Source organism: Ascidia mentula, chromosome 6 (genome assembly GCF_947561715.1).
Source record: "Ascidia mentula chromosome 6, kaAscMent1.1, whole genome shotgun sequence".
NCBI lineage: Eukaryota > Metazoa > Chordata > Ascidiacea > Phlebobranchia > Ascidiidae > Ascidia > Ascidia mentula.
Window position 1 is genome coordinate 16,995,663 of NC_138571.1, and position 72,089 is coordinate 17,067,751.

The window sequence follows — 72,089 nt, forward strand, 5'->3', positions numbered from 1 at the left end:
GAAACCTTTGGGTTCATTAGCAAAGCCAAGAAGTTTCTCGCAGGAGCTATACAGAAGGTCAAACCTTGGTAATTAATATATTTGTGCAAGCGAAGCTAAAGAATCCTCAAAACCACTCGTACAGGAAACAATCAGGACTGCAGGGTATCGGCACTCAAACCTCGGAAATAATGTGAAAGACATCGGCAAAAGGCGCAATGTGATTCCATCGAACCAACGTTCTTCGTATCAATGCAATGGAAAAACGCGGAAAACTGCATAATAGTTACTGAATTTAATGCCTCACAAAAATAAAACAACATTTTGGTTCGGTACATATATGACGATGCATCAACACAAAAACACTTCCGTTGTCTCTGCGGGGGAAATTGCTTCTTACGTGCAAGTTTCATGTATTTTCCTTTACCAAAGAAAGGGCGAACAAAAACACAAGGGAATATACTGGAATTGTGACATTGCCATATTAATGTAAATTATCAAACAGATCAATTTATTTGAAGTTGGGCATTGCGTAAGAATGAAAGTTCCACAAAAGATTTCCCAAATATTGAGGTAAGTGGTTCTTAACCTGGGGTCGATCAAACCCCCCCGGGAGTTCGATTTCGACGTTTCAAGGGTTCGACGAAGATCCAATGATTTACAAATACCATCGGACATTTCAGTCACGTTTTTCTCTTTAACAAATTGCAGAAACAAAATTATTTAATTTGTGTAGCTGCAAACAGATGGCCACTGTTTCGACCTAAAAGGGTCTCATCAGTGCAGCTGGTGTTTTAAAAATATTTAATTTCGCAAGTTAAGTTGGCACGGGGAGGTTGGATTGTAACCATTGAATACTTTCACTCGGGTGAGTTAAGATAGTAATTGCTGTGCACTTGCGTGAATTTGAAAATCGTTCGTAGTCATGGCTGACGTAAACATTCATCACACACGTACAACATTAGTGACTGGCGGTGCGGTTTTCGATATCGCGGCAAACTGCCGGACGTTCATACGAGCCGGCGCCATGCCGTGAAGGCGTGATTTTCTCGCTTGCAGCGACTGATGGCGGAGTTAAATCTGCTTTTCATCAACATCAGTGATCAGAAGATTGTTTTCACATGGTATTTGGTTTGTTATGATGAATTTTAGGTGGTTTCAAATACTTTTATTTATACATTCAGTGTTTGGTTAAAAAATCCCAGAAATTAATTAATAGATGATTATTAATGTTGGCAATGACGCAATAATTACTTTTTTGTTATTTTGAAAACGTTTGTTTAAATAAATCTTGTAGATCAGATCAGTACCACAAATCTGGTCATTTTCTGATCCAAAAGTAATAGCGAACTAAATAATGCATATGTTTAGAGTCACGCTCTGTACATGAATATTTTATTGATTTTGAAGTTAAACGTTAACAACAATTTGTCCTATCAACGATTTTACGATACAGAGGTCAAGGTGTTTTGGTTATTTAAACCGTACTTCGGGTATGAATCCCGCTGTCGCTTCAGACGGTGCGAAAATAATCCGCGAACAACTGCGTCTGTTGTGCAGAAAAGGGCGTTCCAAAACATATTTTCTCGTGCTGTGATGCATTCAAAACACATTCCCGTGGCCAGGATAAACATGCTTTACAGAGCGACCATTGCTGAACACGTATGGTGATGACCTCTATGGAATGTTACGTGAATTCAAAATCACGGACATTATAGTCATCTCTCCCCGACCCATCTTCAACACCATAGCATTCTAGTTGCGGTAAACGAAAAACATAACATCCTGCATGCGAAAATGTCTTTGCTTTGTACACAGTTGTACACAGTAACACATTAAAACTGTGTTAGATTGATTTCAGTTCGTATTCCGTTTCGTTTTAAGTCTATGTATTCTAATTATTGCTATTTTTGCATGTTTTCGGTGTTCGAGTCCTTGCCGAGGATCCAAGGAGTTCGATGAGGTTGAAAGGTTAAGAACCACTAATTAAGGTTCTGATATTCAGACAAGAAAGCAACGAAGCGGAAAGTTTTCTGAGGGAAGGTTGGGAAAAAAGAACGTTGACTTCTTTCCACGTCTCTCTCGTATTTTAGCTGCATGTCTTGCTCTTTTTCAGTGCGAGCTTGGAAGTATGTGTAATGTGCAGTCACAGACTAAACTCACTGCACAACTATATGATTGACTCAAATGTTCGCAAATGAATGGGAAAAAACATAAACAAAATAAAGAATTTTAATGATTTAAATTTTAGTTTTTGGTTATTTCTTTAAATCAAATGTTTACTGGTATCGCAGCCAAGGCTTCGCACCCAAGATTGATCAGCCACTGTGACCCCTATAGGCACAATGACCCTTTTGGAGACGAAAGGCCTGTTGGCTAATAATTGCCCGAATGTCTCTCTGTAGAATTAACAATGGCAAACACTTTAATTCGAATAACAGTTTATTATCAGGCTTTTGGGAAATAAATTCCAATCCACGGCGAATAGCTTATAGAGACTCAGTGGTGATAGTCTTGTTACAATGATAATAGAGAATGCAATTGAACATGTAACAGACTGATCTTAATTCAACTTGTAATGCCATGCACTGCGATTTGAAACGTAAGATCACGTGACAATGCTAGAGCAGCAGCGACATATAGTGGAAGAGGAAAAAGGGAATGTCACGCAATGACTGTTAAAACTTGTCATTGTGCAATATCCACGCCGCTATATGACTTAAACCTTGCTTTCGTATATGTTTAAGATTTTCCCCGAAATGTTACGCTCAATATTTTGTAAAGTAAATATGTTCACAATTTACACAGCAACGGACAACACACAATTAGAAATATTTTTGGAAACCGTCATGCAGTATAAAGAGGGTTTCCATACCATGCTTATTTCTAGAATTTGTGCATATTTCCACAAGCAGTGTTTTTGAAAATAAATCTATGCCCTTTTCCAAGACACGTGTTTCCTTTGTGCTTACGTGTTTGTTTTTTGTTTAGGTTTTGCGTCCTAACGGGTCTATTTCCTCAACAATTACGGATTATCAATGACATGGCGCGGTGGTAAACGATTTCTGATGGACCGCCTTCAGAAAAGTCCAATCATTCTGACAAATTAATATATCTTCAAGATCGGACGAAGTGTGAAATGCATTAGAAATGTCGACGTAAAAAGCAACATGCTTACGTTGTCGATAATAACCCTGGGTGTAACACGTATAATAGTAATTGCTGCAGATTGCTACATAATAAACCTGTGCAAATAAAAGCGTTGGTTTAAGTTTGACATTTGCATGGTGTTTTTCTTTGAAGACGAAGCCGGGCGTTTTCTGAAGGAAGGTTGAGAAAAAAGAACGTTGACTTCTTTCCACGTCTCTCTCTTTTATTTTATCTGCATGTCTTGCTCTTTCTCGGTGCGAGCTTGGAAGTATGCGTAATGTGTAGTCACAGACTAAAACTTACTGCACAACTATTAGATGGACTCAAACGTTGCCAAATAATGGCCTGAATGTCTATTCCAACTGTCTCTCTGTAGAATTTACAATGACAAACACTTTAATTCGAATAACAGTTAATTATCGGGCATTTGGGAATAAATTCCAATGACCGGCGAATGGCTTATAGAGACTCAGTGTTGATGTTCTTGTTACAATGATAACAGAAAATGCAATTGAACACGTAGCAGACTGATCTTAACTCAACTTGTAATGCCATGCACTGCGATTTGAAACGTAAGGTCATGGGACTATGCTAGAGCAGCAGCGACATATAGTGGAAGAGGAAAAAGGGAATGTCATGCAATGACTGCTAAAACTTGATATTGTCCGCTGCAATATCCACATCGCTATATGACTTAAACCTTGGTTTCGTATATATGCAAGATTTTCCCCGAAAAGTTACGCTTAATACTTTGCAAAGTAAATATGTTCACAATTTGCTCAACAACACACTTGGAAATATTTTTGGGAACCGTAATGCATTTGTGGAAATATTGCTGGGAACCATTGGGTTCATTAGCAAAGCCATAAGAAGTTTCTCGCAGGAGCTATACAGAAGGTCAAGTCTTGGTGATAAATATGTGTGTGCAAGTGAAGCAACAGATTCGTCAAAACCACTCGTACAGGATGCAATCAGGACTGGTATCGGCACTCAAACCTCGGAAATAATGTCAAAGACATCGGCAAAAAGCGTAATGTGATTCCATCGAACCAACGTTCTTCGTATTAATGCAATGGATAAACGCGGGAAACTGCATAATGGTCACTGAATTTAATGCTACACAAAAAATAAATCAACATTTTGGTTGTATACATATGACGACCATTAGCACAAAAAACACTTCCGTTGTCTCTACGGGGTAAAATGCCTTTACGTGCAAGTTGCAGGTATTTTCCTTTACCAATGATAGGGCGCACAAAAACACAAGGGAATATACTGGAATAGTGACAGAGCCATATTTACGTGAATCATCAAAAAGATCAAGTTATTTGAAGTTGGCATTGCGTGAGAATGAAACAATTTCCCACATAAGATTTCCCAAATATTTAAGTTCTGATACTGCGAAATCAATCAAAATTTGGACTTTGTCTGGATGGCAAATTTCTTGTGGTATGAGACGAAACTGTGATTTGTTGTTGATTATAAAGAGGGTTTCCATACCATGCTTATTTCTGGAATTTGTGCATATTTCCACAAGCAGTGTTTTTGAAAATAAAACTCTGCCCTTTTCCAAGACGCGTGTTTCCTTCGGACTTGCGTGCTTGTTTTTTGTTTATGTTTTGCGTCCTAACGGGTCTATTTCTTCAACCATTACGGATTATTAGTGACATGGCGCGGTGGTAAACGATTTCTGATGGACTACCTTCAGAAAAGTCCAATCATTCTGACGAATTAATATATCTTCAAGATCGGACGAAGTGTGAAATGCATTAGAAATGTCGACGTAAAAAGCATCATACTTGCGTTGTCGATAATAACCCTGGGTGTAACACGTAATAGTAATTGCTGCAGATTGCTACATAATAAACCTGTGCAAATGAAAGCGTTGTTTTGAGTTCGATTTTTGCATGGGTTTTTATATTGGAAGACGAAGCTGGGCGTTTTCTGAAGGAAGGTTGGGATAAAAGAACGTTGACTTCTTTCCACGTCTCTCTCTTTTATTTTAGCTGCATGTCTTGCTCTTTGTAGTTGCGAGCTTGGAAGTATGCGTAATGTGTAGTCACAGACTAAACTCACTCCACAACTACATGATTGACTCAAATGTTCCCAAATCAAAGGGTAGCAAATATTTACAAAATAATGCAATTTATATATTTTAATTAATAGTTTTTTCTTCTATATTTTTGTCTAATGTTCACTGGCATCGCAACCAAAGCTTGGCACCCAAGCTTGATCAGCCACTGTGGCCCCTATAAGCGCAACAAATCCTGTGGAGGCGAAAGGCCTGTTGGCCAATAATTGACAGAAAATCTATTCCAACTGTCTCTCTGCAGAATTTACAATGACAAACACTTTAATTCGAATAACAATTAATTATCAGGCTTTTTGGAATAAATTCCAATCCCCGGCGAATAGCTTATAGAGACTCAGTGTTGATGTTCTTGTTACAATGATAATAGAGAATGCAATTGAACACGTAACAGACTGATGTTAACTCAACTTGCAATGCCATGCACTGCGATTTCAAACGTAAGATCACGTGACAATGCTAGAGCAGCAGCGCCACATAGTGGAAGATGAAAAGGGGAATGTCACGCAATGACTGTTAAAACTTGTCATTGTCCGCTGCAATATCCACATCGCCATATGACTTAAACCTTGGTTTCGTATGTGTGCAAGATTTTCCCCGAAAGTTTATGCTCAATATTTTGTAAGGTCAATACTTTCACTATTTGCTCAGCAACAGACAACACAGATGGAAATGTTTTTGGAAACCGTCAGGCATTTGTGGAAATATTGCTGGGAACCTTTGGGTTCATTAGCAAAGCCACAAGAAGTTTCTCTCAGGAGCTATAGAGAAGGTCAAACCTTGGTAAGTAGTATGTTTGTGCAAGCGAAGCAACAGATTCGTCAAAACCACTCGTACAGGATGCAATCAGGACTGGTATCGGCAATCAAACCTCGGAAATAATGTCAAAGACATCGGCAAAAGGCGCAATGTGATTCCATCGAACCAACGTTCTTTCGTATCAATGCAATGGATAAACACGGGAAACTGCATAATGGTCACTGAATTTAACGCCTCACAAAAAATAAAACAACATTTTGGTTTGGTACATATGACGATGCATCAACACAAAAACACTTCCGTTGTCTCCACGGGGGAAATTCCCTCTTACGTGCAAGTTTCATGTAATTTCCTTTACCTAAGAAAGAGCGCACAAAAACAGAAGAGAATATACCGGAATAGTGACATTGCCATATTGATGTGAATCATCAAACAGATCAATTTATTTGAACTTGGGCATTGCGTAAGAATGAAAGTTGCACAAAAATTATTTCCGTAAATATTGTTGCTGATTGCTACATAATAAACCGTGCACATGAAAGCATTGGTATGAGTTCGACTTCCGATTGTAGACAAAACTTGCCTGGAGTTTTTATATTGAAAGTGGAAGCTGGACGTTTTCTGCAAGAACGCTGAGAAAAAAGGACGTTGACTTCTTTCTACGTCTCTCTCTATTATTTTAGCTGCATTTCTTGCTCTTTTTCAGTGCGAGCTTGGAAATACTGCACAACTATATGATTGACTCAAATGTTCGCAAATAAATGAAAACAATGTAAACCAAATAAAGAATTTTACTTACTCAAATTTAAGTTTTTAGTTATTTCTTAAAATCGAATGTTCACTGGCATTGCAGCCAAGGCTTTGCACCACAGCTTGATCAGCCACTGTGGCCCCTATAGGCGCAACGAGTCTTTTGGAGGCGAAAGGCCTGTTGGCTAATAATTGCCCGAATGTCACTCTGTAGAATTCACAACGGCAAACACTTTAATTCGAATAATAGGTTATTATCAGGCTTTTGGGAATAAATTCCAATTCCCGGCGAATAGCTCATAGAGACTCATTGTTGATAGTCTTGTTACAATGACAATAGAGAATGCAATTGAACACGTAACAGACTGATCTTAACTCAACTTGTAATACCATGCACTGCGATTTGAAACGTAAGATCACGTGACATTGCTAGAGCAACAGCGACACATAGTGGAAGAGGAAAATTGAAATGTTACTCAATGACTGTTAAAACTTGTCATTGTCCGCTGCAATATCCACATCGCTATATGACTTAAACCTTGGTTATGTATCTGTGCAAGATTTCCCCGAAAGGTTGCGGTCAATATTTCAAACAACCCATATGGAAATATTTTTGGGAACCGTAATGCATTTGTGGAAATATTGCTGGGAACCTTTGGTTTCATTAGCAAAGCCATGAGAAGTTTCTAGCAGGGGCTATAGAGAAGGTCAAACCTTGGTAAGTAATATGTTTGTGCAAGCGAAGCAACAGATTCGTCAAAACCACTCGTACAGGATGGAATCAAGACTGGTATCGGCACTCAAACTTGGGAAATAATGTCAAAGACGTTGGAAAAGGCGCAATGTGATTCCATCGTACCAATGTTGTTTGTATCAATGCAATGGATAAACACGGAAAACTGCATAATGGTAACCGAATTTAATGCCTCACAAAAAATAAAACAACATTTTGGTTTGGTACATATGACGACCATCAGCACAAAAAACACTTCCGGTGTCTCTACGCGGGAAATTGCTTCTTACGTGCAAGTTTCAGGTATTTTCCTTTACCTATGAAAGGGCGCACAAAACAGAAGGGAATATACTGGAATAGTGACATTGCCATATTTATATGAATCATCAAACAGATCAAGTTATTTGAACTTGGGCATTGCGTAAGAATGAAATTTCCACAAAAGATTTCCCAAATATTTAAGTTCTGATACTGCGAAATGAAACAAAGTTTGGAGTTTGTCTGGATGGCAAATTACTTGTGGTATGAGACGTAGCTGTGATTTGGTGTCAGGTATAAAAGGGGCTTCCATACCATGCTTATTTCTAGAATTTGTGCATATTTCCACAAGCAGTGTTTTTGAAAATAAAAATGTGCCCTTTTCCACGACACGTGTTTCCTTTGTACTTGCGTGTTTGTTTTTTGTTTAGGTTTTGCGTCCTAACGAGTCTATTTCTCCAACAATTACGGATTATCAGGGACATGGCGCGGTGGTAAACGATTTCTGATGGACCACCTTCAGAAAAGTCCAATCATTCTGACGAATTAATATATCTTCAAGATCGGACGAAGTGTGAAATGCATTAGAAATGTCGACATCTAAAGGCAACATACTTGCGTTGACGATAATAACCCTGGGTGTAACACGTATAATAGTAATTGCTGCAGATTGCTACATAATAAACCTGTGCAAATAAAAGCGTTGGTTTAAGTTTGACATTTGCATGGTGTTTTTCTTTGAAGACGAAGCCGGGCGTTTTCTGAAGGAAGGTTGAGAAAAAAGAACGTTGACTTCTTTCCACGTCTCTCTCTTTTATTTTATCTGCATGTCTTGCTCTTTCTCGGTGCGAGCTTGGAAGTATGCGTAATGTGTAGTCACAGACTAAAACTTACTGCACAACTATTAGATGGACTCAAACGTTGCCAAATAATGGCCTGAATGTCTATTCCAACTGTCTCTCTGTAGAATTTACAATGACAAACACTTTAATTCGAATAACAGTTAATTATCGGGCATTTGGGAATAAATTCCAATGACCGGCGAATGGCTTATAGAGACTCAGTGTTGATGTTCTTGTTACAATGATAACAGAAAATGCAATTGAACACGTAGCAGACTGATCTTAACTCAACTTGTAATGCCATGCACTGCGATTTGAAACGTAAGGTCATGGGACTATGCTAGAGCAGCAGCGACATATAGTGGAAGAGGAAAAAGGGAATGTCATGCAATGACTGCTAAAACTTGATATTGTCCGCTGCAATATCCACATCGCTATATGACTTAAACCTTGGTTTCGTATATATGCAAGATTTTCCCCGAAAAGTTACGCTTAATACTTTGCAAAGTAAATATGTTCACAATTTGCTCAACAACACACTTGGAAATATTTTTGGGAACCGTAATGCATTTGTGGAAATATTGCTGGGAACCATTGGGTTCATTAGCAAAGCCATAAGAAGTTTCTCGCAGGAGCTATACAGAAGGTCAAGTCTTGGTGATAAATATGTGTGTGCAAGTGAAGCAACAGATTCGTCAAAACCACTCGTACAGGATGCAATCAGGACTGGTATCGGCACTCAAACCTCGGAAATAATGTCAAAGACATCGGCAAAAAGCGTAATGTGATTCCATCGAACCAACGTTCTTCGTATTAATGCAATGGATAAACGCGGGAAACTGCATAATGGTCACTGAATTTAATGCTACACAAAAAATAAATCAACATTTTGGTTGTATACATATGACGACCATTAGCACAAAAAACACTTCCGTTGTCTCTACGGGGTAAAATGCCTTTACGTGCAAGTTGCAGGTATTTTCCTTTACCAATGATAGGGCGCACAAAAACACAAGGGAATATACTGGAATAGTGACATAGCCATATTTACGTGAATCATCAAAAAGATCAAGTTATTTGAAGTTGGCATTGCGTGAGAATGAAACAATTTCCCACATAAGATTTCCCAAATATTTAAGTTCTGATACTGCGAAATCAATCAAAATTTGGACTTTGTCTGGATGGCAAATTTCTTGTGGTATGAGACGAAACTGTGATTTGGTGTTGATTATAAAGAGGGTTTCCATACCATGCTTATTTCTGGAATTTGTGCATATTTCCACAAGCAGTGTTTTTGAAAATAAAACTCTGCCCTTTTCCAAGACGCGTGTTTCCTTCGGACTTGCGTGCTTGTTTTTTGTTTATGTTTTGCGTCCTAACGGGTCTATTTCTTCAACCATTACGGATTATTAGTGACATGGCGCGGTGGTAAACGATTTCTGATGGACTACCTTCAGAAAAGTCCAATCATTCTGACGAATTAATATATCTTCAAGATCGGACGAAGTGTGAAATGCATTAGAAATGTCGACGTAAAAAGCATCATACTTGCGTTGTCGATAATAACCCTGGGTGTAACACGTAATAGTAATTGCTGCAGATTGCTACATAATAAACCTGTGCAAATGAAAGCGTTGTTTTGAGTTCGATTTTTGCATGGGTTTTTATATTGGAAGACGAAGCTGGGCGTTTTCTGAAGGAAGGTTGGGATAAAAGAACGTTGACTTCTTTCCACGTCTCTCTCTTTTATTTTAGCTGCATGTCTTGCTCTTTGTAGTTGCGAGCTTGGAAGTATGCGTAATGTGTAGTCACAGACTAAACTCACTCCACAACTACATGATTGACTCAAATGTTGCCAAATCAAAGGGTAGCAAATATTTACAAAATAATGCAATTTATATATTTTAATTAATAGTTTTTTCTTCTATATTTTTGTCTAATGTTCACTGGCATCGCAACCAAAGCTTGGCACCCAAGCTTGATCAGCCACTGTGGCCCCTATAAGCGCAACAAATCCTGTGGAGGCGAAAGGCCTGTTGGCCAATAATTGACAGAAAATCTATTCCAACTGTCTCTCTGCAGAATTTACAATGACAAACACTTTAATTCGAATAACAATTAATTATCAGGCTTTTTGGAATAAATTCCAATCCCCGGCGAATAGCTTATAGAGACTCAGTGTTGATGTTCTTGTTACAATGATAATAGAGAATGCAATTGAACACGTAACAGACTGATGTTAACTCAACTTGCAATGCCATGCACTGCGATTTCAAACGTAAGATCACGTGACAATGCTAGAGCAGCAGCGCCACATAGTGGAAGATGAAAAGGGGAATGTCACGCAATGACTGTTAAAACTTGTCATTGTCCGCTGCAATATCCACATCGCCATATGACTTAAACCTTGGTTTCGTATGTGTGCAAGATTTTCCCCGAAAGTTTATGCTCAATATTTTGTAAGGTCAATACTTTCACTATTTGCTCAGCAACAGACAACACAGATGGAAATGTTTTTGGAAACCGTCAGGCATTTGTGGAAATATTGCTGGGAACCTTTGGGTTCATTAGCAAAGCCACAAGAAGTTTCTCTCAGGAGCTATAGAGAAGGTCAAACCTTGGTAAGTAGTATGTTTGTGCAAGCGAAGCAACAGATTCGTCAAAACCACTCGTACAGGATGCAATCAGGACTGGTATCGGCACTCAAACCTCGGAAATAATGTCAAAGACATCGGCAAAAGGCGCAATGTGATTCCATCGAACCAACGTTCTTCGTATCAATGCAATGGATAAACACGGAAACTGCATAATGGTAACTGAATTTAATGCCTCTCAAAAAATAAACATTTTGGTTTGGTGCATATGACGATGCATTTTGGTTTGGTACATATGACGATGCATCAACACAAAAACACTTCCGGTGTCTCCACGGGGGTAATTGCTTCTTACGTGCAAGTTTCATGTAATTTCCTTTTTAATGAAAGAGCGCACAAAAACAGAAGAGAATATACTGGAATAGTGACATTGCCATATTGATGTGAATCATCAAACATATCAATTTATTTGAACTTGGGCATTGCGTATGAATGAAAGTTCCACAAAAGATTTCCCAAATATTTAGGTCTGTGGTTCTTAATCTTGGTTAGATCAAACCCCAGGGGTTCGATTGCGACGTTTCAGGTGTTCGACGAAGCTCCAATGATTTACAAAAATCAGCGAACGTTTCAGTCACATTTTTCTCTTAAACAGTTTCGCAAGTTAAGTTGGCACGAGGAGGTTGGATTGTAACCATTGAATACTTTCACTCGCATGAGTTAAGATGGTAATTGCTTTGCACTTGCGTGAATTTGAAAATCGTTCGTAGTCATGACTGACGTAAACATTCATCACACACATACAACATTAGTGGCTGGCGGTGCGGTTTTCGATATCGCGGCAAACTGCCGGGCGTTCATACGAGCCGGCGCCATGCCGTGAACACGTGATTTTCTCCTTTGCAGCGACTGACGGCGGAGTTAAATCTGCTTTTCCATCAACCTCAGTGATCGGAAGATTGTTTTCGCATGGTATTTGGTTTGTTATGATGAATTTTAGGTTGTTTAAAATACTTTTATTTATACATTAAGTGTTTGGTGAAAAATTACCAGAAATTAATTAATAGATTATTATTGTTGCCAATGACGCAATATTTATTTTTGTTATTTTGAAAACGTTTGTTTAAATAAATCTTGTAGATCAGAGCCACAAACCTGGTCATTTTCTGATCCAAAAGTAATAGCGAACTAAATAATGCATTTGTTTTGAGTCACGCTCTGTACATGATTATTTTATTGATTTTGAATTTAAACGTTAACAACAATTTGTCCTATCAACGATTTTACGACACAGAGGGTCAAGGTGTTTTAAATCGCACTTCGGGTATGAATCCCGCTGTCGCTTCAGACGGTGCGAAAAATCCGCAGACAACCGTGTCTGTTGTGCAGAAAAGGGCGTTCCAAAACATGTTTTTTCGTGCTGTGATGCAATCAGAACACATTCCCGTGGCTGGGCTAAATATGCTTTATAGAGCGACAATATCAGACCACGTATGGTGATCATATGGAATATTATGCGAATTCAAAGTCTCGGGCTTGAGTCATCTCTCCCCGACCCATCTTCAACACCATTGCATTCTGGTTGCGGTAAACAAAAAAACATAACATCCTGCATGCGAAAATGTCTTTGATTTGTACACACCTGTACACAGTAACACATTAAAATTGTGTCAGATTGATTTCAGTTCGTATTCCGTTTCGTTTTAAGTCTATATATTCTAATTATTGCTATTTTTGCATGTTTTCGGGGTTCGACGAATCCTTGCAGAGGTTCCAATCAGTTTGAAAGGTTTAGAACCACTAATTAAGGTTTGACACTCCGAAAAGAAAGCAACGAAGCGGGACGTTTTCTGAAGGAATGTTGGAAAAAAGAACGTTGATTTTTTTCTACGTCTCTCTCTCGTATTTTAGCTGCATGTCTTGCTCTTTCTCGGTGTGAGCTTGGAAATATGTGTAATGTGTAGTCACAGACTAAACTCACTGCACAACTATATGATGGACTCAAATGTTCGCAAATAAAAAGGTAACAAATAATAACAAAATAATGGAATTTAAATAATTTAATTATTAGTTTTTCTTCTATCCCTTTTAATTGAATGTTCAAGGCTTGGTACCCAAGCTTGAACAGCCACTGTGGCCCCTATAGGCGCAATAGGTCTTTTGGAGGACAAATGCCCGTTGGCCAATAATTGCCTGAATGTATCTCTGTAGAATTTACAATGGCAAACACTTGTATCCGAATAACAGTTTATTATCAGGCTTTAGGGAATAAATTCCAATCCCCGGCGAATAGCTTATAGAGTCCCAGTGATGATTTGCTTGTCACAATGATAATAGAGAATGCAATTGAACAGTAACAGACTGATCTTAACTCAACTTGTAATGCTAAGCAGTGCGATTTGAAACGTAAGATCACATGACTATGCTAGAGCAACAGCGACACATAGTGGAAGAGGAAAAAGGGAATGTCACGCAATGACTGTTAAAACTTGTCATTGTCCGCTGCAATATCCACATCGCTATATGACTTAAACCTTGCTTTCGTATATGTTTAAGATTTTCCCCGAAAAGTTACGCTCAATATTTTGTAAAGTAGATATGTTCACATTTTACACAGGAACAGACAACACACATGGAAATATTTTTTGAAAACCGTCACGCATTTGTGGAAATATTGCTGGGAACCTTTGGGTTCATTAGCAAAGCCATAAGAAGTTTCTCTCAGGAACTATACAGAAGGTCAAACCTTGGTAAGTAATATGTTTGTGCAAGCGAAGCAACAGATTCGTCAAAACCATTCCCTCTTACGTGCAAGTTTCATGTAATTTCCTTTACCAAAGAAGGGGTGCACAAAAACACAAGGGAATATACTGGAATAGTGACATTGCCATATTGCTGTGAATCATCAAACAGATCAATTTATTTGAAATTGGGCATTGCATAAGAATGAAAATTCCACAAAAATATTTCCGTAAATATTGTTGCTGATTGCTACATAATAAACCGTGATCATGAAAGCATTGGTTTGAGTTCGACTTCCGATCGTAGACAAAACTTGCCTGGAGTTTTTATATTGAATGGGGAAGCTGGACGTTTTCTGCAAGAACACTGGGAAAAAGTAACGAGCTTGGAAGTATGTGTAATGTGTAGTCACAGACTAAACTCACTGCACAACTACATGATTGGCTCAAATGTTCGCAAATGAATGAAAACCATGTAAACAAAATAAAGAATTTTTATTACTCAAATTTAAGTTTTTAGTTATTTTTTTAAATCAAATGTTTACTGGCATCGCAGCCAAGGCTTGGCACCCAAACTTGATCAGCCACTGTGGCCAATATAGGCACAATGACCCTTTGGAGGCGAAAGGCCTGTTGGCTAATAATTGCCGAAATGTCAATTACAACTGTCTCTTTGTAGAATGCACAATGACAAACACTTCAATTCGAATAACAGTTTTTCATCAGGCTTTTGGAAATAAATTCTAATCCCCGGCGAATAGCTTATAGAGACTCAGTGTTGATAGTCTTGTTACAGTGATAATAGAGAATGCAATTGAACACGTGCCCTGCACTGCGATTTGAAACGTAAGATCACGTGACATTGCTAGAGCAGCAGCGACACATAGTGGAAAAGGAAAAAGCGAATGTCACGCAATGACTGTTAAAACTTGTCATTGTCCGCTGCAATACCCAGATCGCTAAACGACTTAAACTGCTATATAGTTGCTATAAATGACGTAAGAAAACAAAGCGATTAAATCCATGCTTCTCATCGAACCTTTATGAAGAAATTAGTCGTGTTGTTTAAACACTGCAACATGATACCGTGTTAGAAACAGTTTTTTAGTTGGTTCGGTAAATTCACACACACCTGTGTCCAATATAAAACATAATAGATGGCCGTGACAGCAACGCACCGGAACTGACGTAATTTTCATTGAAATTGCAATTTAACGTACGTACCGCCGATTTGAAGCACCACAAAAATTGTACACGCACCAAACTTTAAACCATACCATACCAAACATACAAATACATTTCTTTCTATATCTTTCCACCAAATATTGAGCAACAATTTTGCACAGAAACAAGGTTTTTGAAAAAACAGTTGTTTGTGCAGCGATTCCATGAGCAGGAGACGATACATGTCTCTCGTCCATGCAAGATTTGAGGTCACTAAACTTAACTCTGTGAGTCGGGTTGTCGAGCACGTGTTTGCACACTTTCAACTTTCAACTTTGCTGATCGTTGATGTTCAGCGATGCGTGTCCACAAGTTTCTTGATATCCAATGTAGGATCGACCGCACGAATATGGGAGTTTGTTAACGACGGACGAAAGGTCTTCTTTTGAATGGAAAAGTCTCCGCAAGTTTGTGTGAATTATGTTCCACACACTATACAGTCTTCTTGTCTGTGCAGCGGTAATCGAATCGCGTCAATTCCTGTTGGACTCGGTGGTTGATACGGTGTGGGTATGACAACCTCATCACACAGAATTTTGCGTTTTTGTGTGTGGGTTTTGGAATGGCCACCTCATATTGTTTATTCATTACCAAACTTACGCACATAGCAACGAATTTGTTTTAACCTATCTTTTTTTCGAAATTATGGTTATTTTGTTAATATGTGTGCACTACGGTATGTAAGCATATATTACCGTGCAAAATAAGTTTAATTCTAGCGCTGCATAGAAGGACCATGAATTATGGATCGTGGCAAAAGATATTACGGAAGAAAAGGCCCGATTTTGTAGCTGCAGTATCTTTGTATCCGAAGGCATAACAAAAATATTAGGAAAGCTATTTTTATAGCAAGCAATAGGTTTTCGTACACGAGTCACAAACCGTTGTCATCATCAGTATAATGTGTCAAAATCAATCTGTGACTACCTGTGTGATTACTACCACCGTGCGGAAAACTGATAGCAATTAACTGTCATATAAATGCGTTCTTGTAATCCAGGGGTGCACAACCTTTTTACTATTGCCGACCGCATCACACACACCACTGTGTGCTAACGGCCGCCACTGAATATACTATTTTTTCAACGATATACCCCTGATAATTACGATAAGTTGACGTGAGCATTATTAGAAAGGAATGGAAATGATTCCATATCTGAAAAAATGTGCACTATTTATTATTTACATTTGCCAAATTACGTATATTAAAATGTACTAAAATGTCGAATTATTCAATGACTGCCTTGTTCTTGCACGCTCGGTTCACGTCTCCATCATAAAACAATCCACTTCCCATTTGGGATTAAATGCTTTTCTCTTGTTTTAACAGCCTTTTGCGTTTCAGCGACATGACTGAGCGATTCCACTGTTTAGCTTTTCGACAACTGCACATGCGTACTTGACAATTCACCGATATGCTATTAATGTTTTATGACGTCACCATCCCTATTGTTGCGCTTTGTCTCGGTTGCGGTGGCTGCTCCAGTTACTACTCGCTACAGCGAACGTATGTGTATAACGCGGAAATGGAAATGGACCTAATCAATAGCTTAACTCTTGAGACCGCTAGAAAAACAAGTTTCAGAAGCAACGACGGCCGCCAATGCATATATTTTGATATAAATGTGCACGGCCGCAAAAAATAGCGTCCGCGGCCGCAGGTTGTGCACCGCTGTGTAATCGAACATTTTAGTTGATTGTTTAGCCTACAGTCATTTCGACACGAACAATTCAAAGAAACTCAACATCAACGGGAAAACAAAAATGTTTATCTTGGGTTAGTTTTCGTTCACTTATATCAACTCACTTATAAATGCTTTGGCAAATGCCTTAGTCAGGGGTTCACAAATGGATTCATCAGGCTTGTCCACAAGCATATGAAAAATGCACAATGTTACAGGACCTACGATGCGATGCGTGTTTATGATGCTAAAATGTCATTGCGTAAACCACTAAGTGGCGACATCAACGTTGGAGCGATGTCTGACAGAAATAGGAAGTCATTATGTTCGTACAACTGACTTGGAGGTCCACTATACAACAGCACACACATAAATCTGTTTTGAGACCCAATCTTATGCAAGAACAGCTCGTCCACAATTTTGCAAGGGAAATATATTGCGGTGCCAGATCCGTCACCCATCACATAGAACACAACACGCAATTGTATTCAATGTTGAGCAGAATGGGAGACGCGACGGAAACACAAACACTACGAAAATTCCCATTTGTTTGAGCTTGATTTATTAATAGCGGCTCGAGACACACGCTTTTGGTAAAAAAGAGTGTTTTTCTTACAAATGTATATTTGTCTTCCGCAGAGTTATTAAAATATGACAGGAATTCCATTTCATGGCAAGTGATTACTTGAGCCACAAACAGATTTTGAAAGAAAACGCATGTAGACCATAGTCTAATCTTATGCGTGTAAATGCTTAAGGGGGTGGTTCTTGTTGGTGTTGGATAAAATATTAGTGGAAATAATATAACATTTTCAATTTGTCGTTAGATGTCGCAAGTATTAGCGTATATAACAATATATTTTTATTTGCTATGATCACAATACTAGGAAAATGTAAGCTGTTGGCTTAGTGCCCAACTTCGTGTTTGATGGCCACAGTGGTTGGTTTCGTACACGAGTCACAAACAGGTTTTCACATAACGCATAATGCAAAATTTGAATAAAGACTGTTTGCAACTGCTGTGGTCACGCCCCATGCATTCCATACGACAGTGATGACGTTTACATGCCACTGTCACGTGATTTGTTAAATCGGCCCCAATCCATCTGTGACCACCTGTGTGTGGTTATTATTTTTGTGGTGTGCTTATTGCAATTACACGTCCTATAAATAAATGTGGACTTGGTATCGAATCTTTTCATTCCATGGTTTAAAGTCATTTCAATACGAACAATCCAAAGAAACACAACATCAATTTTATCGCAAAACAGTCCCAGTATTTAGCAGGTTTCGTGACGTAGAAACTAACGAAATACTTGGTTATCTGACTTTTCTGACACATCTTGCTTGAAACTCGCAAGTTTAAAATGGTGTTAGGCCACGCTTTCGCGGTCTGTATTTATACTGAAAATCAAAACTAAGTTTGTCCTATTCTACGCAAGGTTTCCGTCCTCGCTGAGCTCTACTTACACCTGCGTTACTCTTTGTCAGATGTACCCCCCAGTCAAACTCCCTGCCTGACAAGGTCTGCAGGGCGGGCGCCGCACTTAACGCTAAACAGTGACCTGAAGATCTCTTCCGCTTATCTGAATAATGACACAAAAAACAATAGGTTCCATGTTTTAATGTTCCATGTATATTATTTTACATCTGATGATTTGTGAAGCAAAGTATTTACAAAATATTCACAGCATGAAACAAACACAATTTCAAATTCGATGCGATCGTGGTGGTAATAAGTATATGCGGGTAATATATTGTTACTTCTTCTGAATTTGCACAAGCATATAACTTAAGACAATTTCTTATTTTTATTAAATCACGTAAATAGTTTCCATTGATTTGTTTCGTTTTATCTTCAGTTTTATTACATCACAAGTCTTATTTTCATTTCCGAACGTTTAAGAGATACCGAATACCAAACGTTCGAATCGGATGCTCTTGTCTCCTCCTTGTAATACTTTCCGTTCAGGTTGGAGAAATGACAATTCTTATACCACCAAGCTCCATGGTATTTAACAGCACAGTTATCACCATATGAATCATGATCTCGGTCATGTGTGGAGAATGGCATCTGATTGTGAAAATCCAGCATATCACCTATTGGTGCAAATTTTTAAAAGTTTAGTTTGCGGTTCAGATGTTAACCAGCCAATCACCTGGCATATAATTGAGAGCAGTGAATGTTTAATATATAGAGATTTAACGCATTTTGTGAGTAACATAGACAAATGTGCCAATAACGCTATAATTGCGAAACACATTATTTTTTAATTCCGATTTTTTAGTATTGCGCATTCAGACTTCGTAAAAATTTTAGTTCTTGGAGACATTTCTTCGATTTATTTTTAACTTTCGATTTTGGCGGCTGGCGAATTTCACAAATGATAAAAAAATGTTTATTAACCGCCACACAAGTGATTGGCTCGTATATTTACTTCAAAAGTACGCAGACTTTTATGGAAAAAAGTCTTGCAAAAAAATGGGCAAAACGAGTGAAATTCAGCACGTCGTTAACTCACCTGCGGCCGTAAACATGCTTTATATTACATTTGTATTGTCGGCCGTGCATTGTGAAAAACTTGGTTTACAGGTTTTGCTTGGATGTTTGGCTTATGGAATTGGTCAGTCTTTGTTATAAAACATAATAAAATCAAGCATTTTTTACAAAATTTCATTACACTTTTAAAGGCATAATTAAATGCGTAATTGTCAGTTGGGACTCACTGGCGACTGTTGGTAAAATAAAGTCCGAGAGATGCGGCCGGTATTAATCTAAAGGTTGTGCGCCTCTGAGTTAGAGACTTTATTAAACTACCTTTGAGTCAATCTAATTAGATAAACATGTTTGCTCACTTACCTGCGTCACCAGTGTACCCACCAACAGTCAGACGGTAATTCTCCCCAGATGAACCGATGTTGAAGTTGCTGTGAAGATGGTACAAATAGGAACTCAAAAACTTGGCACTCAAACTCACGCATGTAGTTACCTGTACTTTGCATAATACTTTGTGTCATCGAAATTTTGCAGGTCAACGCGGAGCTCTTGACGTTTCCAACTTGTCAGTTCGTGCATCAGCTCCAAGCCTTAATTAATTAACAAACGTGTTATTTGTTTATGTTTTTTAAAAATGTTGGTGGTGTTTGGAGATGAAAAAGCATTGCTTGCACTAATGCGCAGCCCAATATATGACAATCGTGACGACGAGGAAATACTAACACATTTACACACAAGCCTATCTACCATTGTTAGTGTTTGATACTACCGCTGGAGGCGCTAAAGAACGAAACCTAGTTGGGAGTTGATAAAATCTAAATAAACAAAAGAAACTATTGATTTAGATGCGGGTAATGCCAATGTCGAATTACCTAACCAAAACTCTCCAGTCAAGGAACCAAATCCATTTTCATATTCCTTCCAGCGCCGATAGAAATTAGTTGAACCGTCAAATCTTTTCTGTACAACCTGAAAATTCAAAACAAACCCAATTGACGTTTTGTTTGGTCAGTAAGTGCGTTTTTGTTTAATATTTCAATCGGCTAACCGCCTTTATTATCATGACGCAATATTTTTGGTAAGGTTTAGTTGTAGAATATTTTTCGTGACGTAATGTTGAAATTTGAGCAGGAACAAATAGAAAACGCTCTTTTTGTATAATTTTATTTAAGGCATCCCGTTTTTTTTGAGCTTCGGTGCCTTTTAACGTGTTTGCATAGCATTATCCTGTTCATTCTAATAGAGTTTTCCATTCTTGGACAAACCTTTGTCAATGAACAATAAATGATTGAACTCTAATCAATCTTCATTATGTAAATTTACCAGCCAACCACCGCCGTCCGTTTGCATGTCGCAATATCCTTGATAGTAAACAGGGTTAGTGAAGAAATAGACTCCGCTCTTGTTAAAACCCTTGTCCAGTGCGTCTTTGCAACTTGTCAAGTTTAAGTGAGAAACAGATTCTCGAAACAAAAACAACACGATTTAATTGATAAAAAAATACGATATTACAAACTTCATGCCACAAATACCTGTATTAACTTGAAGTTTTGTTTCCATTGCTTCCATCTTTGCTTCCAATCTTCTAAATTCGTCTTCCCAGGTGTTATTGGCACCGGGCTCCCCTTTCGGTCCCTGGACACCACGAGGCCCAACAGCTCCCTTTGGACCCCGTTTTCCAGGAGGACCCGCTGGTCCTGGTATCGGATCTTCGTTGCTTCCTCCACAAGTCAGGATGACCTGATTTGCTCTTTGGCACAAACTTAGAATTGGACAAGTTAGAAAAAGCAGCAGAATGCAGCTGATATTTGCCATCTGCGTTTTGAAAGTAGGCCTACAGAAGTTAAACAAGAAACAACATGAAATGTTACATGCTGATTATGTCAAGTCGGACGCAGCAATATGCTTTATAAAAGGAAACTACCCTTTTTATTACACTTTATCTGTTTGTTGTTCATCTGTGTTTAATTGAATTCCGCATTTTACTTTTTGTTCATCGAAAATTTAGTGTTTTTTCTACACGACATATGAATGTACAAAAATTAGTAACGTGCAGATAGTTTCACATCACAACCATTACATTGGGTTTTAAGAGTTCTGTTTTAAGTTAGCTGAATTGCGAAACTGCGTTTTTTCGGCAATTGTTGATTTAATAACATGGTCGTTAGCAATTGAACTATCTTTTTAGTCGTGTGACCTTATTTAAAAACTTAATATTTAACATACAAAAACGACTGCAGTTCATCCAGATGATTTTAGCGTTTCATATCTTTCGTCACAAACTCCTCACACTGTGCAAACATACAACCACCTTTACACAGAGCAAGTATGTCCCTCTGTCTTGATCTGTAACGATATATTAAACACTCTATCTCTTTTTCTGGCGACGGCACTGCCAACATTAGCACGTAACCACTTGAGATTCGAGAGTTTCAACTGATAATGGTATAAGCACTTGACGAAACGTTTTAAATATATAAAACAGGGCAAAGTGTTTAACAGTACGGGCCAGTCTCTTCATTCTCAGAATCTTACCTAAATCTGCAACAATATTTCAAGTTTTCTGGCGCCTTTATACTTGAATGTTATTTCAGTTTGCTGGGAACCGTCAGGTATTTGCGTAAACATTGCTGGGAACCGTCAGGTATTTGCGTAAATATTGCTGGAAACCGTCATTTAATTGTGGACATTTTGCAGGGAACCGTCATGTAATTGTGGAAATATGGCTGGGAACCGTCGCGTAATTGTGGAAATATAGCTGGGAACCGTCAGGTATTTGTGGAAATAGTGCAGGCAACCGTCAAGTACTTGTCAAAACATTGCTGGGAACCGTCAGGTATTTGTGGAAATAGTGCAGGCAACCGTCAAGTACTTGTCAAAACATTGCTGGGAACCGTCATTTGGAATTGTGACATTGCCATATATATGTGAAGTATCAAACAGATCAATTTATTTGAACTTGGGCATTGCGTAAGAATGAAAGTTCCACAAACGATTTCCCAAATATTTAGGTCAGTGGTTCTTAATCTTGGTTACATCAAACCCCAGGGGTTCGATTCCGACGTTTCAGGGGTTCGACGAAGCTCCAATGATTTACAAAAATCAGCGAACGTTTCAGTCACATTTATCTCTTAAATAGTTTCGCAAGTTAAGTTGGCACGAGGAGGTTGGATTGTAGCCATTGAATACTTTCACTCGCATGAGTAAAGATAGTAATTGCTGGGCACTTGCGTGAATTTGAAAATCGTTCGTAGTCATGGCTGTCGTAAACATTTATCACACACATTCAACATTAGTTACTGGCGGTGCGGTTTTCGATATCGCGGCAAACTGCCGGACGTTCATAGGTGTCGGCGCCTGCCGTGAAGACGTGATTTTCTCCCTTGCAGCGACTGACGGCGGAGTTAAATCTGATTTAACTTTTCCGTCAACCGCAATGCTCGGAAGATTGTTTTCGCGCGGTATTTGGTTTGTTATGATGAATTTTAGGTGGTTTAAAGTACTTTTATTTATACATTGAGTGTTTGGTAAAAAAAATACAAGAAATTAATTAATAGATGATTATTATTGTTGGCAATGACGCAATAATTATTTTTTTGTTATTTTGAAAACGTTTGTTTAAATAAATCTGGTGCATCAGAGCCACAAACCTGGTCATTTTCTGATCCAAAAGTAATAGCGAACTAAATAATGCATTTTTTTTGAGTCACGCTCTGTACATGATTATTTTATTGATTTTGAAGTTAAACGTTAACAACAATTTGTCCTATCAACGATTTTTCGATACAGAGGTCAAGGTGTTTTGGTTATTTAAACCGTACTTCGGGTATGAATCCCGCTGTCGCTTCAGACGGTGCGAAAATAATCCGCGAACAACCGCGTCTGTTGTGCAGAAGAGGGCGTTCCAAAACATATTTTTTCGTGCTGTGGTGCATTTAAAACACATTCCCGTGGCTGGGATAAATATGCTTTATAGAGCGACCATATCTGGCCACGTATGCGAATTCAAAGTCTCGGGCTTTAGTCATATCTCCCCGACCCATCTTCAACACCATTGCATTCTAGTTGCGGTAAACGAAAAAACATAACATCCTGCATGCGAAAATGTCTTTGCTTGTACGCTGTAACCTAAATTCACTAAAATTGTGTCAGATTGATTTCAGTTCGTATTCCGTTTCGTTTTAAGTCTATATATTCTAATTATTGCTATTTTTGCATGTTTTCGGGGGTTCGACGAATCCTTGCAGAGAATCGAAGGAGTTCGATGAGTTTGAAAGGTTAAGAACCACTAATTAAGGTTCTGATACTCAGACAAGAAAGCAACGAAGCGGGAAGTTTTCAGAGGGAATTTTGGGAAAAAGGAACATCGACTTCTTTCTACGTCTGTCTCGTATTTGAGCTGCATGTCTTGGTCTTTTTCGGTGCGAGCTTGGGAGTATGTGTAATGTGTAGTCACAGACTAAACTCACTGCACAACTATATGATTGACTCAAATGTTGCCAAATAAAAAGGTAACAAATATTAACAAAATGATGGAATTTAAATTTTTTTGATTATTAGTTTTTTCTTCTATCTCTTTCAAACGAATGTTCACTGGCATCGCAGCCAAGGCTTGGCACCCAAGCTTGATCAGCCACTGTGGCCCCTATAGGCGCAATGGGTCTTTTGGGCCTGTTGGCTAATAATTGCCTGAATGTCTCTCTGTAGAATTCACAATGGCAAATACATTAATTCGAATAACAGTTTATTATCAGGCTTTTGGGAATAAATTCCAAGCCCCGGCGAATGGCTTATGGAGTGTCAGTATTGATGGCCTTGTCACAATGATAATAGAGAATGCAATTGAACATGTAACAGACTGATCTTAACTCAACTTGTAATGCCATGCACTGCGATTTGAAACGTAAGATCACGTGACTATGCTAGAGCAACAGCGACACATAGTGGAAGAGGAAAAAGGGAATGTCACGAAATGACTGTTAAAACTTGTCATTGTCCGCTGCAATATCCACATCGCTATATGACTTAGACCTTAGTTTCGTATATGTTTAATATTTTCCCCGAAAAGTTACGTTCAATCTTTTGTAAAGTAGATATGTTCACATTTTACACAGCAACAGACAATACACATGGAAATATTTTTCGAAACCGTCACGCATTTGTGGAAATATTGCTGGGAACCTTTGGGTTCATTAGCAAAGTCATAAGAAGTTTCTCTCAGGAGCTATAGAGAAGGTCAAACCTTGGTAATTAAAATGTGTGTGCAAGCGAAGCAACAGATACGTCAAAACCACTCGTACAGGATGCAATCAGGACTGGTATCGGCAATCAAACCTGGGAAATAATGTGAAAGACATCGGCAAAAGGCGCAATGTGATTCCATCGAACCAACGTTCTTCGTATCAATGCAATGGATAAACACGGAAACTGCATAATGGTAACTGAATTTAATGCCTCACAAAAAATAAAACAACATTTTGGTTTGGTAGATATGACGATGCATCAGCACAAAAAACACTTCCGGTGTCTCTACGGGGGAAATCGCTTCTTACGTGCAAGTTTCATGTAATTTCCTTTACCAATGAAAGGGCGCACAAAACAGAAGAGTGTCATTGTATAGTGACATTGCCATATTTATGTGAATCATCAAACAGATCAAGTTATTTGAACTTGGGCATTGCGTGAGAATGAAAGTTCCACAAAAGATTTCCCAAATATTTAAGTTCTGATAATGCGAAACGAAACAGAGTTTGGAGTTTGTCTGGATGGCAAATTTCTTGTGTTATGAGACGTAGCTGTGATTTGGTGTCAGGTATAAAGAGGGTTTCCATACCATGCTTATTTCTAGAATTTGTGCATATTTCCACAAGTAGTGTTTTTGAAAATAAATCTATGCCCTTTTCCAAGACACGTGTTTCCTTTGGACTTGCGTACTTGTTTTTTGTTTAGGTTTTGCGTCCTAACGGGTCTATTTCTTCAACAATTACGGATTATCAGTGACATGGCGCGGTGGTAAACGATTTCTGATGGACCACCTTCAGAAAAGTCCAATCATTCTGACGAATTAATATATCTTCAAGATCGGACGAAGTGTGAAATGCATTAGAAATGTCGACATCTAAAAGCAACATGCTTACGTTGACGATAATAACCCTGGGTGTAACACGTAATAGTAATTGCTGCAGATTGCTACATAATAAACCGTGCAAATGAAAGCGTTGGTTTGAGTTCGAATTTCCATGGCATTTTTATATTGGAAGACGAAGCTGGGCGTTTTCTGAAGGAAGATTGAGAAAAAAGAACGTTGACTTCTTTCTACGTCTCTCTCTCTTTTATTTTAGCTGCATGTCTTGCTCTTTTTCGGTGCGAGCTTGGAAGTATGCGTAATGTGTGGTCACAGACTAAACTCACTGCACAACTATATGATTGACTCAAATGTTGCCAAATCATAGGGTAACAAATATAAACAAAACAATGCAATTTAAATACTTTATATAATAGTTTTTTCTTATATATTTTTTTATTAAATGTTCACTGGCATCGCAGCCAAGGCTTGGCACCTAAGCTTGATCAGCCACTGTGGGAACTGTAGGCGCAACAAATCCTATGGTGGCGAAAGGCCTGTTGGCTAATAATTGCCCAAATGTCTATTCCAATTGTCTCTCTGTTGAATTTACAATGACAAACACTTCGAATAACAGTTAATTATCGGGCTTTTGGGAATAAATTTCAATCCTCGGCGAATAGCTTATAGAGACTCAGTGTTGATAGTCTTGATACAGTGATAATAGAGAATGCAATTGAACACGTAACAGACTGATCTTAACTCAACTTGTAATGCCATGCACTGCGATTTGAAACGTAAGATCACGTGACATTGCTAGAGCACCAGCGCCACATAGCGGAAAAGAAAAAATGGAAATGTCACTCAATGACTGCTAAAACTTGTCATTGTCCGCTGCAATATCCACATCGCTACATGACTTATACCTTGGTTTCGTATATGTGCAAGATTTTCCCCGAAAGGTTACGCTCTATATTTTTGAAGCAAATGTGTTCACATTTTTCTCTTAAACAGTTTCGCAAGTTAAGTTGGCACGAGGAGGTTGGATTGTAACCATTGAATACTTTCACTCGCATGAGCTAAGATGGTAATTGCTGGGCACTTGCGTGAATTTGAAAATCGTTCGTAGTCATGGCTGACGTAAACATTCATCACACACGTACAACATTAGTGGCTGGCGGTGCGGTTTTCGATATCGCGGCAAACGACCGGGCGTTCATACGAGCCGGCGCCATGCCGTGAAGGCGTGATTTTCTGGCTTCAAGCGACCGGTGTTAAATCTGATTTGACTTTTCCGTCAACCTCAGTGACCGGAAGATTGTTTTCGCATGGTATTTGGTTTGTTATGATGAATTTTAGGTGGTTAAAATACTTTTATTTATGCATTCAGTGTTTGGTAAAAAAATACCAGAAATTGATTAATAGATGATTATTACTGTTTACAATGACACAATAATTATTTTTTTGTTATTTTGAAAACGTTTGTTTAAATAAATCTGGTGCATCAGAGCCACAAACCTGGTCATTTTCTGGTCCAAAAGTAATAGCAAACTAAATAATGCATTTGTTTTGAGTAACGCTCTGTACATGATTATTTTATTGATTTTAAAGTTAAACGTAACAACAATTTGTCCTATCAACGATTTTACGACACAGAGGGTCAAGGTGTTTTAAATCGCACTTAGTGTATGAATCCCGCTGTCGCTTCAGACGGTGCGCGAAAAACTCCGCAGACAACCGCGTCTGTTGTGCAGAAGAGGTTGTTCCAAAACATATTTTTTCGTGCTGTGATGCAATCAAAACACATTCCCGTGGTTAGGATAAGTATGCTTTATAGAGCGACCATATCTGGCCACGTATGGTGATGACCCCTATGGAATATTATGCGAATTTAAAATCTTGGACTTTAGTCATCTCTCCCCGACCCATCTTCAACACCATTGTATTCTGGTTTCGGTAAACAAAAAAACATAACATCCTGCATGCGAAAATGTCTTTGCTTGTACGCAGTATCCAAATACTAAAATTGTGTCAGATTGATTTCAATTCGTATTCCGTTTCGTTTTAAGTCTATATATTCTAATTATTGCTATTTTTGCATGTTTTCGTGGGTTCGACGAATCCTTGCAGAGAATCCAAGGGCTTCGATGAGGTTGAAAGGTTAAGAACCACTAATCAATGTTCTGATACTCAGACAAGAAAGCAACGAAGCGGGAAGTTTTCTGGGGGAATTTTGGGAAAAAGGAACGTTGACTTCTTTCCACGTCTCTCTCGTATTTTAACTGCATGTCTTGCTCTTTTTCGGTGGGAGCTTGGAAGTATGTGTAATGTGTAGTCACAGACTAAACTCACTGCACAACTATATGATTGACTCAAAAAGGGTAACAAATATTAACAAAATAATGCAATTTAAATATTTTATATAATAGTTTTTTCTTATATATTTTTTTATCAAAATGTTCACTGGCATCGCAGCCAAGGCTTGGCACCTAAGCTTGATCAACCACTTTGGCTCCTATAGGCGCAACAAATCCTGTGGAGGCGAAAGGCCTGTTGGCCAATAATTGCCCGAATGTCTATTCCAACTGTCTCTCTGTAGAATTTACAATGACAAACACTTTAATTCGAATAACATTTTTTTATCAGGCTTTGGGAATAAATTCCAATCCACGGCGAATAGCGAATAGAGACTCAGTGTTGATAGTCTTGTTGCATTGATAATAGAGAATGCAATTGAACACGTAACAGACTAATCTTAACTCAACTTGTAATGCCATGCGCTGCGATTTGAAACGTAATATCACGTGACAATGCTAGTACAGCAGCGACACATAGTGGAAGAGGAAAAAGGGAATGTTAAGCAATGACTGTTAAAATTTGACATTGTCCGCTGCAATATCCACATCGCTATGTGACTTAAACCTTGGTTTCCTACATAAGTAAGATTTTCCCCGAAATGTTCGCAAATGCGTTTGAACGCTCAGTATAATGTAGGATTGTAGAACATGACCCACTCAAACAATGTAGGATTGACCACACGAACATAGGAGTTTGTTAACGACGGACGAAAGGTCTTCTTTTTGAATCGAAAATTCTGCGCAAGTTTGAGTGGGTCATGTTCCACGCCCTATACAGTCTTACTGTCTGTGCAGCGGTAATCGAATCGTGTTGATCTCCGACGGACTCGGTGGTTGATACGGTCTGGGTATGACAACCTCATCACACAGAGTTTTGCGTTTTTGTGTGTGGGTTTTGGAATGGCCACCTCATATTGTTTATTCATTACCGAACTTACGCACATAGCAACGAACTTGTTTTAACCTATTTTTTTTTCGAAATTATGGTTATTTTGTTAATATGTGTGCACTACGGTATATAAGCATATTTTACCGTGCAAAATAAGTTTAATTCTAGCGCTACATAGAAGGACCATGAATTATGGATCGTGGCAAAAGATATTACGGAAGAAAAGGCCCGATTTTGTTGCTGCAGTATCTTTGTATCCGAAGGCATAACAAAAATATTAGGAAAGCTATTTTTATAACAAGCGATAGGTTTTCGTACACGAGTCACAAACCGTTGTCATTTGTATTTAATCTAAAAGAAACGACCGTTTGCAACTGTTCTGGTTACGCCGTGTGATTAGTATAATGTGCCACAATCAATCTGTGACTACCTGTGTGATTACTACCACCGTGCGGAAAACTGATAGCAATTAACTGTCATATAAATGCGTTCTTGTAATCCAGGGGTGCACAACGTTTTTACTATTGCCGACCGCATCACACACACCACTGTGTGCTAACGGCCGCCATTGAATATACTATTTTTTCAACGATATACTCCTGATAATTACGACAAGTTGACGTGAGCATTATTAGAAAGGAATGGAAATGATTCCATACCTGAAAAAATGTGCACTATTTATTATTTACATTTGCCAAATTACGTATATTACAATGTAATGAAATGTCGAATTATTCAATGACGGCCTTGTTCTTGCACGCTAGGTTCACGTCTCCATCATAAAACAATCCACTTCCCATTTGGGATTAAATGCCCTTTTCTCTTGTTTTAACAGCCTTTTGCGTTTCAGCGACATGACTGAGCGATTCCACTGTTTAGCTTTTCGACAACTGCACATGCGTACTTGACAATTCACCGATATGCTATTAATGTTTTTTGACGTCACCATCCGTATTGTTGCGCTTTGTCTCGGTTGCGGTGGCTGCACCAGTTACTACTCGCTACAGCGAACGAATGTCTATAACGCGGAAATGGAAATGGACCTAATCAATAGCTTAACTCTTGAGACCGCTAGAAAAACAAGTTTCAGAAGCAACGACGGCCGCCAATGCATATATTTTGATATAAATGTGCACGGCCGCAAAAAATAGCGTCCGCGGCCGCAGGTTGTGCACCGCTGTGTAATCGAACGGCTTCAGTTGTTGTTTAGCCTACAGTCATTTCGACACGAACAATTTAAGGAAACTCAACATCAACAGGGAAACAAAAATGTTTATCGTGTGTTAGTTTTCGTTCACTAATATCAATTCACTTATAAATGTTTTGACAAATGCCTTAGCCAGGGGTTCACAAATGGATTCATCAGGCTTGTCCACAAGCATATGAACAATGCACAATGTTACAGGACCTACGATGGGATGCGTGTTTATGATGCTTGAATGTCATTGCGTCAACCACTAAGTGGCGACAGCAACTCTGGAGCGATGTCTGACTGAAATAGGAAGTCATTATGTTCGTACAACTGACTTGGAGGTCCACAATACAACAGCACACATAGAAATCTGTTTTGAGACTAGATCTTATGCAGAAACAGCTCGTCCACTATTTTGCAAGGGAAATATCTTGCGGTGCCAGATCCGTCACCCATCACATAGAACACAACACGCAATTGTATTCAATGTTGAGCAGAATGGGAGACGCGACGGAAACACAAACACTACGAAAATTCCCATTTGTTTGGAGCTTGATTTATCAATAGCGGCTCAAAGTTCACGCTTTTATTGAAAAGAGCCTGTTTTTCTTATCAATGTATATTTGCCTTCCGCAGAGTTATTAAAATATAATAGGAATTCCATTTGATGGAAAGTGATTACTTGACCCACAAACAGTTTTTCAAAAAAAACCGCATGTAATCCATAGTCTGATCTTTTTCAATGTAATTGCTTTAAGCGTAGTTCTTGTTGATGTTGGCAAAAATTGTTGTGGAAATAATTTAACATTTTCAATTTGCCGCTAGATGTCGCAAGTGGTAGCGTATTGACAATATATTTTTATGTGTCATGATCAGTATACTGGGAAAATGTAAGCTGTTGGCTTAGTGTCCAACATCATATTTTATGCCAAGTGGTTGGTCTCGAACACGATTCACAAACAGGTTTTGTGATGACGATTACATGCTACTGTCACGTGATTTATGAAATCGGCCCAATCCATCTGTGACCACCTGTGTGATTATTATGTTTTTGTGTTGTGGTAATTGCAATTATCTGTGTTTAATGTGTGCTTGGTATCGAACCTTTTCATTCATTGGTTTAAAATCATTTCAATACGAACAATCCAAAGAAAAACAGCATGAATTTTATCGCAATTCTAGTCCCAGCATTTGGCAGGTTTCGAGACATTGAAATTAGCGAAATACTTGGTTTACTAACTTTTATAGAACGTGATAGATGGTCGCGACAACAACGCACCGAAACTGAAGTAGTTTTTTTATTAAAATTGCAACTCAATGTACGTACTGCCGATTTGAAGCACCACAAAAATTGCACACGCACCAAACTTTAAGCTGTGTCTAACATAGAAAAACATTACTTTCCACGTCTTTAATACCAATATTGAGCTCCAATTTTACACATAAACAAAGTTTACAAACAGTTGTTTGTACAGAGAATCCATGAGCAGGAGACGATACATGTCTCTTTGCGGTCGCTGAACTCAACAAGTTTCTTGATATCTGTCCAATGTAGGATTGACCACATGAATATGGGAGTTTGTTAACGACGGACTAAAGGAGAAAGGTCGTCTTTTTTTTAATGGAAAATGCTGCGCAAATTTGTGTGGATCATGTTCCACGATCTATACAGTCTTCCTGTCTGTGCAGCGAATCGGGTTAATTCCTGTCGGAATCGGTGGTTGATACGGTATTCATCACCGAGCATACGCAGTTGGCAATGAACTTGTGTAGGTACCAATCCCTTTGCAGCAAGTATTTATGTCTTCGAATTCACTGTCGATGATTTTATACGTGCTGCTTATCTTGTAGGTACGTAGAAGGATGCATGGAGCGCATAAGGTTAACCTCTTAATGACGCGGGACAAAGCTCTACTATTTGCTATAGAGATTGGGGCTGGCTAAAGCCTCCTGAAGGTTGTGCTGAAGACCTTTCCGGGCGTGGCATTTTTGCCTGAAAATAATCGTTCATTCCTCAAGCCGTCTCAAATATGCTGAATTTACCATTGCCTCCACTTGAACTCATAATCATCCAACCAGTTCTGTTGATCATTTGTTTCCACACTCCACTTATTTGGATGACCCTTGTGGGTTAAACGACCATTTCACTCTTTGCTGCCAGAAAATGTAAGCTAATTTCCTTTATTTCTCAATGAATTTAAATGTAATAAAATGAGTCTGACACAAATTGCGAAGTTTTTAATTAATATTTTGCACATTTTTTGTAATTGTTTTGATGTTATGGACTCAGTTATTTGCACCTACAGAAGTAATTCATGCGTGTAAATGCTTTGCGAAAAGGTTATATGTTTCAATCGCAAGGGCTGGAGGAAATGATAAATACTGGATTGGTCAAAAGCGCTCGAGCCATATACCAAACAAAATGGTATTGGGGCAAACGTGTTCAATTTTCAGTAATGCTTTCTGCATCTCGATTTTAGTGTATATTTTACACTGAAAGCATTCGCTTATGACTATTTTGTCGTTAATATGTGTGCATGACTTTGTGACATACAATATTAATGCATTCCTGTACTCTTTAACATGTAACATCCAGCCACATATTTTTTCCTAATTTTGGGTTGATTTGTTCCCATTATATGTGTGCACTACGGTAAGCAGATAAGTTTGTTTCTAGCGCTGCAGTGATAGAGCATGAATTATGGATAGTAGCTCGAGGTGTCCAGGTTAAAAGCTGCAGGATCTTTGAGTTCGCAGAATCAAACAATATTTGGGAAGGTTTTATCACGATCATTATATTTATTATGAAAGAAACGACCGTTTGCAACTGTTCTGGTCTCGCCTTGTGATTAGTATAATGTGCCACAATCAATCTGTAACTGCCTGTGTGATTACTACCACCGAGCGGAATACTGATAGCGATTAACTGTCATATAAATGCGTTCTTGTTATCGAACGTTTTCAGTTGATGGTTTAGCCTACAGTCATTTCGACACGAACAATTTAAAGAAACTCAACATCAAGAGGGAAATAAAAATGTTCATCTCGTGTTAGTTTTCGTTCACTTATATCAATTCACTTATAAATGCTTTGACAAATGCCTTAGCCAGGGGTTCACAAATAGATTCATCAGGCTTGTCCACAAGCATATGAACAATGCGCAATGTTACAGGACCTACGAAGCGATGCGTGTTTATGATGCTTAAATGTCATTGCGTCAACCACTAAGTGGCGACAGCAACGCTGGAGCGATGTCTGACTGAAATAGGAATTCATTATGTTCGTACAACTGACAGCAGACATAGAAATCTGTTAAATATCTTGCGGTGCCAGATCCGTCACCCAGCACATAGAACACAACACGCAACTGTATTCAATGTTGAGCAGAATGGGAGACGCGACGGAAACACAAACACTACAAAAATTCCCATTCGTTTTGAGCTTGATTTATTAATAGCGGCTCGAGGCTCACGGTTTTGGTGAAAAGAGCCTATTTTTCTTGTAAATGTGTAATTCCCTTCCGCAGAGTTATTAAAATATGATAGGAATTCTGTTTTGTGGCAAGTCATTACATGAGACACAAACAGTGTTTGAAAAACAAACGCATGTAACAATAGTCTAATCTTTTCCGTAGTTATCAGCGTGATCTTAAATTATAAGTCAAAGGCTTCTCAGTGTGATCTTAAATAATAAAACAGGCTATGTAGCCTATATTACCATTTTAAGTGTTTTGTTTTATGTCGTATGAAATTGTAAAGTAAAACTGACCTTAAGGGATATCTTTCAAGCACGTTTCGTATACTTTGAATTCAAATCTAAAATACTGTAACTCACTGAAGCAAGTTTAAAATCAATCCAGGTGCAATTGTAGTTACCAACTTGATGGGTTCACATTAGAGCATTCCCTGTCTTTCATAAGAATTTTTTGATGAGTTTGACCATGTCCATTTTTAACTATAGTCTAAGTATTGTTACGTTTTAGGCCATTTCTAGAATCAAATCGTTATTCCAAAACAGTGCTGTAAGTTTTTTTTATCGTTCCTTTCTCCAAATTCTGTGTTTTCGTACAGTGCAAAATACCGCGAGACAAATTGTTCCATTCGTACGAGCGACGTTCAATTTTCTTGACCGCAACGGCAACGGGAAATTTGAGCGTTCAGAATCAGAGGCTGCAATCGCAGCACTGCATCTACCTGGAGGTAGGATACGCAGTCAGAGCAGGTTTAAGACAATTTTTAAGACAACAACCAGCATTTAATAACGCGTTGGTCTCTTATAAACTAAACTGGGTCGAGTTTTGCAACTTCTGTAACCCATTTATTGACTTTTTTGTGCAAAGAACATGAACAACGACAGAAGTTCGGTCTGTGCGATTCTGACAACAACGGCTACCTTGACAGGACCGAGTATGCAAGGTGTTCGGTAATATCTTACGGAGAAATTTTTGCGGTGAGTCTATTTTAACTTTTTGTACGCTACGGAATACCGGCAAAACAGCCAACAGTCACATACGATATATTCTAAAGTCGTTCGAGTTACTGCGATGAACTTAACGCTCATATTTTATGAAATACTTTCTCAAAGATATACATTAACCTGCTTTGTTCCAGCACAATTTAATCATACAGTAATGATTCAATCAGCGCGCAGATAGAGACCACGACGGACTGCTGTCAAAACAACAGATAATCAAACTTATCAAAGCCTTTGCCAAAGTCGTTTACACCGATGCGACTTCAGAGGATCAGCGTGCAGCCATCCACAAATTAAGAAAAGATCCTATGCAGTACGACCTGGTTGATGTCGTCAAAGTTGACACCAAGCTTTTCGAAAATTACCTCGAAAAACACAGAAATCAAATGTAGCGTCCATTCATTGCTCTTTCGATGGCCTACACATACAATTCAAAATAATTTTTTTTGTAATTATTTTGATAATTATAAAAGGTGTTGGTGGTAAAATAATCCAGCAATTAAACGGTTTCAGTTGAACGTTTCTGTGCTAGATTCGCTCCAAAATGGATCACACCCAATTTAGCTTTGCAGACGGAGTAATATCCCAAGGCATACAAGCTTGTTTCCTTAACTATTGTCAGAGCAGCCAAAATGACTGAATGTAGTTGGAGGTAAACTTTTATTCATAGCTCCGACATCATTTCTGACACCAGACTGGGCGACCCATACCCCGACAATTGATGATACACAGCTCTTTTCCGCTTTAGTGCTGTATTAAAAACTCACCTAACAGTTTGATTCCCATCTTACGCCAAACTTGTATTTCGACTCAAACAAGTTTGTTTGCCGGAGTAAAAGGTATGGTAAAGAACACGCAACAGCACAATAGAATTCAGGTTATCGCAGCCAACCGAAAATATACCAAAAAGAAAACCTAATCGGGATTTGCAAAAGCCGCAAAATTCCGCAAATAAATTGGATAGTTGGCATCCTATATTCCAAATATGTAGAAGGGAAGAAAGTAAAAAAGAATTTTGACATCTTTTTGCATCTCACTCTATCAGTTTAGCTGCATGTCCTGCTCTTTCTCGTTGCGTGCTTGGAAGTATGTGCAATGCGTCGTCGCAGACTGAAGGACGCATATTTTTATGAAAATAAGTTTCGGTGTCGGGAAATGCCCACCGTGTTGACCTTTGTCACAAAGGAAAGGGCCTCAATTTTTCGGTTGAATGGATGCACATGCGTGTGTTGTTGTCATGGCGAATTTGTGTGTTCGGGCAGTTTTAGCTATTTCAATCAGGTAGTTACTTGGTGGTGGGTGCTACTAAACTTATGGTGAAATTGGAGCACAAAATTCAGGCTGTATTTGTAAAAAATGAATCGTTTAAGTGGCCGATCATTCGTGATTTTATGAAAGATTCATCCCGTATCAACAAATTTTGATCAAAATTAGTCACTAGTAAAATGGTTTAGCCACACCCTGGGGACATTTGCCTCTCTGGTTAGTCAATATTTTGATATGAATCGTTCAACTGCCCACTTATTTGCATTTTTGTGTAAGTTCATACTCTTCTCTATGCAATGGCATCAAGGTCCTAAGAACAGTGCACAACTGCCTGACTCAACAGTGCAAAATAAAGAATTTAAATTATTTAAATTTTAGGTTTTTGTTATTTCTTTTAATCGAATCTTTGCCCGCATCGCAACCAAGACTTGGCACCCAAGCTTGATCAGCCACTGTGGCCCCTATAGGCGCAACAAATCCCGTGGAGGCGAAAGGCCTGTTGGCTAACAATTGCCCGAATATCCATTCCAACTGTCTCTCTGTAAAATTCACTATGCCAAACACATTAATTCGAATAGCAGTTTATTGTTAGGCTTTCGGGCATAAATCTCAAGCCGGCAAACGTCACAAAAACATGGTATAGCAGCAACGTTATTACTCTTCACTTCAATAGACGTGGATGGTGCGTTGCTTCGCTCAGTGACATTACATGACGTCATTTGGGGTTTGATGTCATAACTTTAACCTCACCTTTGTGGTGACGTAATCTGATGTTTGTAACATTTCTAGTTACAAACTGTATTGCGATAAGTGTTTTGTGGTTGATTGCGGCGAATTTAGTTGTGATAATAAACCTGAACAATCACCAGTGAAGTCCCTCATCGTTTAACTAAGTTGTGACCGAAACTGATTATTGAGCACCACGAATTTATTCGGATAAATTAATCGAATCATATAAGATGTTCCGCGATCCCGTAGGCAAAGATACTGCCAGACAAAAAGTAGTTCTACGAAAAGATATCTGTGTTCCATAAATTTTAGTTTTGTGGGTTTTTCTCAGCGGTCTTTGCCGGCCTTAAAAAATTAATTACAGGTACTTATCATTTGCCGGGAGTGGACAAATCGACAAGGCTTCAATAAATACTAATTGACGCGATAAATAAACCAATAACGGTTCGTCTCCCTAGCTCATCATTCACTTTTTGTGCGCCTGTTTATGGAAAATTACCAAACCAGCAGTTTTACAATGTTTTCCTTTTGCGCGCATAAGCTCCCGCACGAATGAATCGCCTTGTAAGACGTCACGCAACAATGATCTCGCTTTCGCACGATTACGTTCGCAACTGTTTAAACGTAAGTGTGATCGGCTGTATCTTAGAAACTTGAGATCGTATCAAGCTACTTTTTTCACCAAAAATTGTAGAAAGTTCTGACCATTTTATGTTTAAGTTATTTTCCATGTCATATGAACTTTAACGCTAAACTGTGCCCAAAGGTCTCTTCTGCTTTACTGAATAATGACACAAAAAGCAAAAGCTTTCATGTTTTAAAGTTCCATGTATATAATTTTGTATGTGATGATTTGTGAAGCAAAGTATTTACAAAATATTCACAGCATGAAACAAACACAATTTCAAATTCGATGCGATCGTGGTGGTAATAAGTATATGCGGGTAATTTATTGTTACTTCTGAATTTGCACAAGGATATAACTTGAGAAAATTTCTTATTTTTATTAAATCACGCAAATAATTCCATTTATTTGTTTTGTTTTGTCCTCCATTTTATTACATCACAAGTCTTATTTTCATTTCCGAACGTTTACGTGATACCGGATCCCAACGGTTTGAATCGTCTGCTATTGACTCCACCTTGTAATACTTTCCGTTCAGGTTGGAGTGATGACAACTCTTATACCACCAAGCTCCATGGTATGTAACAGCACAACCATATGAATCATGATCTCGGTCATGTGTGGAGAATGGCATCTGATTGTGATATTCCAGCTTATCACCTATTGGTGCAAATTTTTAACAGTTTAATTTGCGGTTCAGATGTTAACCAGCCAATCACCTTGCATACATTTGAAAGAAGTGAATGTTTAATATATATAGATTTAACGCATTTTGTGAGTAACATAGACAAATGTGCCAATAACGCTATAATTGCGAAACACATTATTTTTTAATTCCAATTTTTAGTATTGCGTATTCAGACTTCGTAAAAATTTTAGTTCTTGGAGAAATTTTTTTTGATTTATTTTAAACTTTCGATTTTGGCGGCTAGCGATTTTCACAAATGATAAAAAAATGTTTATTAACCTCCACACAAGTGATTGGTTCGTATATTTACTTCAAAAGTATAAACCGTCAACAGATGAGGATCTAAAAAGTCTTGTCAGGAGGCACGCGACCGGATAATACAAAATATTTTAGCACGCATCCTCATGTGAGTTTTGTAACTCACCCACGATTTAGAGCAGGGGTGCGCACACTGCGGCCGTAAACATGCTATATATTACATTTGTATTGTCGGCCGTGCATTGTAAAAAACCTAACAGGTTTTGCTTGGATGTTTGGCTTATTGAATTGTTCAGTTTTGGTTACAAAACAAAATAAAATCTTTCATTTTTATGCAAGAAATATTGGTAAATGTAAAATTTCATTACACTATAAGGGATAAGTAAATGCGAAATTATTAGTTTGGACTCACTGGCGACTGTTAGTAAAATAAAGTCTGTGTGATGCGGCCGGTATTAATAAAAAGACTGTGCGCCCCTGAGTTAAAGACTTTATTAAACCTCCTTTGTATGAAGGTAATTAGATAAACATGTTTGCTCACTTACCTGCGTCACCAGTGTACCCACCAACAGTCAGACGGTAATTCTCCCCTGATGAACCGATGTTGAAGTTGCTGTGAAGATGGTACAAATAGGAACTGAAAAACTTGGCACTCAAACTCACGCATGTAGTTACCTGTACTTTGCATAATACTTTGTGTTATCGAAATTTTGCAGGTCGACGCGGAGCTCTTGATGTTTCCAACTTGTAAGTTCGTGCATCAGCTCCAAGCCTTAATTAATTAACAAACGTGTTATTTGTTTATGCTTTTTACAAATGTTGTTGGTGTTTAGAGATGAAAAAGCTGTGCTTGCACTAATGCGCAGCCCAAGATATGACAATCGTGACGACGAGAAAATACTAACACATTTACACACAAGCCTATCTACCATTGTTTGTGTTTGAAACTACCGCTGGAGGCACAAAAGAACGAAAACTAATTGGGAGTTGGTAAAATCTAAATAAACAAAATAAACAATTGATTTGAATGCGGGTAATGCTAATGTCGAATTACCTAACCAAAACTCTCCAGTCAAGGAACCAAATCCATTTTCATATTCTCTCCAGCCCCGATAAAAATTAGTTGAACCATCATATCTTTTCTGTACAACCTGAAAATTTAAAAAGAAAAACAAAATTGACATTGTCTTGCCTGGACTTAATATTTCCATCAAGCAATTACATGCATCCGTTATGTTTCAGTGTTCTATGCATGTTGTAATTAAAATTGAAACAGATACTTTTACAGAAATCGTTTGTATTTCCTGCAGTAAATAATTTAAGGCATCCCGTTATATTACAGTTTCGGTTGCATAACATTACCTTGTTTTTTTAAATAAAATTAATCATTCTTTGTCAAACCTGTACAATTAATCGAATAGAAATATATTTCTTTTCTTAAAAGATGAACTCACTAGCCAACCACCGCCATCAGTTTGCATGTCGCAATATCCTTGGTAAGGCCGAGGAGAGAATAAATTGTAAACCCCGCTTTGCGTCATTCCGTTTTGCAACGCATCCTTGCAACTGGCGTAAACTACACGATTCGTATCTCCTGCAAAATGAAACGTAGGCATTTTTTCTTACATCTTTACTGATATCGACAACATTGCAATAATAAAAAAAAAACTTTCACCAAACCTGACATTACTGTAAGATTGTTCTCCAATTCATCCTGTTTTGATGCTAATTTCACGACAGAAACGTTTACGCCTGTTAAAAGAATAGAATATATTAAAAATAACCTTAAATCATTTGTGCTTATAAGGTTTAAACCAAGTGCCACTAACGCAGTTCCAAAACAAAAGTAAATGTTTTAACTTTAGCAAAACTAAATACGCCTGAGTTCAGTTTCCATTGCTTCCATCTTTGCTTCCAATCTCCTGAATTCATCTTCCCAGGTGTTATTGGCACCTGGTTCTCCTTTCGGACCCTGGACACCACGAGGCCCAACAGCTCCCTTTGGACCCCGTTTTCCAGGAGGACCCGCTGGTCCTGGTATCGGATCTTCGTTGCTTCCTCCACAAGTCAGGATGACCTGATTCGCTCTTTGGCACAAGCTTAGAATTGGACAAGTTAGAAAAAGCAGCAAAATGCAGCTGATATTTGCCATCTGAATTTTGAAAGTAGGCCTACAGAAGTTAAACAAGAAACAACATGAAATGTTACATGCTGATTATTTCAAGTCGGATACAGAAGAATGCATTACAAAAGGAAACTACCCTTTTTATTACAATTTATCCGCTTGTTGTCCATTTGTGTTTAATTGAGTTGCGCAATTCATTTTTGATTTACTTTTTATTCATCGAAAATGTGGTGTTTTTTACACACGACATATAAATATACAAAAATTAGTAACGTGCAGATAGTTTCACATCACAATCATTACATTGGGTTTTGAGAGCTCTGTTTTAGGTGAGCTGAATTGCGAAACTGCGTTTTTTCGGCGATTGTTGATTTGATAACTTGGTTGTTTGCAATTGAACTATCTTTTTAGTCGTGTGACCTCATTTAAAAACTTAATATTTAACATACAAAAACGACTGCAGTTCATCCAGATGATTTTAGCGTTTCATATCTTTCGTCACAAACTCTTCACACTGTGCAAATATACAAACACCTCTACACAGAGCAAGCAAATCCCTCTGTCTTCATTTGCAACGATAATTAAACACTCTGTTTCTTTTTTTGGCGAAGGCACTGTCAACATTAGCACGTAACCACTAAAGATTCGAGAGTTTTCAACTGATGATGACATAAGCACTTGCCGAAACGTTCAAAATATATAAAACAGAGCAATGTTTACGGACCAGACTCTCAGAATCTTACCTAGATCTGCAACAATATCTCAAGCTTTCAGACGCTTATATACTTGAGTGTTACATCAGTTTGTCGAAAAACAAAAAAGGCGGTTTGCTGGTAATATTTGAATCTGGGAACCGTCAGGTACTTGTGGAAATATTGCTGGGAACCGTCATGTATTTGTGGAAATATTGCAGGGAACCGTCATTTAATTGTGGAAATATGGCTGGGAACCGTCCGGGTACTTGTGGAAATATTGTTGGGAACCGACATGTAATTGTGGAAATATTGTCCGGAACTGTCAGGTACTTGTAGAAATATTTCTGGAAACCGTCAGGTACTTGTGGAAATATTGCTGGGAACCGTCAGGTACTTGTGGAAATATTGCTGGAAACCGTCATTTAATTGGGAAATATTGCAGGGAACCGTCATGTAATTGTGAAAATATGGTTGGGAACCGTCAGGTACTTGTGGAAATATTGCTGGGAACCGTCATGTATTTGTGAAAATATGATTGGGAACCGTAATGTAATTTTGGAAATATTGCTGGAAACTTTTGGGTTCGTTAGCAAAGCCATAAGAAGTTTCTCATTGGAGCTATACAAAAGGTCAAGCCTTGGTAATTAAAATGTGTGTGCAAGCAAAGCAACAGATACGTCAAAACCACTCGTACAGGATGCAATCAGGACTGCATGGTATCGGCACTCAAACCTCGGAAATAATGTGAAAGACATCGGCAAAAAAGGCGCAATGTGATTCCATCGACCCAACTTTCTTCGTATCAATACTATGGATAAACGCGGGAAACTGCATAACAATTACTGAATTTAATGCCTCTCAAAAATAAAACAACATTTTGGTTCGGTACATATATGACGATGCATCAACACAAAAAAGCCATCAACTAATTTTTTCGACGCCTCCACCAAGTAAATTCCCTCTTACGTGCAAGTTTCATGCATTTTCCTTTACCTATGAAAGGGCGCACAAAAATACAAGGGAATATACTGGAATAGTGGCATTGCCATATTGATGTAAATTATCAAACAGATCAATTTATTTGAAGTTGGGCATTGCGTAAGAATGAAAGTTCCACAAACGATTTCCCAGATATTGAGGTAAGTGGTTCTTAACCTGGGTTTCGACCTAAAAGGGTCTCATCAGTGCAGCTGGTGTTTCAAAAATATTTAATTTCGCAAGTTAAGTTGGCACGAGGAGGTTGGATTGTGACCATTGAATACTTTCACTCGCATGAGTTAAGATGGTAATTGCTGGGCACTTGCGTGATTTTGAAAATCGTTCGTAGTCATGGCTGACGTAAACATTCATCACACACGTACAACATTAGTGGCTGGCGGTGCGGTTTTCGATATCGCGGCAAACGACCGGGCGTTCATACGAGTCGGCGCCATGCCGTGAAGGCGTGATTTTCTCGCTTGCTGCGACTGACGGCGGAGTTAAATCTGATTTAACTTTTCCATCAACCTCAGTGATCGGAAGATTGTTTTCGCATGGTATTTGGTTTGTTACAATGAATTTTAGGTGGTTTGAAATACTTTTATTTATACATTGGGTGTTTGGTAAAAAAATACCAGAAATTAATTAATAGATGATTATTATTGTTGCCAATGACGCAATAATTTTTTATGTTGAAAACGTTTGTTTAAATAAATCTTGTGGATCAGTACCACAAACCTGGTCATTTTCTGATCCAAAAGTAATAGCAAACTAAATAATGCATTTGTTTTGAGTAACGCTCTGTACATGATTATTTTATTGATTTTGAAGTTAAAAGTTAACAACAATTTGTCCTATCAACGATTTTACGACACAGAGGTTCAAGGTCTTTTGGTTATTTAAACCGTACTTCGGGTATGAATCCCGCTGTCGCTTCAGACGGTGCGAAAATAATTCGCGAACAACTGCGTCTGTTGTGCAGAAAAGGGCATTCCAAAACATATTTTTTCGTGCTGTGATGCATTCAAAACACATTCCCGTTACTAGGTCAGATATGCTTTATAGAGCGACCATATCTGACCACGTTTGCGAATTCAAAGTCTCGGGCTTTAGTCATATCTCCCCGACCCATCTTCAAAACCATTGCATTCTGGTTGCGGTAAACAAAAAAACATAACATCCTGCATGCGAAAATGTCTTTGCTTGTAAGCAGTATCCAAATACCAAAATTGTGTCAGATTGATTTCAATTCGTATTCCGTTTCGTTTTTAGTCTATATATTCTAATTATTGCTATTTTTGCATGTTTTCGTGGGTTCGACGAATCCTTGCAGAGATCCCTCCAAGGGCTTCGATGAGGTTGAAAGGTTAAGAACCACTAATTAAGGTTCTGATACTCAGACAAGAAAGCAACGAAGCGGGAAGTTTTCTGGGGGAATTTTCGGAAAAAAGGAACATTGACTTCGTTCTGCGTCTCTCTCGTATTTTAACTGCATGTCTTGCTCTTTTTCGGTGGGAGCTTGGAAGTATGTGTAATGTGTAGCCACAGACTAAACTCACTGCACAACTATATGATTGACTCAAATGTTGCCAAATCAAAGGTAACAAATATTAACAAAATAATGGAATTTAAATATATTAATTATTAGTTTTTTCTTCTATCTCTTTTAATTGAATGTTCACTGGCATCGCAGCCAAGGATTGGCACCCAAGCTTGATCAGCCACTGTGGCCCCTATAGGCGCAATGGGTCTTTTGGGCCTGATGGCTAATAATTGCCTAAATGTCTCTCTGTAGAATTCACAATGGCAAATACATTAATTCGAATAACAGTTTATTATCAGGCTTTCGGGAATAAATTCCAAGCCCCAGCGAATAGCTTATGGAGTCTCAGTATTGATGGCCTTGTCACAATGATAATAGAGAATGCAATTGAACATGTAACAGACTGATCATAACTCAACTTGTAATGCCATGCACTGTGATTTGAAACGTAAGATCACGTGACAATACTAGAGCAGCAGCGACATATAGTGGAAGAATAAAAAGGGAATGTCACGAAATGACTGTTAAAACTTGTCATTGTCCGCTGCAATATCCACATCGCTATATGACTTAAACCTTGGATTCGTATGTGACTAAGATTTTCCCCGAAACATTAGTATCGCAAATGTATTTGAACGCCCAGTATAAAATAGCGACTTATCGAAACCCAAAATTCAAGCTTACTCTTCTGGCGTTAAAAATCTTTCACGAAACATCTACTTTCAATTGGGCGCAGTATAGTTGATATAAATAACGTAAGAATACAAAGCGATTAAATCCATGCTTCTCATCGAACCTTCATGAAGAAATTAGTCGTGTTGTTTGTTCACTGCAATAATATACCGTGTTAGAAACAGTTTTTAAGTTGTTTCGGTAACTTCACACACAACTGTGTCTAATATAGAGCATAATAGATGGCCGTGACAGCAACGCACCTGAACTGACGTAGTGTTTAATTGAAATTACAACTCAACGTACGTACCGCCAATTAGAAGCAACGCAAAAATTGCACTCGCACCAAACTTTAAGCTGTGCCTAACATGGAAAAACATTTTTTTCGACATTTTTCCACAAAATATTGAGCATAATTTTAGACAGAAACAAGTTTTGCAGTTGTTTGAGCAGCGATTCCAAAAGCAGGAGACGATACATGTCTCTCGCCGACGCAAGGATTTGCGATCGCTGAATTTAACTATGTGAGTTGGGTTGTCGAGCACGTGTTTGCACACTTCCGACGTTGCCGATCGTTGATGTTTAGCAATGCGTGTCCACAAGTTTCTTGATATCTGTTCAATGTAGGATTGACCACACGATTATGGGAGTTTGTTAACGACGGACGAAGGGTCTTCTTTTTGAATGGAAAATGCTGCGCAAGTTTGAGTGGGTCATGTTACACACCCTATACAGTCTTCCTGGCTGTGCAGCGGTAATCGGAACGTGTTGATTTCCGATGGACTCGGTGGTTGATATCCGTCACCCGTCACCCAGCACATTGAATACAAATCGCGTCTCCCTTGAGCAGAATGGGAGACGCGACGGAAACACATACACTACGAAAATTCCCATTTGTTTGAGCTTGATTTATTAATAGCGGCTCGAGGCTCACGCTTTTGGGGAAAAGAGCCTGTTTTTCTTGTGAATGTATATTTGCTTTCCGCAGAGTTATTAAAATATGATAGGAATTCCATTTTATGGCAAGGAATTTTATGAGCCACAAACAGTTTTTGAAAGAAAACGCATGTAGACCATAGTCTAATCTTTTTGCATGTAATTGCTTTAAGTGTAGTTCTTGTTGGTGTTGGCAAAAATTGTTGTGGAAATAATTTAACATTTTCAATTTGCCGCTAGATGTCGCAAGTAGTAGCGTATTGACAATATATTTTTATGTGTTATGATTACAATACTGGGGAAATGTAAGCTGTTGGCTTAGTACCCAACATCATATTTTATGGCCTGTGGTTGGTCTCGAACACGAGTCACAAACAGGTTTTGACATAACGCATAATGCAGAATTTGAATGAAGTCTGTTTGCAGCTGCTGTGGTCACGCCCCATGCATTCCACACGACAGTGATGACGTGATTTGTGAAATCGGCCCCAATCCATCTGTGACCACCTGTGTGTGATTATTATGTTTTTGTGTTGTGCTAATTGCAATTATCTGTCCTTTAAATAAATGTGTATAATCAAGTATCAAGTGAGCTTTTGCCCTTTTACTCTACGCAAGGTTTCCGTCCTCGCTGAGCTCACCTAAGGACACCTGTGTTATTCTTTGACAGATGTACAACCCCAGTCAAACTCCCCGCCTGACAAGGTCTGCAGGGCGGGCGCCACACATCAGACTAAACCGTGACCCGAAGGTCTCTTCTGCTTTACTGAATAATGACGCAACAATCTAAAAGTTTCATGTTCTTAAGTTCCATGTATATTATATTATACGTGATGATTTGTGAAGCAAAGTATTTACAAAATATTCACAGCATCAAGCAAACACACTTGTGAATTGGATGCAATCGTGGTGGTAACAACTATGCGGTTAATAAATTGTTCATTTCTTCAAAGAATAAAGAATAAAAAATTTTTCCAGTAATTTCGATGATTTCTCGTTAATAACGCAAATAGTCATTCATTTGTTTTTTTTTTTATCCTCAGTTTTATTACATCACAGGTCTTATTTTCATTTCCGAACGTTTACGTGATACAGGAATCCAAACGTTCGAATTGGATGCTCTTGACTCCTCATTGTAATACCTTCCGTTCAGGTTGGAGGCATGACAACTCTTATACCACCAAGCTCCATGAGCAATAACAGCACAGTTTCCACCACCAAGTGAATCATGATCTCGGTCATGTGTGGAGAATGGCATCTGATTGTGAAAATCCAGCTTATCACCTATTGGTGCAAATTTTTTAAAAGTTTAGTTTGCGGTTCAGATGTTAATCAGCTAATCACCTTGCATATAAATGAGAGCAGTGTATGTTTAATATATATAGATTTAACGCATTTTGTGAGTAACATAGACAAATGTGCCAATAACGCTATAATTGCGAAACACATTATTATTTAATTCCAATTTTTAGTATTGCGTATTCAGACTTCGTAAAAATTTTAGTTCTTGGAGACATTTTTCCATTTATTTTATTCTTTCGGTTTTGGCGGCTAGCGATTTTCACAAATGATAAAAAAATGTTCATTAACCTCCACACAAGTGATTGGTTCGTATATTTACTTCAAAAGTATAAACGGTCAACAGATGAGGATCTAAAAAGTCTTGTCAGGAGGCACGCGACCGGATAATACAAAATATTTTAGCACGCATCCTCATGTGAGTTTTGTAACTCACCCACGATTTAGAGCAGGGGTTCACAACCTGCGGCCGTAAACATGCTTTATATTACATTTGTATTGTCGGCCGTGCATTGTAAAAAACCTAACAGGTTTTGCTTGGATGTTTGGCTTATTGAATTGTTCAGTTTTGGTTACAAAACAAAATAAAATCTTTAATTTTTATGCAAGAAATATTGGTAAATGTAAAATTTCATTACACTATAAGGGATAAGTAAATGCGAAATTATTAGTTTGGACTCACTGGCGACTGTTAGTAAAATAAAGTCTGTGTGATGCGGCCGGTTTTAATAAAAAGGCTGTGCGCCCCTGAGTTAGAGACTTTATTAAACCTCCTTTGTATGAAGGTAATTAGATAAACATGTTTGCTCACTTACCTGCGTCACCAGTGTACCCACCAACAGTCAGACGGTAATTCTCCCCTGATGAACCGATGTTGAAGTTGCTGTGAAGATGGTACAAATAGGAACTCAAAAACTTGGCACTCAAACTCACGCATGTAGTTACCTGTACTTTGCATGATACTTTGTGTCATCGAAATTTTGCAGGTCAACGCGGAGCTCTTGACGTTTCCAACTTGTAAGTTCGTGCATCAGCTCCAAGCCTTAATTAATTAACAAACGTGTTATTTTTTTATGCTTTTTACAAATGTTGTTGGTGTTTAGAGATGAAAAAGCTGTGCTTGCACTAATGCGCAGCCCAATATATGACAATCGTGACGACGAGGAAATACTAACACATTTACACACAAGCCTATCTACCATTGTTAGTGTTTGAAACTACCGCTGGAGGCACTAAAGAACGAAATCTAATTGGGAGTTTGTAAAATGTAAATAAACAAAATAAACAATTGATTTGAATGCGGGTATTGCTAATGTCGAATTACCTAACCAAAACTCTCCAGTCAAGGAACCAAATCCATTTTCATATTCTCTCCAGCCCCGATAAAAATTAGTTGAACCATCATATCTTTTCTGTACAACCTGAAAATTTAAAAAGAAAAACAAAATTGACATTGTCTTGCCTGGATTTTCGCTTAATATTTCCATCGAGCAATTACATGCATCCGTTATGTTTCAGTGTTCTATGCTTGTTATATTTAAAATTGAAACAGATACTTTTATAGAAAACGTTTGTATTTCCTGCTGTAATTAATTTAAGACATTTCGTTTTATTTGTAGTTTCGGTTGCATTGTTTGCATAACATTACCCTGCTTTTTTTTAATAAAATTAATCATTCTTTGTCAAACCTCTACAATTAACAAAAAAATGAAAAAAAATATGAACTCACTAGCCAACCACCACCATCAGTTTGCATGTCGCAATATCCTTGGTAAGGCCGAGGAGAAGATAAATTGTAAACTCCGCTTTGCGTCATTCCGTGTTGCAACGCATCCTTGCAACTGGCGTAAACAACACGATTCGTATCTCCTACAAAATGAAACGTAGGCATTGGTTTGAATATGAATTATGTCCCTTTAACGCCGATACATCTTTACTGATATCGACAATTGCAATGATAAAAAAGAACAATCACCAAACCTGCTGTTACTGTAACATTGTTCTCCAAATCAACCTCTTTTGATGCTAATTTCGCGACAGAAACGTTAACGCCTGTTAAAAGAATACAAACTATTAAAAATTACCTTAAATCATTTTTGCTTGAGGTTTAAATCAAGTGCCACTAATGCAGTTCCAAAATAAAAGTAAATGTTTTAACTTAAGCAAAACTAAATACGCCTGAGTTCAGTTTCCATTGCTTCCATCTTTGCTTCCAATCTCCTAAATTCATCTTCCCAGGTGTTATTGGCACCGGGTTCTCCTTTCGGACCCTGGACACCACGAGGCCCAACAGCTCCCGGTGGACCCCGTTTTCCAGGAGGACCCGCTGGTCCTGGTATCGGATCTTCGTTGCTTCCTCCACAAGTCAGGATGACCTGGTTTGCTCTTTGGCACAAGCTTAGAATTGGACAAATCACAATGACTAAAGCGAGACATTTCATCAATATTTTGAACATCATTTTGCAGCTTGAAACAAGCAATGCGGTAACTTAAAATACTGTTCGTGCCCGGTATGCAGCGTCGGGTATGATTCGAGGCAGAAATTATTTGGTAGGTTCCTATTCAAACGTGACAGACAAATTTATTGTTAGTTACAGTTCTGACGGACGAACACCACGATTGAAGAGCTTTCGGGAACCTAACATTTCAGATTTAAAAAAATACGTGACAGACAGATAGAAAGTTAATGACATCCGTGACGATGATTTCAACACGACTTGCTTTATTCTTTGGTCAAATGTTACGAAGGGGTTACATCGCAAATTTGCATTTTATTTTGCAATACCTCTGCCCTAGGTGCAAATTTTTAAGATGGCTGTGATTTTCTGATGCATCATAAGCATTCATTAACAGTTATCTTGATAGTTATGGTCGTTATTATTCTGTTTTATCCATTTTCGCCCAATAACATTCAAACACCGCAATCTGCGTCGTAATATCCATATTTACAAGTGATCAATCCAATGCTTCAGACTCGTCAGTCATCAGTATTATCAATAGCTTAAATTTTAGTTTAGAATTGGACAAGTCATAAGGACTAGAGCGAGATATTTCATCAATAACTTGAACATCATCTTGCAGCTTGAAACAAGCAATGCGGTAACTTAAAATACAGTTCGTGCTCAGTATGCAGCGTCGGGTATGATTCATGGTTGAAACAATTTGGTAGGTTCTTATTCAAACGTGACAAACAAATTGATTGTTAATTACAGTTCTGCCGGACGAACACCACGATTGCAGAGCTTTCGGGGACCGAACATTTCATTTTCAGATTTCAAAGAAACGTGACAGATAGAATGAAAGTTAATGACATCCGTGACGCACGCGACGATGATTTCAACACGACTTGCTTTAATCTTTGATCAAATGTAACGAAGAGGTTACATTTGCATTTTATTTTGCAATACATCTGCCCTAGGTGCAATTTTTTAAGATGGCTGTGATTTTCTGATGCATCATAAGCATTCATTAACAGTTATCTTGATAGATATGGTCGTTATTATTCTGTTTTATTCATTTTGCGCCCAATAACATTCAAACACCGCAATCTGCGTCATAATATCCATATTTACAAGTGATCAATCCAATGCTTCAGACTTGTCAGTCATCAGTATTATCAATAGTTTAAATTTTAGTTTAATGCACAGAAGAAAAAGTATGGCAATTGCGACATAACCATATTTATGTAAATTATGAAACATATCAACTTATTTGAACTTGGGCATTGCGTAAGAATGAAAGTTCCACAGAAGATTTCCCAAACACACAGGTTCTGATACAGTGTCTTTTTGCTCGGTTTTTGTTTAGTGTTGGCATCCAAGTGTGACTATTTTTTCATCAGTTACGGATTATCAATGACATGGCGCGGTGGTAAACGATTTCTGATGGACCGCCTCCAGAAAAGTCCAATCATTCTGACGAATTAATATATCTTCAAGATCATACGAAGTGTGAATTGTATCAGAAATGTCGACATCATAGCAACGTGTTTTTTTCTGAGTCCATGTCGGTGGTAACCCTATATGTAACACTTAATTGTGATTGCTGATTATTGCTACATAATAAACTGTACATAGGAAAGCATTGGTACTGTTCCCAGTGGGTAAAAGAGCATGACTTCCGATCGCAGACAAAACTTGCGTAAGGTTTTTTTACTGGAACCTGCAATAACGTACATAAGTTGGCTAAGACGAAGAGGGACGTTTTGTGAAGGAAGATTGAGAAAAAGGAACGTTGACTTCTTTCTACGTCTCTCTCCTTTATTTTAGCTGCATGTTTTGCTCATTCTAGGTGCGAGCTTGGAAGTATGCGTAATGTGTAGTCACAGACTAAACACACTGCACAGCTACATGATTCACTCAAATGTTCGCAAATGAAAGGAAAAAATATGAACAAAATATAGAATTTTAATTATTTAAATTTTAGTTTTTAGATATGAAATCTAAATATTTTAATTTTGAATTTGTTCTCTTATTTCTTTGTATCAAATGTTCACTGACATCGCAGCCAAGGCTTGGTACCTAAGCTTGATCAGCCACTGTGGCCCCGCAACAAATCCTGCGGAGGCGAAAGGCCTGTTGGCCAATAATTGCCTGAATGTCTCTCTCTGTTGAACTTACAATGACAAACACTTTAATTCGAATAACAGTTAATTATCAGGCCTTTTGGGAATAAATCTCAATCCTCGGCAAATAGCTTATAGAGACCCAGTGATGAGTTGTTTGTCACAATAATAATCGATAATGCAATTGAACACGTAACAGACTGATCTTAACTCAACCGATAAAGCCATGCACTGCGATTTGAAACGTAAGATCACGAGAATTTCTACAGCAGCAGCGACATATAGTGGAAGAGGAAAAAGGGAATGTCGCGCAATGACTGTTAAAACTTGTCTTTGTCCGCTGTAATATCCACATCGCTATATGTCTTACACCTTTCTATATAAGTAAGATTTTCCCCAACAAGATCGCAAATGTATATGAACTCTCAGTATAAAATAGCGACTTATCGAAACCCACAATTTCAAGCTTACTCTTATGGCGTTAAAAATCTTTTATGAAATTTCCACTTTCAATTGGGCGCAATGTAGTTGCTATAAATAACGTAAGAAAACAAAGCGATTCAATTCATACATCGAACCTTCATGAAGAAATTAGTCGTGTTGTTTGAACAGTGCAACAATACACCGTGTTAGAAACAGTTTTTTAGTTGTTTCGGTAACTTCACACACACCTGTGTCCAATATAGAACATAATGGATGACCGTGACAGCAAGGAACTGAAGTAGTTTTTTATTAAATTGCAGCTCAATGTACGTACCGCCGATTTGAAGCACCACAAAAATGGCACACGCACCAAACTTTAAGCTGTGCCCAACATAGAAAAACACTTCTTTCCACGTCTTTAATCCAAATATATTTTATCGGCACCAACTTTACACAGAAACAAAAGTTTACAAACAGTTACAACAATCACTCGCTACAAACCATTGATGAACAGCAAATCACAAGAAACTTTGATAACGATTTCATTCATATATCTGAGAATGCAGAGGCTTCCCCATACAACAGAAAATATTGACATGTTCTATTTGATTAAAAGACCTTTCGGCAAAAACTCATGCCATAATATGTTTAAAACTCTCGTGACTGGTCCAGCTCCACAATTATTAGAGCTGACCAAACTGACGTCATAAATCGTAGATAGGACTTGCGTGGGTGGTGACGTCATATATCATTAATTTTAGTCACACACCCGCAGGAGCGGAAAAAACAATTAACGCACAGTAAAAGGCACAAAACGCAAACAATAAACACATTAAGCTTTAAACAGTAATATGGGAAAGGGGTATTGCCCACATTAAGTTGCAACTGTTAATGTTGTTTTTACAGCGATTCCATGAGCAGGAGAAGATACATGTTTTTCGCCGACTCAAGGATTTGCGGTCGCTGAACTTAACTCTGTGACTCGGGTTGTCGAGCACGTGTTTGCACACTTCCGACGTTGCCGATCGTTGATGTTCAGCGATGCGTGTCCACAAGTTTCTTGATATCTGTTCAATGTAGGATTGACTACACAAATATGGGAGTTTGTTAACGACGGATGAGAGGTGAAAGGTCGTCTTTTTGAATGGAAAATTCTGCGCAAGCTTGAGTGGGTCATGTTCCACGCCCTATACAGTCTTCCTGTCTGTGCAGCGGTAATCGAAACGTGTTGATTTCCGATGGATTCGGTGGTTGATACGATCTGGGCAGCCTCATCACACAGAATTTTGCGTTTTTGTGTGTGGATTTTGGAATGTCCACCTCATTTTTTATGCATTACCGAACTTGCGCACTAAGCTACGAATTTGTTCTAACCTATTTTTTTCGAAATTATGATTGTTTTGTTGATATGTGTGCACTACGATGCATAGGCATATTTTACCGTGCAAAATAAGTTTGTTTCTAGCGCTACATGGAAAGAGCATGAATTATGGATCGTGGCAAAAGATATTACGGGAAAAAGGGCCCGATTTTTTTAGCTGCAGTATCTTTGTAATCGAAGACATGACAAAAATATTAGGAAAGCTATATTTAACTTTTTTTTTCGGGGCACATCAAATCCCCACGAATATCACACCACGTGAACGAATAACGCCACGCATAAAATTGAACAAAGTAAGTGGGGAAACGCAACGAATAAGGGAACGGTCTTGACGATACACAGCGACTCCTTGCGGCAGCCAGTCCCTCGCGGGTAACGCACTAGTTGGCGCAAATACCTAGTAGGCACAGGAGAAAACACAAGGAAAAAAAAAACGCAAAACACACAAAAAATAATCGCATGGGGAGCTATCGACCCCTAGTGGTTGATTTAACATGGTGTAACTGACCACGTGTTGGCGCAGCTAAATGGCGGGCGAAGTGGGCGCTTTTATGGGGTGTCGGTATGCGTGATTTTTTGAAGATAAGGGTAAGATGTCCAAGGTTGTATTCTGAAGGGGCGTAGGAATTAAAATATGAAAAGTTAAGAGCTTGGGTGAGGTCGGGGGTTTTGCCGGAGGGAAAGAGTTTTTCTAATTTCATGTTGCGTGATGGGGATTGATAGGATTTCAATGTGTTGGTCCGAATTTAATGTAAGGGGAATTTTAGCGAATAAATTAGAGGGGTCAGGTATTGGAAGGTTTTGATTAGAATATAGAGTTTCGAAGAATTGCCGAGTGTGAGAAAGAAGTTCCTTGGGGGTAGAGAGAGGGAGGCCGTGGTCGTCTTGTAGTTCGAAAATGGGATTGTGAATTCGTGAGGGTAGTAATTCGGAATAGAGTAATTTATCGGTAATGTTTTTAAAATGGGAGTCGGAAAGTTTTCAGAAGAGGGATTGTCGTTGAGAATTTGGCGGGCGGTGTCGAGTTGTTGCTGTAGGGTGTAAGTTTCTTCTCGGGATTGTTTAGCCAAACGTTTCGAATGTGATTTTGTCAGGGATTGAAATTAAATTTAAGTGTTAGCCAAAAATCCATGGGGTTAGGGTGTAAGGGAGCGAGAGTTTGGCAAAGGGGGTAGAAGCGGTGAAAGTCGAGACGGAAAAGAGGGTCGTTAAGAGTTTTAGTATTATTTTTCCATGTGCCACGGCCTCTGGGTGGAGAAGAGATAAGGTTAAGAGAGACCAAAACTGAGTAATGGTCCGAAAAAGGGCAAGGAGTAAAAAGATGATTATTGGGAGATAATGAAAGGGAGAGGTAAATTCGATCTATTCTAGACTGAGAGTTTGGGGCGCGGCGGGAAAATTGACGGAGATTTGGGTGTAGAAGCCGAAAAGAATCTTGTAAATTAAAAGTTAGTAATTTTATGAGGTTATAGCTGGGTTGTCGATTGGGTAGTGATGGGTATCTGTCTAAGGTAGGGTCGGTTACGCAATTAAAATCTCCAGTAAAAACAATTGGGGGGGTAGAAGAGATGTAGGGGTAGAGAGAGTCGAAGAATTTGTTGTTGAATATGTAATTTTTTGTGCCGGAGGGTGCGTATATATTAACTAAGTGAAAAGTGTGGGTCAGGGTTGATATATCGGCCGCAATAATGCGACCGTCAGAGTCGGAAGTTGAATTAAGAATTCGGAGGCTGGAGGAGTTTAGAAGAACTGCGACACCCCCGTAGGCAGAGCCTTTTAGAGGTGCCCAGTTTAAGAGGATTGGGCCGGAAGTCCATTCGGACTTCCACAGGGATTCGGTATGGGGGGTAAAGTGAGTTTCTTGGAGGCAAAAAAGGTCAAAGTTCAAGGAGGAAAGGTACCGAAATAGGGCCCTTTTCTTGGTTGCCTGGCCTAAGCCGTTAACGTTCAGAGTGCAAATGCGTAGATAAGAAATTGGCGCCATTATAAAAACAAAATAAAAACAAAGTCACGTGGTCAGTGGGGTTATTTCAAAAACAGGAGAATTAAAGTCGTCAGGTATATTCGCTTTACAACTACGAACAACTTTTTCTCCGGGCAAAAGATTGTAAACCGCGCCGCAGGTACAGCTGATTAGAATCCGCTGGCAGTTCTTATTAGTGCAGCGGGATGGGCTTGTATAGGCCTCATCCGGCGCCCAATTGCCGCATCGGCATTTAAAATGCACAGTACCACAAGAACATTTAATATCCTTGCCTGTATATGCAGTGAGACAACATGTCGTTTTCTTCGGTATGGGTGGTGAGTCACTCTGTTTTCGTTTGCGGGAACGCACCTCGGTGAAGCCTTCTTCGTCACGCTTGGCTGCTTTGGGTGTTGACGTTGCCACGGGTGATGGTTGGTGTGTCGGAGCGGTAATAGTCAACTCGGGCTTCGGGATACGGTGTTGTACCGCCCCTGGTGTCTTGCATTTTGGACTCACGATGAGCGTTGCGGCGCTAGAGGGTGGTAGCGCCTCTGCAGTCTTGTTGATGTTGTGGTGCGTTGTAGCGGAAGTGGCCACCTCGGGCTGCAGGATACGACGTTGTACCGCCTCTGGTGACTTGATTTTATTCTTTTTCGCGGGCGTTGGGGCGCGCTTGAGTGACGCCTTTGGAGACTTCACGCCCCTTTGTGTGACGTCAGCCGTCACGGTCGGGGGCGCACGGTACGCAGCTGATGTTTTGCGCTTGCTCGCTGTGACGTCAGCCATCACAGTCAATGGTTCAGCACTTGCGACAACAGCTGTCGCGTTGCTGGTTTCACCTGGCCCGCTCTTATCAGTATCAGTGTAACTTCTGGCACATGCAGGTGCACAGATGGTGTGACCTCAGCGGTCGCTTGCATATTTTGGTCCGGCGCAATAACAGCTGTCAGACCTGTTGTAGCGTTAACTTCTGATGTCTTCTTATCTTCAGCTGGCACATTCGGCTCCTTATCGCCGGCACTATTCTTTTCGACTGCCTGCTTGCGCTCCACCGCTTGCCTCGCAAAGCTTGGGCAGTCGCTTTTCTGGTGGCCCATTTCCAAACAAAATTCGCATTTTTTTGGCTGGCCGTTGTATTTTATCTCGACCACATTCTTGCCAAGTCAAACCCGCTCTGGGATCGGGTTCTCTTTCAGCACAGACCCTTTCATAATAATAATTCGCTTGCCTCCGTAGAGTCCGCAATCGTTATTGGTTTTCCACCCTCTTAGTGTTGGGGCGTACTTGGCAAAATATGCGAGGTGCGCTTGCATTGGTATACGCGGGGGGACCTTGGTAAGTGTAACACATTCTTCATCTTCACATCTCGCGGTTGCGTAAACCGGCTTTCCGGTCGCTCGAAGTGCCATGGCGAATTCACGCGCCTTATCCTTGGTGCGGCAGTAAAACTTTACTCTGCCGTTAGAGAACTGCAACAGATCTTCTAGGAAGGTCCGCCAACGAATGTTATGTTGCCGCAGCAACGTTAAGATTTCGGGACGCTTCAGCCCGGGATTGAAACGGGCGTCCACTTCCAAATCCTCATCCGTGTCGAACGGATCTTTAGCTTGCACAGATCGGGCCGCCACACTGGGCCCGGCTACAGCTTTTGCAAAATTTATAACAGACATATTGCAAAACAGAAAAATGGTGTGTCAAGTGACAAAGGACACACCCTGGCCGCTTGTCGCTAACCTCAACTAAAACGTACGAAATAGTGGCCCTGAAAAGGGCCGGGCTGGCTAAACAAGCGACCTCAAGAATCTCCTCCAAACACATTCACAGCTGACAATTACGTTTCAAAAGAAGTTCCAAAAACAAACTGGTAAATCCTTCCGATAACTGCTTTGAACAACTTGCAAATGATTAAATAGAGAAAATAGCTTGTCGAAACAGTAGGTAACTCACGTATGATGCTTGCCTTAATCCCTTTCACTTTCTCGTGGGGGATAGTCGTAAGAAGATGGTCGATCATAAGCTTCACTTTCATCATTGTAGAATTTTCCGGCTGTCCATTTGAATTTACCGTAATCAGATTTGTGCTTTGATGCAATCCACCTCGATTCCCAATCGTCATCATTTAAGTCGTCTTTAAAGTATGTATCTGGGTCACATACCACCAAGGTGAAAAGACCGATCAGTATTAAAAGTTTCATTTTTTATGTATTTAAAAATGTTACAGTGTAACACTGTCATACAAATGCGTTCTTGTTATCGAACGTTTTCAGTTGATGGTTCAGCCTTTTCGACACGAACAATTTAAAGAAACGCACCATCAACAGGGCCAGGGGTTCACCATGGAATTCATCAGGCTGTCCACAAGCATATGAAAAATGACAATGTTACAGGAAGTACGATGCGATGCGCGTTTATGATGTTTGAATAACATTGCGTAAACCAGTAAGTGACGACAGCAACTCTGGAGCGATGTCTGACTGAAATAGGAAGTCATTATGTTCGCAAAACTGACTTGGAGGTCCACAATACAACAGTACACACAAAAATCTGTTTTGAGACCCGATATTATGCAAGAACAGCTCGTCCACAATTTTGCAATGGAAATATCTTGCGGTGTCAGATCCGTCACCCAGCACATAGAACACAACACGCAATTGTATTCAATGTTGAGCAGAATGGGAGACGCGACGGAAACCCATACACTATACAAGTATTCCCATTTGTTTGAGATTGATTTATTAATAGCGGCTCGAGGCTCACGCTTTTAGTGAAAAGAGCATGTTTTTCTTATAAATATCTATTTACCTTCCGCAGAGTTATTAAAATATGATAGGAATTCTATTTTATGAAAAGTCATTACATGAGCCACAAACAGTTTTTGAAAAAAAACGCATGTAATCATAGTCTAATCTTTTTTCATGTAAATGCTTTAAGATGTTACGCAAACCCGTAAGCAATTTCACTGCCAGACAAAAAGTAGTTCTCTGACAAGATATCTGTGCTCTATACATCTTAGTTTCGTGGGTTTTTCTCGGCGGTCTTTGCCGGCGTTAACATTTGATTACCGGTACTTATCATTTGCAGGGATTAGACAAATCGACAGGGCTTCAATAAATACTAATTGACGCGATAAATAAACCAATAACGGTTCGTCTCCCTAACCCATCATTCACTTGTTGTACTTCTGTTTAGTGTAAAATTACCAAACCAGCAGTTTTACAATGTTTTCCATTTGTGCGCATAAGTTTGTGCGCAAAAGCGTCGCTGACAGCTCCCGCACGAATGAATCGCCCTGCATGACGTCACGCAACAATAATCTCGCTTTCGCACGATTACGTTCGCAACGGTTTAAACGTAAGTGTGATCGGCTGTATCTTACAAACCTGTGACCGTATCAAGCTACATTTTTCACTAAAAATTGTGGGAAGTTCTGACTATTTCATATTTAGGTTATTTTTGATTTTAATTTTTTATATCATATGCACTTTAACGCTAAACCGTGACTCGAAGGTCTCTTACACTTTTCTAAAAACAATGACACAACAAGCAAAAGGATCCATGTTTTAAAGTTCCATGTATATTTTTTCACATGTGATGATTTGTGAAGCAAAGTATTTACAAAATATTCACAGCATCAAGCAAACACACTTGTGAATTCGGTGCGATCGGGGTGGTAATAAGTATATGCGGGTAATATATTGTTACTTCTTCTGAATTTGCACAAGGATATAACTTAAGACAATTTCTTTTGTTTTTATTAAATCACGTAAATAATTCCATTTATTTGTTTTGTTTTGTCCTCCATTTTATTACATCACAGGTCTTATTTTTATTTCCGAACGTTCACGTGATACCAGACTCCACTTGTTCGAATCGGATGCCATTGTCTCCTCCTTGTAATACTTTCCGTTCAGGTTGGAGTGATAACAATACTTATACCACCAAGCTCCATGGTAATAAACAGCACAGTTTACACCATCTGAATCATGATCTCGGTCATGTGTGGAGAATGGCATCTGATTGTGGTAATCCAGCCAATCACCTATTGGTGCAAATTTTCAAAAGTTTAGTTTGCGGTTCAGATGTTAACCAGCCAATCACCTGGCATACATTTGAAAGCAGTAAATGTTTAATATATATAGATTTAACGCATTTTGTGAGTAACATGGACAAAAGCGCAAATTACGTCATACTTGCGTAACTCTTTATTTGTTAGTCCAACTTTTTCGTATTGCGCATGCAGACTTAGTAAAATTGCAATTTCAGTTCTTGAAGATTTTGTTTCCATTTATTTTATTCTTTCTGTTTTGACGGATAGCGAATTTCACAACTGATAAAAAAATGTTTATTAACCTCCACACAAGTGATTGGCTCGTATATTTACTTCAAAAGTATAAACGGTCAACAGATGAGGATCTAAAAAGTCTTGTCAGAAGGCACGCGACCGTATAGTATAAAATATTTTAGCACGCATCCTCATGTGAGTTTTGTAACTCACCCACGATTTAGAGCAGGGGCGCACAACCTGCGGCCGTACACATGCTTTATATTACATTTGTATTGTCGGCCGTGCATTGTGAAAAACTTAACAGGTTTTGCTTGGATGTTTGGCTTATGGAATTGTTCAGTTTTGGTTACAAAACAGAATAAAATCTTTCATTTTTACGAAAGAAATATTGTTAAATATAACATTTCATTACATTTCAAGACAGAGGTAAATGCGAAATTGTCAGTTTGGAACTCACTGGCGACTGTTGGTAAAATAAAGTCTGTGTGATGCGGCCGGTATTAATAAAAAGGCTGTGCGCCCCTGAGTTAGAGGCTTTATTAAACCTCCTTTGTATCAAGCTAATTTATTTGAACATGTTTGCTCGCTTACCTGCATCACCAGTGTACCCACCAACAGTCAGACGGTAATTCTCCCCTGATGAACCGATGCTGAAGTTGCTGTCAAGATGGTACAAATAGGAACTCAAAAACTTGGCACTCAAACGCACGCATGTAGTTACCTGTACTTTGCATAATACTTTGTGTTATCGAAATTTTGCAGGTCAACTCGGAGCTCTTGACGTTTCCAACTTGTCAGTTCGTGCATCAGCTCCAAGCCTTAATTAATTAACAAACGTTAAGTTTTATTTGTTTATGCTTTTTACAAATGTTGTTGGTGTTTAGAGATGAAAAAGCATTGCTTGCACTAATGCGCAGCCCAAGATATGACAATCGTGACGACGAGAAAATACTAACACATTTACACACAAGCCTATCTACCATTGTTAGTGTTTGAAACTACCGCTGGAAGCACAAAAGAACGAAAACTAATTGGGAGTTGGTAAAATCTAAATAAACAAAATAAACAATTGATTTGAATGCGGGTAATGCCAATGTCGAATTACCTAACCAAAACTCTCCAGTCAAGGAACCAAATCCCTTTTCATATTCTCTCCAGCCCCGATAAAAATTAGTTGAACCGTCATATCTTTTCTGTACAACCTGAAAATTTAAAAAGAAAAACAAAATTGACATTGTCTTGCCTGGATTTTCGCTTAATATTTCCATCAAGCAATTACATGCATCCGTTATGTTTCAGTGTTCTATGCATGTTATAATTAAAATTGAAACAGATACTTTTACAGAAATCGTTTGTATTTCCTGCAGTAAATAATTTAAGGCATCCCGTTATATTACAGTTTCGGTTGCATAACATTACCTTGTTTTTTTAAATAAAATTAATCATTCTTTGTCAAACCTGTACAATTAATCGAATAAAAATATATATTTTTTTCTTAAAAGATGAACTCACTAGCCAACCACCGCCATCAGTTTGCATGTCGCAATATCCTTGGTAAGGCCGAGGAGAAGATAAATTGTAAACCCCGCTTTGTGTCATTCCGTTTTGCAACGCATCCTTGCAACTGGCGTAAACTACACGATTCGTATCTCCTACAAAATGAAACGTAATCATTGGTCTGAATATGAATTATGTCCCTTTAACGCAGATACATCTTTACTGATATCGACAACATTGCAATAATAAAAAAAAAAACTTTCACCAAACCTGACATTACTGTAAGATTGTTCTCCAATTCATTCTGTTTTGATGGTAATTTCAAGACAGAAACGTTTACGCCTGTTAAAAAAATAGAATATATTAAAAATAACCTTTAATCATTTGTGCTTAAGGTTTAAACCAAGTGCCACTAACGCAGTTCCAAAATAAAAGTAAATGTTTACACTTTAGCAAAACTAAATACGCCTGAGTTCAGTTTCCATTGCTTCCATCTTTGCTTCCAATTTCCTGAATTCGTCTTCCCAGGTGTTATTGGCACCGGGTTCTCCTTTCGGACCCTGGACACCACGAGGCCCAACAGCTCCCGGTGGACCCGCTGGTCCTACTATCGGATCTTCGTTGCTTCCTCCACAAGTCAGGATGACCTGATTCGCTCTTTGGCACAAGCTTAGAATTGGACAAGTTAGAAAAAGCAGCAGAATGCAGCTGATATTTGCCATCAGAATTTTGAAAGTAGGCCTACAGAAGTTAAACAAGAAACAACATGAAATGTTACATGCTGATTATTTCAAGTCGGATACAGAAGAATGCATTAAAAAAGGAAAAACCCTTTTTTGTTACATTTTATCCGCTTGTTGTTCATTTGTGTTTAACTGAATTCCGCATTTTATGTTTGAATCACTTTTTTTCATCGAAAATTTAGTGTTTTTTTTACACACGACATATGAATGTACAAAACTTAGTAACGTGCAGATAGTTTCACATCACAATCATTACATTGGGTTTTAAGAGTTCTGTTTTTGGCTAGCTGAATTTCGAAACCACAGCGTTCTTTTGGCGGTTGTTGATTTGATAACTTGGTTGCTTACAATTGAACTATCTTTCTAGCCGTGTGTCCTTAGTTAAAAACTTAATATTTAACATACAAAAACGACTGCAGTTCACCCAGATGATTTTAGCGTTTCATATCTTTCGTCACAAACTCCTCACAATGTGCAAACATACAACCACCTTTACACAGAGCAAGTATGTCCCTCTGTTTTGATCTGCAACGATATATTAAACACTCTATCTCTTTTTCTGGCAATGGCACTGCCAACATTAGCACGAAAACGAAAACAAGTGGTGTTCGTGAGAGCCTTCGGGTCCATTAGCAAAGTTTTGATTTGCTTCACTGCATGTGGAGGAAAATTGTTTTCGCTTTTGCGTGGGAAAAAAGCAACTTATGGAGTCAACTTCGTCCATTAGCAAAGCGATAACAAGGTTCACACGGGAATTGTGCGTGCCATGATAGGAAAGGCCATCATGGTATGTGAACTGGTGGGATCGCGAAAATAAAACACATTGTACAATTTTAAATGCTTACAAATGACACGCGAAATCAGTATGTTGCAAAAAACATGAATTTTGGGTTCAACATAAAATATAATGTTTCTTTACCTGAAAGCTTTCGTCTCAATTCTCAACAACAGCAAACCCGATATAATTATACCAGCACAAAAAGATATTCTATGGAAATCGTGTTGATTTGCTTTATTAAACAAGTCAATGAATGAAAGCATGTGCGAATGTCTTGCATTACCTAAGTGAAATACTGGTGGTCCAATTTGACTCCCATAGCGAAGGCCTTGCATTGGAACTGAGGCAGTTGTTTTCTATCTAACCGCCAAAGAAATGTTTTAAAACATTGAAGAGGGCCAGGCATGCTATCGTTAGTTTTGTGAAATATACAAACGATCCCACATTACTTGGTTAAACAGTTTTTGGCGTTTGTCTGGATCAAATATTTTTGAGCAAATTACCGCAATTTCTGATATGATAATGCTGGTTCGTGATGGTATGCAATTAGAGGTGTATTGATTGCTGGTGGTAAGCATTCTTTCATGCACAGGATGGCCTAGTTTAAATCTCTGTGGATTGAAAACTTCCTTATTGTCCAATGCTGCAGGCCACTGCCTTTGTGATCGCGTCGTTCTTATTTTTGAACAAGCTGAGCACGAGAAGCTGGGTGAAGAAGGCACGTCGTAGTTACATTTTCACTACTCTCCGGGTATTTCAGCTGTGGGCCGTGGATTGGGTTAAATTGCTCACGAATTTCAATCCGGCAATAACCTTTGCGTACATGAAGAAGTTAAATTTAGTTCTGTACAATGTGTACACACATTCTCTGGATCAGAGTGTTAAAAAAACTGCTCTATGATATGTTTTTTTTTTCTGGCAATGGCACTGCCAACATTAGCAAGAAAACGAAAACAAGTGGTGTTCGTGAGAGCCGTCGGGTCCATTAGCAAAGTTTTGATTTGCTTCACTGCATGTGGAGGAATATTGTTTTCGCTTTTGCGTGGGAAAAAAGCAACTTATGGAGTCAACTTCGTCCATTAGCAAAGCGATAACAAGGTTGTGCGTGCCATGATAGGAAAGGCCATCATGGTATGTGAACTGATGAGATCGCGAAAATAAAACACATTGTACAATTTTAAATGCTTACAAATGACACGCGAAATCAGTATGTTGCAAAAAACATGAATTTTGGGTTCAACATAAAATATAATGTTTCTTTACCTGAACGAATTTCAAGCTGGCAAAAACCTTTGCGTAGATGAAGAAATTAAATTTAGTAACACATTCTCTGGATCAGAGTGGCAAAAAAACTGCTCTATGATATGCATATTTTCAGTGCAGTTTGAAAACCTACAGCTACTCGAATGGCGACAGCAAAACATTTCTTGTCACAGTTTTCTACACGAACAACACCTGGCAAAAAGGTTGAAAAATGGAAACAATAGTCGATGGTTGTGGGTTCAAGATGTACTTTTATTTTTCAATACATTGGATTATGTCATTTTCAGCATACGAAATCCATTACGAAAAGACATTTCCTCACACAGTCATAAACCATTGAAATGCATTCGCACCGAACATTTGATTTTACTGCTTTTACGAGAGTAAGACATTTCAGAATAACTTTTCCACAAATTTTACAACCATTCCAACTGTTTCCCACATATTTTTCCAAAGAGAAACAATTTTAGTTGATAATTTTGGTGAATGTTAGCAAAAAAAGAAAAAATGTTTCCAATTTCAGGTAGCATTCTGTTCCGGATTGTTGTAACTGCCCGTTTCCCCTCCCAGTTTCTCGGGGACATGACGCATGTGTCGTTGACGTAATCGCAGCACGGTTCCGCATCACTGATTCGTGATGTCCACAGACATTTTACATGTGCGGTCGCATAAAAGCGGAGGTGTAGTTTTGACTAGGGTGTCGGGTGGTGTATGATGATTGGGGAGACCATCTATTACAGGGGTACTTCCTGTGGATTTCATTGCACTTGCATGTATTGAGGTTTTCATCGGTAGGAAAAATTTCACGGCAACATTTTGAGTATTGTTTTTGGGGTGGGTGGCTCTTTTTTCTTTCATTTTTCCGTGTTGTTACTGGTTTGACCGGTGTGGAACTTGATGGAATTGCGGAGTCGTTGGTGGTGTATCTGATTGTTGTTGGGAAGAAGTTGGGTCGCTGGGTTGCACTGCTTCAGGTACCGGTGTTTGGTGTCGGAGCGGTGTGGGAACGTGCACCGGGGATGTAGGCGGGTAAACAGGGGAAGATGGTGCAGTTCTTTTTGGCGTTGTGTAGGAGCCTTCTTCGGCGGAGGTAGTGGCGGTGGTGGACGAGGTTTCTTCTTCCGATGAAGATGTGTCCTCCTCGTCTTCTGTGGGGTTGGAGTCTTCCTCCGTCGGCTCTTTATTGGTATTCTTGTTGGTTTCTTTTTTCTTTCTCTTTTCCGCCAGGATGTGGCATTCGGCCTTACAATGATCACAATGGGGTGGCTGCGACGTATGGAATGCCGAGACCAGGTGTTCCACGAGCTTGAGCTCCCTTGGAATCGGGTTATTTTTGAGGACTGATCACTTTATGATGAAGGCCCTTTTGTCGTTACTTATTTTAAATTCGTCATAGAGTCGCCAACCCCTCGACACTGGCAGCATAGCTGTTGCTTGATTTTTGGTGGGACGTAGATGAGGACCACTCTTTACTCGTCATTGGTCCACGCATTAGCGTAGACCGCCGGCGAGGAGTCTGTGATCAGCGCGTCGTTTGTCGTATGAAAGATAACTTTGCCATTGGGGAGGAGAACGATACCGTTAAGATTACTGATAGCAAAGTTGATTGTTTTTAGTAGGCCATAGATCGCCTCTCGTTTCAGCCCTCTACCTCCCCTATGCGCTCGATACGAAAGGGGTCATCTTCTGGGATTGCAACGTTAGTGGCGGCAAGGGCCGCATACGACGTACCAGCAAGCTGGGTGGCACTCGCGATAGAGTTACTGTACCCACACTATAAGGCTGCTTGTATGACCTCTCACGTCGGATTTGTGGTGCTGAAATACGTTCCAGAGATTCCCGGATGATATAATCTAACAGTTCCGTAATCCAATAGCTGAGCGTGATATCTAAACTGCCTTCTTTACTTCTTTCTGTCTTCTTTGTGCCTTTGCTGGCTGCCATAATCTACTTCTTCAGTAAACGAATGATTTCAATTTGCCGCTAGATGTCGCAGGTATTAGCGTATTGACATCATATATACTTTCATGTGTTATGATCACAACACTAGGAAAATGTATGATGTTGGCTTAGTGCCCAACTTCGTATTTTGTGGCCAGTGGTTGGTTTCGTACACGAGTCACAAACAGGTTTTGACATAACGCATAATGCAGAATTTGAATGAAGTATGTTTGCAACTGCTGTGGTCACGCCCCATGCCTTCCACACGACAGTGATGACGTTTGCATGCCACTGTCACGTGATTTGCAAAATGTGCCCCAATCCATCTGTGACCACCTGTGTGTGATTATTATGGTTTTGCGTTGTGCTGATTGCAATTATCTGTCCTGCAAATTAAGGTACATGCACAACAATTATATTTCCAAATTATTTCGTCTCTGTGTCAACAAAAAAAGTAAAAACTGCACTAAAAGTAGCAGCGACCAATAAATTTCGCTGTAGCGAAACGTCATACAAGGCGTTCGCGTCCAAAAGTGCCTCTTTGTCATGGGAAACGAGCCTCAAATTGTAGGTATTGCAACGTCATTACTCTTTACTTCAATAAGACGTGGATGGTGCGTTTCTTCGCTCAGTGACATTACATGACGTCATTTTGGGTGTCATAACTTTAACCTCACCTTTATGGAGACGTAATCTGATGCTTTTAACATTTCTGGTTACAAACTGTATTGCGAAAAGTGTTTTAGTGGTTGATTGCGGCGAATTTTGTTGTGATAATGAACTTGAACAATAACCAGTGAAGTACCTCATCGTTAAACTAAGTTGTGACCGAAACCGATTATTGAACACCACGAATTTATTCTGATCAATTAATCGAATCATTTAGAATGTTACGCAAACCCGTAGACAACTTCCAGACAAAAAGTAGTTCTACGAAAAGATATCTGTGTTCCATAAATCTTAGTTTTGTGGGTTTTTCTCAGCGGTCTTTGCCGGCCTTAAAATTTAATTACCGGTACTTATCATTTGCAGGGAGATGACAAATCGACAAGGCTTCAGTAAATACTAATTGACGCGATAAATAAACCAATAACGGTTTGTCACCCTAACTCATCATTCACTTTTTGTGCTCCTGTTTAGTGTAAAATTACCAAATCAGCAGTTTTACAATGTTTTCCTTTTGCGCGCATAAGCCTCGATGGCAGCTCCCGCACGAATGAATCGCCTTGCAAGACGTCACGCAACAATGATCTCGCTTTCGCACGATTACGTTCGCAACGATTTAAACGTAAGTGTGATCGGCTGTATCTTAGAAACTTGAGACCGTATCCAGCTACTTTTTTCACTAAAAATTGTAGAAAGTTCTGACCATTTTGTGTTTAAGTTATTTTCCATGTGATATGAACTTTAACGCAAAACTGTGACCCGAAAGTCTCTTCCGCTTATCTGAATAATGACACAAAAAGCAAAAGCTTTCATGTTTTAAAGTTCCATGTATATTATTTTATATGTGATGATTTGTGAAGGAACGTATTTACAAAATATTCACAGCATCAAGAAAACACACTTGTGAATTCGATGCAATCGTGGTGGTAATAAGTATATGCGGTTAATAAATTGTTAATTACTTTTTAAAGAACAATAAAAAAAAAACTTTCCAGTAATTTCGACGATTTCTCGTTAATCACGCAAATAGTTTCATTTATTTGTTTTGTTTTGTCTCCGGTTTTATTACATCACAGGTCTTACTTTCATTTCCGAACGTTTACGTGATACCGGATACCAATTGTTCGAATCGTATGCACTTGTCTCCTCCTTGTAATACTTTCCGTTCAGGTTGGAGTAATGACAACCCTTATACCACCAAGCTCCATGCCGCAAAACAGCACAGTTTCCACCATTCGAATCATGATCTCGGTCATGTGTGGAGAATGACATCTGATTGTGATAATCCAGCATATCACCTATTGGTGCAAATTTTTAACAGTTTAATTTGCGGTTCAGATGTTAACCAGCTAATCACCTGGCATACATTTGAAAGAAGTGAATGTTTAATATATATAGATTTAACGCATTTTGTGAATAACATACACAAACGTGCCAATAACGCTATAATTGCGAAACACATTATGATTTAATTCCGATTTTTTAGTATTGCGTATTCAGACTTCGTAAAAATTTTAGTTCTTGGAGACATTTTTTCGATTTATTTTAAACTTTCGATTTTGGCGGCTAGCGAATTTTACAAATGATAAAAAAATGTTTATTAACCGCCACACAAGTGATTGGCTCGTATATTTACTTTAAAAGTACGCAGACTGTTATGGAAAAAAGTCTTGCATAAAAAAATGGGCAAAACGATTCAAATTCAGCATGTCATTGACTCACCTGCGGCCGTAAACATGCTTTATATTACATTTGTATTATCGGCTGTGCATTGTGAAAAACTTAAAAGGTTTTGCTTGGATGTTTGGCTTATGGAATTGGTCGGATTTTGTCATAAAAAAGAACAAAATCAAGTATTTTTTGCAAAATATCATTACACTTTTAAGGCATAATTAAATGCGAAATTGTCAGTTGGGACTCACTGGCGACTGTTGGTAAAATAAAGTCTGTGTGATGCGGCCGGTATTAATCTAAAGGTTGTGCGCCCCTGAGTTAGAGACTTTATCAAACCACCTTTGTATCAAGCTAATTAGTTAAACATGTTTGCTCACTTACTTGCGTCACCAGTGTACCCACCAACAGTCAGACGGTAATTCTCCCCTGATGAACCGATGCTGAAGTTGCTGTGAAGATGGTACAAATAGGAACTCAAAAACTTGGCACTCAAACGCACGCATGTATTTACCTGTACTTTGCATAATACTTTGTGTCATCGAAATTTTCCAGGTCAACGCGGAGCTCTTGACGTTTCCAACTTGTAAGTTCGTGCATCAGCTCCAAGCCTTAATTAATCAACAAACGTTAAGTGTTATTTGTTAATGTTTGAAACTACCACTGGAGGCGCTAAATAACGAAAACTAATTGGGAGTTGTTAAAATCTAAACAAACAAAAGAAACAATTGATTTAAATGCGGTTGCTGCTAATGTAGCAGTACCTAACCAAAACTCTCCAGTCAACGAACCAAATCCGTTTTCGTATTCTCTCCAGTCCCGATAAAAATTAGTTGAACCGTCAAATCTTTTCTGCACAACCTGAAAATTTAATAAGAAAACAAAATTGACATTGGCTTGCATGGATTTTCGCTTAATATTTCCATCGAGCAATTACATGCATCCGTTATGTTGCAATGTTCTTTGCATGTTATGATTAAATTTGAAACAGATACTTTTATAGAAAACGTTTGTATTTCCTGTAGTAATTAATTTAAGGCATCCCGTTTTATTTGCAGTTTCGGTTCCATTGTTTGCATAAAATTACCCTTTTCTTTTAAATAAACTTATTCATTCTTTGTCAAACCACTACAATTATCCAAAAAAAAATTTTTTCTAATCTCAAAATATGAACTCACTAGCCATCCTCCACCATCAGTTTGCATGTCGCAATATCCTTGGTAAGGCCGAGGATAAGATAAATTGTAAACTCCGCTCTCGGTAAAGCCGTGTTGTAATGCGTCCTTACAGGTTGAAAAAATTGCACGGGAAATTAATTCTGCGAAATTATTTAACTAAATTATCAGTGAAAATATTAAAATTCTACTTATCACCAAATAAACAACGCGGACCTGTATTAGCTTGAACTTGGTTTTCCAATGTATTCACGATTGCTTCCAATCTTCTAAATTCGTCTTTCCAGGTGTTATTGGCACCGGGTTCTCCTTTCGGTCCCTGGACTCCACGAGGCCCAACAGCTCCCTTTGGACCACGTTTTCCAGGAGGACCCGCTGGTCCTGGTATCGGATCTTCGTTGCTTCCTCCACAAGTCAGGATGACCTGATTTGCTCTTTGGCACAAGCTTAGAATTGGACAAGTTAGAAAAAGCAGCAGAATGCAGCTGATATTTGCCATCTGTATTTTGAAAGTAGGCCTACAGAAGTTAAACAAGAAACAACATGAAATATTACATGCTAATAATGTCAAGTCGGATACAGAAGAATGCCTTAAAAAAGGAAAAACACTTTTTTGTTACATTTTATCCGTTTGTTGTTCATTTGTGTTCAATTGAATTCTGCATTTTGTTTTTGTATCACTTTTTATTCATCGAAAATTTGGTGTATTTTTTACCCACGACATATGAATGTACAAAAATTAGTAACGTGCAGATAGTTTCACATCACAACCATTACATTGGGTTTTCTTTTTTTTAAGAGTTCTGTTTTAGGTTACCTGAATTGCGAAACTGCGTTATTTTGGCGATTGTTGATTTGATAACTTGGTTGTTTACAATTGAACTATGTTTTTAGCCGTGTGACCTCATTTAAAAACTTAATATTTAACATACAAATACGACTGCACTTAACCCAGATGATTTTAGCGTTTCATATCTTTCGTCACAAACTCCTCACACTGTGCAAACATACAAACACCTCTACACAGAGCAAATCCCTCTGTCTTCATTTGCAACGATAATTAAACACTCTGTCTCTTTTTTGGCGAAGGCACTGCCAACATTAGCACGTAACCACTAAAGATTCGAGAGTTTTCAACTGATGATGACATAAGCACTTGCCCAAACGTTCAAAATATATAAAACAGGGCAAAGTTTACGGACCAGACTCTATATTCTCAGAATCTTATCTAGATCTGCAACAATATTTCAAGCTTTCAGACGCTTATATACTTGAATGTTACATCATTTTGTCGAAAAACAAAAAAGGCGGTTTGCTGGTAATATTTGAATCTGGGAACCGTCAGGTACTTGTGGAAATATTGCAGGGAACCGTCAGGTATTTGTGGAAATATTGCAGGGAACCGTCATTTAATTGTGGAAATATTGCAGGAAACCGTCATGTATTTGTGGAAATATGGCTGGGAACCGTTAGGTACTTGTGGAAATATTGTTGGGAACCGTCACGTATTTGTGGAGATATGGTTGGGAACCGTCAGGTACTTGTGGAAATATTGCAGGGAACCGTCATTTAATTGTGGAAATATTGCAGGGAACCGTCATGTAATTGTGGAAATATTGCAGGAAACCGTCAGGTATTTTTGGAAATATTACTGGGAACCGTCAGGTACTTGTGGAAATATTGTTGGGAACCGTCACGTATTTGTGGAAATATGGTTGGGAACCGTCAGGTACTTGTGGAAATATTGCTGGGAACCGTCAGGTATTTGTGGAAATATTGCAGGGAACCGTCATGTAATTGTGAAAATATGGTTGGGAACCGTCAGGTACTTGTGGAAATATGGCTGGGAACCGTCAGGTACTTGTGGAAATATTGCTGGAAACCGTCACGCATTTGTGGAAATATTGCTGGGAACCTTTGGGTCCATTAGCAAATCCATAAGAAGTTTCTCATTGGAGCTATACAAAAGGTCAAGCCGTGGTAATTAAAATGTGTGTGCAAGCAAAGCAACAGATATGTCAAAACCACTCGTACAGGATGCAATCAGGACTGGTATCGGCACTCAAACCTCGGAAATAATGTGAAAGACATCGACAAAAGGCGCAATGTGATTCCATCGAACCAACGTTCTTCGTATTAATGCAATGGATAAACGCGGAAAACTGCATAATGGTCACTGAATTTAACGCCTCACAAAAAATAAAACAACAGTTTGGTTTGGTACATATGACGATGCATAAACACAAAAAACACTTCCGGTGTCTCCACGGGGGAAATTACCTCTTACGTGCAAATTTCATGTATTTTGTAACCATTGAATACTTTCACTCGCATGAGTTAAGATGGTAATTGCTGTGCACTTGCGTGAATTTGAAAATCGTTCGTAGTCATGGCTGACGTAAACATTCATCACACACGTACAACATTAGTGACTGGCGGTGCGGTTTTCGATATCGCGGCAAACGGTCGGACGTTCATACGAGTCGGCGTCATGACGTGAGGCGTGATTTTCTCGCTTGCAGCGACTGACGGCGGAGTTAAATCTGATTTAACTTTTCCATCAACCTCAGTGATCGGAAGATTGTTTTCGCATGGTATTTGGTTTGTTATGATAAATTTTAAGTGGTTTAAAATACTTTTATTTGTACATTCAGTGTTTGGTGAAAAAATACCAGAAATTAATTAATAGATGATTATTATTGTTGCCAATGACGCAATAATTTTTTATTTTGAAAACGTTTGTTTAAATAAATCTTGTGGATCAGTACCACAAACCTGGTCATTTTCTGATCCAAAAGTAATAGCAAACTAAATAATGCATTTGTTTTGAGTAACGCTCTGTACATGATTATTTTATTGATTTTGAAGTTAAAAGTTAACAACAATTTGTCCTATCAACGATTTTACGACACAGAGGTTCAAGGTCTTTTGGTTATTTAAACCGTACTTCGTGTATGAATCCCGCTGTCGCTTCAGACGGTGCGAAAATGATTCGCGAACAACTGCGTCTGTTGTGCAGAAAAGGGCATTCCAAAACATATTTTTTCGTGCTGTGATGCATTCAAAACACATTCCCGTGGCTAGGTCAGATATGCTTTATAGAGCGACCATATCTGACCACGTTTGCGAATTCAAAGTCTCGGGCTTTAGTCATCTCTCCCCGACCCATCTTCAACACCATTGCATTCTGGTTTCGGTAAACAAAAAAACATAACATCCTGCATGCGAAAATGTCTTTGCTTGTACGCAGTATCCAAATACTAAAATTGTGTCAGATTGATTTCAGTTCGTATTCCGTTTCGTTTTAAGTCTATATATTCTAATTATTGCTATTTTTGCATGTTTTCGGGGGTTCGACGAATCCTTGCAGAGAATCCAAGGGCTTCGATGAGGTTGTAAGGTTAAGAACCACTAATTAAGGTTCTGATACTCAGACAAGAAGCAACGAAGCGGGAAGTTTTCTGGGGGAATTTTGGGAAAAAGGAACATTGACTTCTTTCGGCGTCTCTCTCGTATTTTAACTGCATGTCTTGCTCTTTTTCGGTGGGAGCTTGGAAGTATGTGTAATGTGTAGTCACAGACTAAATTCACTGCACAACTATATGATTGGCTCAAATGTTCGCAAATAAAAAGGTAACAAATATTAACA

The 72,089-nt window shown here is 38.7% G+C and overlaps 3 protein-coding genes and 1 pseudogene across 4 annotated transcripts; all 4 read right to left on the minus strand.

Annotated features, from left to right (window-relative positions):
• Positions 1–18,668: 18,668 nt before the first annotated feature.
• LOC145907331 (ficolin-2-like) lies at positions 18,669–21,113 on the minus strand. Its single transcript, XM_082994753.1, has 6 exons — positions 20,831–21,113; positions 20,622–20,761; positions 20,171–20,267; positions 19,792–19,888; positions 19,662–19,729; positions 18,669–18,901 (listed from the first exon to the last, which is right to left on the minus strand). Exons 1-6 carry the CDS (start codon positions 21,111–21,113, stop codon positions 18,669–18,671), a joined length of 918 nt encoding a protein of 305 aa, XP_082850879.1.
• Positions 21,114–37,326: 16,213 nt separating this feature from the next.
• LOC145907332 (ficolin-1-like) lies at positions 37,327–39,991 on the minus strand. Its single transcript, XM_082994754.1, has 6 exons — positions 39,718–39,991; positions 39,294–39,460; positions 38,894–38,990; positions 38,515–38,611; positions 38,385–38,452; positions 37,327–37,553 (listed from the first exon to the last, which is right to left on the minus strand). Exons 1-6 carry the CDS (start codon positions 39,989–39,991, stop codon positions 37,327–37,329), a joined length of 930 nt encoding a protein of 309 aa, XP_082850880.1.
• Positions 39,992–45,642: 5,651 nt separating this feature from the next.
• On the minus strand, positions 45,643–48,546 carry LOC145907333 (tenascin-R-like). The gene is given in 6 exon segments (XM_082994755.1): positions 45,643–45,733; positions 45,931–46,072; positions 46,903–46,947; positions 47,412–47,508; positions 47,817–47,956; positions 48,246–48,546. Coding segments are annotated over 6 exon segments (816 nt in total).
• A 9,448-nt stretch (positions 48,547–57,994) lies between these two features.
• On the minus strand, positions 57,995–60,017 carry LOC145907334 (techylectin-5B pseudogene; annotated as a pseudogene). Its single transcript, XR_014402877.1, has 3 exons — positions 59,986–60,017; positions 59,298–59,365; positions 57,995–58,460 (listed from the first exon to the last, which is right to left on the minus strand). The product of XR_014402877.1 is annotated as a techylectin-5B pseudogene (transcript).
• Positions 60,018–72,089: the final 12,072 nt, after the last annotated feature.

Bases quoted from the DNA above. Each gene is read 5' to 3' on its own strand.
- LOC145907331 (XM_082994753.1), bottom strand. From the start codon at position 21,113: ATGGCAAATATCAGCTGCATTCTGCTGCTTTTTCTAACTTGTCCAATT. The intron at 20,268-20,621 runs GTAAATTTACAT...TTGAATTTTCAG, and splicing joins CGGACGGCGGTGGTTGGCTG to GTTGTACAGAAAAGATTTGA. The intron at 19,889-20,170 runs GTAATTCGACAT...TAATTAATTAAG, and splicing joins GACTGGAGAGTTTTGGTTAG to GCTTGGAGCTGATGCACGAA.
- LOC145907332 (XM_082994754.1), bottom strand. From the start codon at position 39,991: ATGGCAAATATCAGCTGCATTTTGCTGCTTTTTCTAACTTGTCCAATT. The intron at 38,991-39,293 runs GTGAGTTCATCT...TTAAATTTTCAG, and splicing joins CTGATGGCGGTGGTTGGCTA to GTTGTACAGAAAAGATATGA. The intron at 37,554-38,384 runs GTAAGTGAGCAA...TTGCACCAATAG, and splicing joins TGGGTACACTGGTGACGCAG to GTGATAAGCTGGAATATCAC.